The 69,686-nt window shown below is 32.9% G+C and overlaps 1 protein-coding gene and 1 long non-coding RNA gene across 2 annotated transcripts; both read left to right on the top strand.

The window, feature by feature from the left end:
- Positions 1-4,179: 4,179 nt before the first annotated feature.
- Positions 4,180-15,610, top strand: LOC148272091 (ubiquitin-fold modifier-conjugating enzyme 1; the record flags this gene model as incomplete). Its single annotated transcript, XM_088240539.1, has 3 exons — positions 4,180-4,311; positions 9,515-9,682; positions 12,883-15,610. Coding segments are annotated over 3 exons (387 nt in total), but the record flags the coding sequence as incomplete, so codon positions are not given.
- A 20,949-nt stretch (positions 15,611-36,559) lies between these two features.
- Positions 36,560-55,689, top strand: LOC148272090 (uncharacterized). Its single transcript, XR_015824931.1, has 3 exons — positions 36,560-36,765; positions 49,336-49,800; positions 55,465-55,689. It is a non-coding gene; the product is annotated as an uncharacterized LOC148272090 (long non-coding RNA).
- The last annotated feature ends 13,997 nt before the right edge of the window (positions 55,690-69,686 follow it).

The following is a 69,686-nucleotide window of genomic DNA, read 5'->3' as shown; positions in this document are numbered from 1 at the left end:
TGTAGCAAATACATTACTTAAAAATTAAATTATTTTTCCATCTGTCAGATTGTCAAAGAAATCAAAATGGACATTTCGTTAGTGTTGCCAGGGTAGTGAATATTTTTACCCTACTTTGCTCATCTAATGAGAGAACTAATGAAAATTGGGCCTCGGATTAAACAACTCTATGGTGGACATTTGACCGACATTTTCTTTAAAACATCAAATATTATTTAACATGATATAAAAATATCCGTTTTAAGTCAAATAAAATTTGTTTTATATTTTAAGTTTAAAGTTCATTAATTCAATAACTCATATTAAATGACGCTTTACTTATCTACTCTGTTGTGTCAATCAATATTTCCGCGTGCACAATAAAATTTTAGAAAAATTAACAGATTGCTTTTTTTTTACCTTACATTTGTGTTATGATTATATTTTTCCCATCGTGCAACACTACGCGGCGACATCACGAATGCGCGTGGTGAAAGTGGGGCATAGTGGGGGGATTATTGGACACAGTCCGATGTATTCAAATATGATTCTACGCTCCTTCTGGACTATTCTTAATTCTATGATAGAAACATAGGTAAAAACTCGCAAAAATACTAGAATACTGTTCCATTATTTGGGAGTCTTCTGAATCAAACCACATCCTTGAAATAGAAAAGGTTCAAAAGCGATTTTTGCGTTCCTTAAATCTAAAAGAAAAGAATAATTATCCATTCTTGTATCTATCATTATTTCTAGCATGGACGCTGGATTACAACACCCTCGAATCTCGTCGTCAAATTTTTCTTTGGAATCATTTCTACAAGCCGATTTCTGGAAGTATATATAATCCAAATATACCGAAAAAGATCAGTTTGCATGTTCATAATAATTATACTAGAGCGAGATCACATGCACTGTTTTACACACCCAGAAGTGCGCACACTAATGCAAGTCAGAATTTCCCCATTAATAGGGCAATTCGCTTGCTGAACAAGGCGTCTGCGGATAATATGGATCTATTTTTCTGTGCATATCGGCAGTTTAGCAGCTATCTGCTTTCTGTTCATTATCTTCTAACTTATATTTGCAGTCTGCATTACGTGATGGGTTAAAAATCCCTTAAAGTAATGCAGACTACAATTGTCAAATAAATAAATAAATTGAACAATGTTTGAGTATGTCCGAATGCTCCCTAGGGAGAAAATCCAGCCAGTCTGCAACTTTAGTGAAGTAAAGGAGCTGAAACCTTTATTATTTAGGTGAGATTCATTCGGCTGAACCAAATCACCTACTAGGCAACGCCTGATAACAATTTTCAAATCTTTACAATTCTTCTTTTACCAGGTAGTTAATTCAACAATGTTTGAGTATGTCCAAATGCTCCCTAGGGAGAAAATCCAGCCTGTCTGCAAGCATTTGGACATACTCAAACATTGTTGAACTAACTGCCTGCTAAAAGAAGAATTATAAAGATTTGAAAATTGTTTTCAGGCGTTGCCTAGTAGGTGATTTAGTTCAGCCGGATGAATCTCACCCACATAAGAAAGGTTTCAGCTCCTTTACTTAACAAAAGTCAACAGATTAAAGGGTTGAGGAAAAAAAAAAAAATTCTTTTTATTTATTTTTTCAAAAATATTTACAAAAAGTTCTTAAATTAAAGTCCTGCTGAGTTGCATACATACAACTCGTCAGCAGGTTCTTATAAATTACATTAATTATTTACACTTAGCCTACATTAACAATAATTTTACTTGAAAAACAATTACAGACTACATTTTGAAAAATTAAAAACTATCACTAATACAAAAAACTTTTTTCTAATAACCATAATTTGAGCAAACGTCGAACTCCTGTATTTAACTCAGTATTTTTAATATTGTTTGGTAACATATTAAATATTTTAGGTATACTGTATTGCAGTGTCCTTTTGCCATATTTATTGCAGTATCTAGGAACAGCTAGCCCTTCCATACTAGTAAACCTGGTGTTGTAATCATGTACCAACTTGAGTTTATACTCGGAGTGCGACGCATGCTGACAAATTAATGTGTACCAAAGTAGAGCCCTAACAGATAATTTATTTACAGATTTATTCATTAATGATATTGAAATATTGTGTCTCTGGCGGTATACATCTTTATGTAGTAGCAATTTGATCATAGAATTTTGCAAGGTTTGAATAAAATTAATATTAGTTTCACTTGATAACCCCCAGGAAGTTATGGCGTATCGTATAATTGAAGGAATTATAATTGAAGGAAGGAAATGTGGATGTTTAAACATGGGCCATACGGTGAATGTTACACAGTGTGTAAAGTGGCCACTTAAACCAACCAATGACAGGTCGTAAGCCCTGTAAATAAATGCCTAGACTTCCATATTCCCTTCTCAATAATGTTTTCCCTCTCTGTTGCAATAAATTTAAACAAATAAATGCTTAATAATTCAATTCTTTTTTGTATTAAAAGGAATTATAAACACAAATGTATGCATTATTTATCACGTCTCAAAGCAAAAAACAATCCAACTGTTGTGTAGATTCGATTTTTCACTCTTTTCACAAAAGTGGTATTATCTCCGTTTCACTTTTCTATGGCTGCCTGCTTTCTGCCTAACTATGTTCAGCTGTATAAAAAATTGAACATTTATTTTATTAAAATTTTTATTAATTAATATCAAGGCTTTAATGACAAAATGCATTAAGTCATTAAAACAAATTCCTGAATAATCGCATTTAAAGCTTTTTTATTCTTTCAACGCATTTTATTTTTTTTACTTTGAAAGAGTAATCTTTATTCTAGGTGATCGCGCCACTTGCCCGTTGGCAAATGAACGCTCGTAATTGTCTGATTCGCGCAATGTGTTATCTTTATGCTTTGCCACCGAACCCTGACTACAATGAATGCAATTCCCACCTTGCACTGGGGTTCTGGTACCTTATTGTTGGTCACTTGTCTCGCGGCAGTCAGGATCAGATCAGATCCCGGGGTCATGAAGGAGGGCTCTTGAGATGGTTCTTGACTATAATTATTTCACGACACAGTGGATAAAGTAACTGGTTCGCGATCGCGGTGAGAAGTGAAAATTATCTGAGCACATGAATTCTCACAGTTCGGTTAAATTAACAATTGTTCTTTTGTTAAATGCATTTGAGTAATTTTGAATATTGAACATGTTGGGCCGGAGACAAAATGTGGTACATACCCACAGTAAGAAACGCAACATCTTAACCAGGGCTAGTATGCAGCAAATAAATACAACAAATAAATGTGGCGTAACCACTGGACATAGGATAAAATTTGAAATCAACATTTTGCACCTATATTTTCAAATATTTGAAATATCAAAACTATATTGTCTATGTTTTTATGAATGTATGTATGTGTATGCGCATGGGTGTCTTTACGTGTGTGTGTATGTACATGTGTATATATGTGTATATTTATATATACATGTGTGTATATATGTGTATGTCTGTATGTATATGAATCAAAATGTGTATCCGAATAAGTTTATATTTTGTTTGTCTGTGCTCTATATTAATTTGTTAAGTATTATAATATATAAAAATGTAATTGCCTAGCTTGGAACGGGGTATGTACCCTTGTTAGCTGGGCAAAGTGAATATGGAATTGTATTTTGATAAAAAGTGTGAATAAATAAATATCGACAGAATGCATAAATTGATGTTTTTTGTTGATATTTCTTGATAAAACCCCATAGTTAATGATTATGATAAAATTATAAATAAACTTATCAATAAAACTTGTTGGTTTAATTTTATTATATTGACCAACAAGCGCTTTTGCCTAAGTAGGCATCTTCAAGACTGGTGAATTGTTTACAACATTTACAGTTTTTATACCATTCTTAACATATTTTGGAGAAAGGTTAAATAAGTATTTTAATAGGGGACAGAAACATAAATATTTACAACTAGTTTGCTGAACAGTTAATTTTTGGGAGTTTTTGGACCGAAATTGGGATTAAGCTTTTATTATTTAAAGGTGGGAATAGGACACTTGGCGAAATACAACAGAGTAGGAAATACACATTTGAACAGATAAAGTTAGCACAATACTTGCTTTTTGACAGGGAAGTTTCATTGATAAGTTTATTTAGAATGCATAAAGTCAACACAAAATGTTAACAAATGAATTTATCTTAATATGTTACAAAATTATGGTGTTATTATTTCAGTATGTCGAAAATAATAAAGAAGCCGACAACGACTGGTTCAGATTGGAGTCTGACAAAACCGGTACCAAGTGGTTTGGAAAATGCTGGTACATTCAAGACCTTCTCAAATATGAGTTTGATGTAGAATTTGATGTAAGTATTTTTTTTTTTTTTTACAATAAATGTAAGTGATAAAACAGAGTATTCAAAAAATAAAGCATAATTACATAGCAATGAAATACATATTAATAGTAAAAATAGTAAACAAAAAAACCCCGCAAAGGCATGGCCTGTTCGTGGGTATACAAGAAAATTTTAATGAATTTTTGCTCCTATAATAAATAATGGACAGTTATAATATTTGTGTAACATAAGAAAGAAAATGTAAAATATTCTGTAAAAGATTATTTGACATTTTTTTTTATAGTAATTAATTATAGCATTATCGACAAAATTGAGAAAGGTCTTTTGCGATGGTTCGGTCATGTGGAGCGAATGAATGATGAAAGAACGGCTAAAAAGATTTATGATGCGAATGTGTCTGGTTGTAGAAGTCAAGGAAGGCCGAGAAAGACATGGCATGATCAAGTACAACAAATTCTTGAAAGTGGTCATGTGAAAAGTCGGAATAATCGACGTGAGTGCATGAGAAGATGTATGAATGTGAAGGAAGCAAAGGAAGTGTGCCAGGACAGAGTGGTGTGGCGTTCTATCCTCTCTGCCTACCCCTCTGGGGAAATGGCGTGATGGTTAGTTAGTTAGTTAGTTAGTTAAAAAAGGAAATAAAAAATATTTAAAAAAAAAACACAAAAATATTCCTTATTATTAAAGGACAACAAAATAAATCATAGAACAAGAGAGTTCATATCTTTAGTTTGAATCCAGGATAGTGCGTGTTTTTTAATAGTAGGAAAATTTTGAAAGTTTGGAATCAATGAAATATTATCAGTAAAAAAAGAATTAAAAATTTTTGGGCCAATAAAATATGCATGTCTCTGTGCGAGCCTCGTTTTACAATGTGGTATTTCTAACACACGATTCCTTCTTCGACTTGATCTATTTTAATTGTTTGTAATATATTTTAAACATTGAAAACAATATATTGGTCTTAGGTCTAAAAGTTTAGCTTCTTGAAACAATTGGAATGAGGGAAAAGTGCGATTTTTGTGAAGCATTATTTTTAATAACATGACTAATTATTTGTTTTTCGTTTTACGATTCCCCTTCGTGCTGCTGCGGATATCCTAATCAATCTTCCGAGCACATCCTGTGGTCTTGTCCCTTTGCGCCTCTCTATGATTACCAAATGGAGCTTCTCGCTACTATCCGTGGCCCTGTTATAGGTCCTGTCGGATATACAGATCTGGTGGCTTCCATAAAGAATTTTGAGGCTTTTAAAAAGTTTTGTAATAATTTTGGCGAATTGATCATGTCCAATCGATTTAATCCCAGTCAGCGAAGAATTCACTCCCCTCTTTTCTCAATCCAAGTGCACATTACGGACTCCTGGATGACCTTCTTGCTACCAGATTACAGAGAGCTCCTTCGGGCAGCTTTTCTCGTTCGGCAACGAGCAATTTTTTCATGTATATGGGCACGACCAAGGTCCTTGTGTCCTCCGATGCGGTGTGCGGTATGTGGTGGACAAGCTGTAAGTAATAACAACAATGTTTTGAGGGTGTCCAAATGTTTGTAGACAGGCTGGATTTCCTCCCTAGGGAGTTATTTTGATCTAATTTTTTTGCAACAGAGAGGGAAAATTAATGCCAAGCTGTCTTGTCTTGTCCTGCAAATATTCTCCGACTCTATAGTAGCTCTTTCCAAACAGCCTGGAAATCTTTAAACTTTTTTGTTGGCAAAGCCTGAATATCGAGAGGTACCTTGTTGTAGAATCGTATGCAGTTTGAGGCACAAAAAATATTAATTTTTTGCAGTCTAGTAGTGGGCACAACTAGCATATCTTTATTTCTCATGTTGAACCTGTGGAAATCTCTGTTTCATCTAAAATCAACAATATTTCTATTTACATAGATCAAGTTTTCTTAAATATATTATTTATTTATTTATTCATACAAATACATACATATTACAAAAACATACAATAATAACTCATCCCTAACTCTATAAGGCCAAGGGCCCTGTGTTGAGTTGGGATGCCACATAATGGAAATTGGAAGCATGTACATTATTGAATAATAGCAAAAATAAAAATTATATATTATTACATCTACATACATATATTTCAATAAGCATCTGGGCAACACGCTTAACAGTATATAAATCTATGCAATATCTCGCAGCAGTCTCCTGCAATGGTCTCTTCCCTTAGACAAAATCCAAATTTGTATACTTTTCCTGAAAAGTTCATCCAGGACATTAAACATTCTTAGGACCACAAAAGAGAAATTTCTCTGAGCAAAAGTCCAGTGGCGGCGCAAACTATCATACCCTCAATTTTAAATCTGGAATTATAATATATCACTTGAGTTTAGTTCGAATATAAGTTTAGGTATACAATTGTAAAGCGCCCTTGAGGTGATTTTTTACAAAAATGGCGCTTTATAAATCAGACAAATATTATTAATATTATATCAATATCTGCCTAAACTTTTAGGTCAGCCAAACGTCGCGCCGGCCATTCATTATTTCATACAGTTTTCGCTTTATACCGTACAGTTTGCAAACTGCACAAGAAACTGTACCGTTTTCTTCCCGTCTAAAGTGCGCATTAGACTTGTATTCGTGCCACAATCTCTATGGTTACAAGTGCCCACTTACTGAGGAACTGCAAAATAGCTATCTATCTCCCTCCTTTTGACCAGACTTTGACACTCTTTCTGAAAATGGCTTTCATTTTGAAAAACTTAATATGTTCATCCAGGACATTGAACACTCTTGGGGCCACAAAAGATAAATTCCTCTGAGCAAACGTCGTAATAATTCAGATTACAGGAAAACCTCGTACGAGCATTCTGCTGCAATCCACTCTTGTAGCTGCATGACCAATAATGTGTCAATGACTCTTTTTTTAAAAGTTCTCTAATGTGCAGTACCTTCATGAATTGGAACAATGTCTCAGGTGGGAAGGTGGGGGGGCAACGCAGCATCACTCTAAGTATTATTTTTTGTATGTTTATTAGGGGGTTCGTGATAGACGCAGCGCAACCTCCCCAGCCCACTATACCAGAGGTTGCCACTGACTGGAAAAGAGCAAAATACACAGTTCTGTGAGTGCCAATGTCCAAGATGTTCCTAAGTGAACAGAATACATGACGCAACTTTCTCAATCTGGAAACCAGCGATTGCATCTGTGATGTGACTATCAATATATTGTGACGGTCAGAGCCAGTTAAATTGAGAGTAACACATTCACATCAATCAAATCATTATTGTCACAAGGTCCTGTCCGTGTGTGTTCAGTCGTGGAAGTAATCATTGTTCCCCGGAGATAGCCTGCCTGTCTGTCTCGATGGCGATGTCTCGCAACAATTTTGTTGTCCTACAAATTGCTATTTACACGTGGACAATGGTCGAGTCCTGAGACAAAACAATATTGTTTTGTCCCAGGACTAATAATAATAATAATTTATATAGCGCCATTTTTGTGAAAATCACCTCAAGGGCGCTGTACAATAAATAAATATCCCAGCACGTCTTGCAGCTACAGAGCGCATGGACGGTTGGGATTCTAGTTCCTCGTCTACAATTATGATATATTACAATTATGATATATATGAGATAGATAACAGAACGCAGAGCGCATGGACAATAAGAAATCTAGCCCCTATTTACGTTTTTACTTTTAAATTTTTTATTTGACAATGAAGTTTAGAGTTTAAGTGATATTTTAAAAACGAAATAAAAAGCAAATTTATAAAATTAAAATGTAGATAACAACAAGTCTCGCAGCTACTGAGCGCATGGACGGTTGAAATTCTAGACCCCATTTACTAAATTTAGATATTTGATAGTTGATAACATTTACATAATATGATAAAAATAATATGATAGCTAACATCACAAAAAGTCTTGCAGCTTCAAAATGCATCGACAAATGGAATTTCAACAACATAAGAATGATTTTAAAAAGTTAATAATAAAAAATAATTGTATAAAACGCAATAATAATACATTGAGCAAAGAACTAGTAAGTATGGCAATTAAGCGAACATGTAACAGCACAAAAAGTAAAATATAAAAAAGTAAACAAAGATAGCATTCCTTAACTTATTATTAAGGTTAACAAGACAATAGACGATACTCAAACTCAAACTTGTCTCTGTTTTATTTTGGTGTGCAGTAAACAGGATCTATTGTCTTTTTCCTAGTAAATAACTGTAAAAACACTTGGTTCATATTTGGCTGTTCCCTGGGAGATTATTATTATTATTATTATGGATAACTTATATAGCGCCATTTTCGTAATAAAATACCTCAAGGGCGCTTTACATGGTGATTCTATTGTTAAGTTAATTTAATTGAAGCTTTTAAATTTGTGATTTAATTAAAATAATTTATTTTGTTGTCACGTGCTACGGATTTATTCAAATGATCTAGAGAACAAGTGGGTTTTAAGTTTTTTCCGAAACATCACTTCACTTTCACAGCCTCGCACCTCTGCTGGGAGAGCATTCCATGCCATAGGGCCTGCGACCGCAAATGCGCGTTCACCAAATTTAGTGCGCTGTTTGCGTAGAGGTATAATAACTTTTCCTCTCGCCGTAGACGTAGCTGATCTAAGCGTGAGACGCCTGTCAGCTAGTTCATCTGGAATGCATAGTTCCCTTAGATATTCCGGAGCCGAGTTGTGCAGTGACTTATACATAAGCCAACAGAGTTTGTATTCGACCCTCTGTGGAAAACGTAGCCAGTGTAGTTCCCGAAGTAGTGGAGTGATATGACTGAACTTAGAGATTCCGAAAATAAGTCTCGCTGCGGCATTCAATACAGATTGTAGGCGAGTCATTTTGTTCATTGGTAGACCTGCATAGATACCATTACAATAATCGACTCTAGACACTACAAACGCATTTATTAATTGACGGGCGGCATCAACCGGCAAATTTTTGCGGATGCATTTAATTTGTCTCAGCTGGTAGAAGCATGAACTTATCGTTCCATTAATTTGAGCGTCAAGAGATAGATCAGAATTGAGTAAAACTCCCAGTAGTTTAACGGTGGGTAAAGCGGTACTCCCTACATTAGGTAGAGCCGTATCCTGGATCAAATTCTGTCGTCTGGCTGAAGCCACCCACAGTTGTTCAGATGATAGTAGAAACGCATCTGTGTGCGCAGTGTAGAGCGTAGGTACCAAGGAATATATCCGCACTGTAACAAAGTGTTTTTTTATTTCTAGATACCAGTCACGTACCCCACTACTGCTCCTGAAATCGCTCTCCCCAGTCTGGATGGAAAAACAGCCAAGATGTACCGCGGGGGAAAAATCTGCTTAACCGATCACTTTAAACCATTATGGGCTAGAAATGTCCCTAAATTCGGAATAGCACACGCGATGGCTTTGGGAGTAAGTACAAGCCGAGAACATAGTTTCGTATGGGAAATAGAATCTTGGATCCTGAACTAATGTAAACTTATACAAATTTTATATCTGAAGCCATAGAATTAAGAAGAAGATTGTAGTAAATGGAGATAGTTTGAAACAGGTCGAAGAATTTGTATATCTGGGTAGTATGTTTACTAGAGATGGAAATATGGACGAGGATATTGAAAGGAGGGTTAGTGCCGGTAACAGAGTTAATGGTGCCTTAAAGTCTGTCGTAGCAAATAAGTGTCTATCGCAAGAGGCTAAATTAGCAGTTCATAATGGAGTTCTGGTACCAACCCTAATGTATGGAAGCGAAGCATGGAGTTGGAAAAAAAGGGACGAAAGTAGACTGAATGCTGTTGAAATGCGATCCCTCAGGCGAATGTGCGGAAAAACAATGTATGATAGGTGCCCTAATGTCGAAATTAGAGCAGAATGCAAGGCTGAGTTAAGCATTATCGACAAAATTAAGAAAGGTCTTTTGCGATGGTCCGGTCATGTGGAGCGAATGAATGATGAAAGAACGGCTAAAAAGATTTATTATGCGAATGTGTCTGGTTGTAGAAGTCGAGGAAGGCCGAGAAAGACGTGGCATGATCGAGTACAACAAATTCTTGAAAGTGGTCATGTGAAAAGTCGGAATAATCGACGTGCGTGCATGAGAACATGTATGAATGTGAAGGAAGCAAAGGAAGTGTGCCAGGACAGAGTGGTGTGGCGTTCTATCCTCTCTGCCTACCCCTCCGGGGAAATGGCGTGATGGTTAGTTAGTTAGTTAGTTAGAATTAAGAACAGTCCAGAAGGAGCATAGAATCATATTTGAAAACATCAAACTGTGGCCAAATATCCCCCCACTTTCGCCGCGCGCATGCGTAAAGTCGCCGCGTAATATTGCCAGATCGCGAAAAATATAATTTATTTATTTATTAAGGAAATCATACAGTCTTCATATAACACAAGGTACAAAAGAACAATAAAAAAGTAAGACCAATTTCAGATTTCACACTAATTTATTATGAATGCAGGAGGAGAGGGGAAAAATAATTGAATTCTAAAAAAGTAAAAATATGAATATTAAATAAAAGTACATAAAAGGGAGAAGACACTGTATAGCTCCAACTCTACTTTCCTCTCTCTCTCTCTGCTTCCATGAACATTTAAATTTCTTTGTAAAAATTCACAACCAACAATAATTTATTAGATGCAGGTAGTAGATGCATATATGAATAAGTATAAATTAAGATATTACAACAGAGATGAAGAACATTTAAGAATAAAAATATGGAAGTCTAGGCATCTACAGGGCTTATGACCTGTCAATGGCTGGTTTAAGTGGCCACTTTACACACTGTGCAACATTCACCATTCTGCCTATATTTGAACATCTATATTCCTTCAATTCTTTCATCTGTTGATGTTTGTGAAGTTAAAGAGCTGAAACCTTTATTTATGCGGGTGAGATTCATCTAATTGAATTATTTCACCTACATACTAGGCAACGCCTAAAAATGTTATTTTTTAAATTTCTATACTTCTTCATGGACCAGGTAATTTATCAACAATATTTTGAGTCTGTCCAAATTTTTGCAGACAAGGACTGGATTTAACTCCCCGGGGAGCTGTTTATGTTAACATATTACAACAGAGATGAAGAACATTTAAGAATAATAATATGGAAGTCTAGGCATCTACAGGGCTTATGACCCGTCAATGGCTGGTTTAAGTGGCCACTTTACACACTGTGTAACATTCACCATTCTGCCTATATTTGAACATCTATATTCCTGCCTATATTTGAACATCTATATTATTATTCTTAAATGTTCATAAGGTCATAAGCCCTGTAGATGCCTAGACTTCTATATTACCTTCTCTTAAATGTTCTTCATCTCTGTTGTAACATGTTATCTTATTTTGTTTTAAACACCATTTTGTGAAAAGGACTTAGGTCCATCATTTAGATGATATTGTTATGGTATTTGTTACAATCAATATAGTGTAAAGTTTCCCCAAACCAAGTTTTGTAAAATTTCCTTTGAAAATAAATGTAAAAATTGATTATATAAATAAAACACGAGTGATACTTAAATCCACAAATTTGGAATATCCAGTGACCGGTTTCATCGCTTTCGCGACATCTTCGAGACTGGTATCTTTATTAAAGAGTTAAATGTATTTATACAGAACAGAGGTAAGGATAGATAATTCAAAGTTACATGTAAGTAAATTCAATAAAGTTATTTTTATCTTAAGGATCATTATCAATCAACTGAAATTGAACATGTTAAATACTTAGGACTAACAATAGACAGACAATTGACATGGACAATTCATATCAACAATTTAATTAGCAAAGTGGCAACTTTATCGAGTCTATTTTTTAAAATCAAAAACTTTGTTCCAATAAAGGAAAAAATTTTAATGTATGAAGCATATGTTAAAACTAAAATATGTTATATGCAACTACTATGGGGAACAGGATATCAAAATGACATAAACAGACTACAAAGACAGCAAAATAAAATATTAAAGTTAGTATATGACCTTCCCTATCTAACAGCAACTAAAGAACTTTTTGAACAAACTAAACAATTAAACGTAACTGAACTTTTTAAACTAGAATCTTTAAAATTTATTCATAAATTAGCCACTGATGTAATTGTAGACGAAGAATTAAAACTTGAAAAAAACTGTAGTAAACATGAACACAATACGAGAATTTCAGAGAAATATCATATACAATCTTTTAAAACGAGAAAAGGACAATCGAGACTTATAAACCATGGACTGAAATTATACAATAAACTACCAGACAAAACTAAACAAAAGACTCAGACAACCTTTACAAAAGATGTTAAAAATATTATCATTAACAGTAGAATGTAAATTTCAAAAGTGAAAACATTTTGTTAAATGTATGTAACCCGTAAGGGTTTATCAATAAAATTTAAATAAAAAAAATAAAAAAAATATAGGATATTCCAAATTTGTGGATTAAATTATCACTCGTGTTTTATTTAAATAATAAATTACAATGAACTTCCATCAAGAATTTTCACTTACAAACTTAAATGTAAAAATGTAATTTTTCAATAAAACATGATAAAAACCCATCTATGAATAATAAATTTCATATTTTCGTTAAGAATCGACTTAAATTGTAATTATTTTTTTTTTAGTTGGGACCATGGCTGGCTGTAGAAGTTCCCAGTATGCTGGAGAAAGGAGTCATCAGCTATCAAGAGAAATCTGATGCTAGCAAATAAATATATTATATATCGAACAATGTATTAGCTATGTTTGATTATGTCCAAATGCTTGCAGACTGGCTGGATTTCCTCCCTAGGGAGTTGTTCATATTTAAATTTATTTCAACAGGGAGGGAAAAAGTTTTCGAGAAGAAATTTGGAAGTCTAGGCATTTACAGGGCTTATGACCTGCCGTTGGCTGGTTTAAGCGGCCACTTTACGGAATTACTACCTGGTAAAGGAAGAAGTATAAAAATTGGAAAATTGTTTCCAGGCGTTGCCTAGTAGGTGATTTGGTTCAGCCGGATGAATCTCACCCACGTGATAAAGGTTTCAGCTCTTTCACTTCACAACAGTCAACAGATGGAAGAGTTGAGGAAATGTGGATGTTCAAACATGGGCAGAATGGTGAATGTTACACAGTGTGTAAAGTGGCCACTTAAACCAGCCAACGACAGGTCATAAGCCCTGTAAATGCCTAGACTTCCAAGTTTCTTCTCGAAAACTTTTTCCCTCTCTGTTGAAATAAATTTAAATAATGTATTAGCTGTTTAGTTTGAAAGCATAAATTGAAACAAGTGATGGAAAAGACGATTTTTTATCATTTGAAAAGTATTTTTTTTAACTTTTCAAATGACAATTAATTTTTTTTTTATTTGAAAGGAAAAAACGGGCTCATTTAATTTTTGAGATATGTATGCCTTTTTTTCTCCTAAATGAGTTCTGAATCTGTATGCCCGCTGTTGCCGTATACTCTTCATTGTTACTAATTATAAATCTTTAGTATCCGAACCGTTGAGGCAGTTAATTTATTTATTTATCATTGTGTTTGGGAGTATTTTAAAAAACATCTCAAAAAAGTGCACAATAGAACATTTAAAGGTACAACATGTAGTATATAGTACATGAAAACTATAATAAACAAAGACAGCTAAATCACTAATACACATTACTTATTTATTTATTGACGCCCAGAGGGCTTTTACACATGCAGTAAAACCCCCTTTTTACGTTTTTCGAGGGAGCAAGAAAAAAGTGTAAAACTGATGTATGGAAAAAATAGGAATCACATTTTTTAAAAATGATTTGCAACACTATAGTGTACATATACTTCCAGAAAAATTGAAGTGAAAATTGACAATATTTTTTTTACCCATTTTCAATGATTTCACCAAAAATGTTTTTATATTTTTTCAAACAATATAATGTAATCTATTTTTTATTTGATTTAAAAACAGTATGTTAAAATTATTTTATGAGTTAATAAAAAAAAACGAAAATAGAATAGAATTCGAATTTGCATAAAATAACATAAAATATTTTTTCCCCTAAATGTTGGGAAATTTTATTTATGTACATTATGTTACGGTATCACTTTTTTTTCTATGGCATCACTAAAAACAACTGTCATATAGTTCGCGGCTTTTTAAACCATCTTTTTTATAACTTTAAATATTTATATTGTTATGTTTTAAACATCGCAATTTCATGATTTTAAAACTTTATTGTTTCTAAACGTTTGTCAACTGCGTATCATGACCTGTACAAGTCAATATGACGTTTTTGTTCAAATGAAAACTAAGACTAACCCTAAAGGAAGACACTTAAACAAAAAGGTCAATTACACTGCACCTGCTTTGAATTTAGGTTAAGACAATAATTTATTCTTTATTAGTTGTTTACCTGTTTTTATTCTTCATTCGCGTGGCACACGCGGTGGCGCGCGGGCCGTGGCATCATTTTTATGACATAATTTTGTCATTTTTGACGCATCAAATGAATTCCGAAATTTTTTAAGCGTAAAACCGGGGTTATGAAAAATGTTAAAAAACTTTAATTGGGGGGAATATTTATATGAGAATGGATGAAAAGAAATGGGTCCTGAACATTTCGGTGTAAAAAGCGGGAAAACGTTAAATCGAGGAACGTAAAAACGAGGTTTTACTGTACTTATTTATTTAGTTATAAACAATTCACAAATATAAAACTAATAGCTAATACATATTTTTTTTCGTCACCTGTGTGTTTATTCCAGAGAAAGTGAATTCTCGGGAACAGAGAATTAATGTGCGAATTTGACTTCGATATGATTTTTTAATTTTATTTATTTATTTTTGAAACCAACACAGTCATAGTAATAAACAATATATAAAGAATAACAACAAATAAAAATACCAATTATGGGTTTCATACAGGAACAAAATATAAAGAAACAAAACGTACAGTTCGCTAGGGGTGAAAGGAAGTGGGATGGGAAAATAGGGAAGGAAGAGAAGAAGATGAAATAGTAAGTAAATATAAAACTATGAAAAAAGAAAAAAAATACATACACATACATACATATACATACATACATACATATACACACATAAACATACATATATATAAATATTTATATACAAGTGGGATGGGAAAATAGGGAGAGAAGAGAAGAAGAAAATATAGTAAGTAAATATAAAACAATGAAAAAATAAATAAAAATTCATATAAATGTACACATACAACATACACACATATATATACACACACATCCATATATATACACACACATCCATATATATACATACATACATAAATATAATATCCTGAAATATACCTATGATAAGTTATTATTTAAAAATTTATTGTATTTTTGATATTAAAACATATGAAATTTCAATTGTGAACTTTTATTACTCTTAATTTTTTTTTATGTATATTTGGACCCCTGTATTTAGTAGCCTTACGTGTCATGTACAAGGCTAAGGTACTCGGAAAAAATCGTTTTTGTTTGTCTTGGAAATGGGCTGTTCGATCACTGATTTTGGTTTATTACCTTTATGAGTCCAATCGCCATTGTTGCAAAGTTCAAGAACAATGGCGCGTGATAACTACTTTTTACTACAGTGTGGATATCTGTTAAGGATATTCCATCTTTCCTGCATTCTGCTTCAAGACTATGGCGTTGCAAACTGAAAAATGGGCACTGAAATAACAGATGTTCGATTCTCTGTCAAGAAATATCATCGCATGGACAATAGTCATCATTCCTTCATTTAAATCTATATAGGCAACTTCTCATAGCTCCGTGTCCGGTAAAAATTTGGGTCGTTTCGAAAGTACTTTGGTGATGATGACGGAAGTTTGCCGCATCAGCCAGCGTTGGGAAAAACATTTTAGTGATTTTGTACTCTTATTGCAACAGTATTTGAGTTTGTCTAAATGTTTGTAGACAAAAGACTGGATTTCACCCCTTCGGGAGTCGTTAATATTAAAAAATTACAACAGGAATGGAGAATACTTTCAAGAAGGGAATATGGAAGTCTAGGCATTTACAGGGCTTATGACCTGTCATTGGCTGGTTTAAGTGGCCACTTTACACACTATGTAACATTCCCCATTTTTCCTATGTTTGAATATCCATATTTCTTAAATTCTTCCATTTGTTGATTTTAGTGAAGTTAAAGAGCTGAAACCTTTATTGTTGTGAAGAGATTAATCTGACTGAATTATTTCACATACTAGGCAACGCCTGAATACAATTTTCCAATTTTCAAACTTCTTGGACCAGTTGGTTTTCTGATTAAGAATTTAAGAAATATGGATTTTCAAACATAGGCAAAATGGTGAATGTTACACAGTATGTAAAGTGGCCACTTAAACCAGCCAATGACAGGTCATAAACCCTGTAAATGCCTAGACTTCCATATTCTCTTCTTGAAGGCATTCTCCATCCCTGTTGTAATTTGTTAGTCTTATTACAACATTTCCCGGGGTAGGCAGAGAGGATGGAACCCCACATGCATCTATCCTGACATAATTGAGTAATATGTACCACGTCTTATCTATACTGACATAATGAGGAAATTGTGTTTTTTTATGTATATCGTATTATCAGCACTATGAATTTTTAAAGTTTTGCGTTTCTGAAATTACTCCGCGTGTGACGTCTCAAGTTCTCTTCCGCTTCTTCTCTGCCAGTTCTGCCGATTGGTTCGTTGACGTACCATAAACCGGAATTCTTTCACAACTGTCTTACCATCGGTTGATTCATATGAACTGACGTCTTTCAAAGTCATCATCGTCCCCTTTCCGCACCTAATGATGCAAAGGGCACATGAAGGTAAGATGATCAGTCTAACGCTTCAGGTAACAGTCTTTTAAAATAAAAATCAAATCAACCATGTTGGGAATCGAACCTGAGACCTCTTGCAGGGTAGGCAAATGCGCTGACCATTAGACCACGAGGCCCACATCCTATTATGCCATAAGCAGTAGCGGCGTTAGTGTAGGGCGCGGTTGGGCGACCGCCCAGGGCGCCAGATATAAAGGGGCGCTGCAGGCGCCCCATTTTATCGTCTCGCTCATCGAGCGAGTCCAACTTACTCGTAAATTTCTTAAATCTAGCGACAAACTTGTTATAGTGGCTTACTATGAGCCAATAACTTCTCCAAAAAAGGAATTTGAAGTTGAGTTTTTCTACAGCCTTTTGGACACTACCTTAATTTTACTCAATGAAAGATTTGAAAAGTTAAATGAGTACTCAAAATCTTGGCCTTTTCTGTTCAGTATAAAAAAGATTCCGGAAAAACCAGACCTCAAATTCTGTAGTAATTTCCAATTAAAATTAACAGTAGATTCTAAATCCGATATAGATGGTTGTATGTTGTGTGATGAACTCATAAGTCTGAAATCATTTTTACCTAATCATAATTTAAATAGTGTATTTGTTACACAAAAATCCATCATTAAAATAATACTCAGAGTCCCGATACAGACATCTACAGAAGAAATATTCCATAAATCACAACTTATGACACCAAAACAATTATACGCTAAAACAATACTCACTTATAGATTCAAAAACTACTCTTACTCAAATGAAAGACATAACCCCCACAATACATCACATACAAATAATATAATCACTAGATCCTCAACACATAAACAACTTAAACAAATACAAACTAATACCACTTTCGGACAAAGGTATTTTGAGTATTATTCAATTAAAATCTATAACCTACTTCCACTATCTATTAAAGCAATTAGTAATGAGAAATTGTTTAAAAAGGCTATAAAAAAATGGATAGTGGAGCTGGGTAGAAGTAAAATGGATTCTCATTCGCCCATACCAATGCTGAATCAACTGCTCCACAACTGTATAGCTTATGTTAGGTTTTTGTTGTTTTTAGTGTGTGTTTTGTAATATAAATAGTATAGATGTACATAAATACCTTTTTTTTTAAACTGTCTGAATATTTGTTAATTATGTTTGTTTTTTAAGTTAGTCTTCTTTGTTTATTCTCAAATGTAATTTTAAAAAACTAAACTGTTAAGTGTCCTCAGCACGGGTAACCCCAGTGAGGTCACATTATTTTTATTATTAATTATAGTTTGTAAGCGAAAAATATGAATAAATAAATAAACAAAATAATGTGTTTAATCCTGTCATTGTTTTGAATTTTATCAAAGAACGTAACTTACAAGAACTGTATTCAAACGTATGGATGGCGTTACGAATATTGATCACTATACCTACCTGTAGCAGTTGGGAAAGGAGTTTTTCTAAGCATAAACTAATAAAAACTCATCTACGATTGACAATATCTCAATCTAGATTGACAAACTTGGCATCTTCGTCAATCGAAAACAAAATTGCGGAAAACATAAACTTAAATATTTAAATAAAAGAGTTTGTTGATAGAAAGGCTAGAAAAGTACAATTTTATTAGTATTTTTTTAATAAATGGTTACTTTATTATAAACCTTGCCTTTTTTCGTACCTATGGGTTTAAAGGGGTGGAAGATAGGGAGCACCGTAAAAATCCCGCCCAGGGCGCTGATACTGGTAAAACCGACCCTGGTTATAAGTTATAATTGAGTTTTATAAAATATAATATAATTGTTTGAGTTTAATTAGAGATAATATGTTATGTATCTACTTGAAGATGTGGGAAAGTTTTCAAAAAAATTGTGTTAGATATTCTACTATGTTTTCTGTACATTTAAAATATTTATCAATGATTATTTCCAAATATTTTATATCGTGTACTGATTTAAGTATTTCAGAGCAAAATTTTAATTCAAAGTTTTGTGTGGGCAGTCCCACTGTGGTTTTACTAAATGTCATGCATTTTGTTTTGTCAATATTTAAAGTTAAGAGTTTGTTATCCAGTCACATTTTTTTTGTACTGACACCGTTTTGAGCCGCAGAATAAGTTTCATCCCATTTGTCACTTGTAAAATTGAGAGCAGTGTCATCTGCAAATGCAATAATGTCACAATTTTTTATGTGTGTCAGACATAGATCATTAATACTCGTATGTAAAATGAACAAAATCGGTCCCAAAATACTACCTTGCCGTACACCGAAATCAATGTTTTTTTTTCGCCAGTAATTACCTATTTTAACTTGTTTTGTTCTACCACATAAATAGTTTATAAACCAACCTAAGTAAACGATCTTGTAAACCTATTTTTGACGGACATTTTATCATGATTGTATGTGATATCGTGTAGAAAGCTTTTGCTCAGTCTAAAAAAAATTATAGACATTTCTTGCCGGAGTCTACATATATTATTTTTTTTATAATTATATGATAGTTTACTAAAACGAGCACAAGAACACCTAAGCACCTTCGTGAACTTCTTACGATATGATTTTCCGAACGTTATTATTATAAAATTGTTTGAGAATAATGAGCGGCCATTTTGTGATACATGATTAACAATTCGCGCCACTCAATCCGCACCAGCCGACATAATCCAGCGCGATTAAGAGGATATGAAATACTCAACTTTATTCACGACTCTTTAGTACCCACTTTTAGTTAGAGATCGCCTACGCAAGTCAATTTAATTATTTTTACCCTGGCAACACTTGGTCACGATCCGCACATTTTCAAATTTGAATTTCGTATAGAAGGAAATCTAGTGGAAATAAGTCCGTTTCGTCCGTAGGTCAATCACAAATAACTATCGACGTGCTTAAAAATACGCTAAGCATTTGAGCGATCACAATGGACAATAATGAACATGCTTAAGTTATCGCAGTCATAAGTCGACGCGTGTGTAATCTCTAAGTCAACGCTGGTGTCGGTTTGTTTTTTGTTTTCCTCGTAAATAAATACAGTTCACTGGCGAAAAATCGGCGTTTACTATAAAAAATAATACAATATAATGCATTTGCAAAATAGTAAAGAGTATCTAATACGAAAAAGTGAAAATTAAATTACAATTATTATGGCGACTGCTTTTCTTGACATTTGGCTTGCCAACCGCCGGCTAAATGCAATGAATAGCGTGATAAATAAATAAATGAAAATAGCTGTTTTGGAATATTTTCCATATTTATACCGGTGAAATTCAAATATGTGATTGCACAGCAGGATTATGCGTCGCGAAACGTAAATATTTTGACATTTAATATTAGGTGTTTACGGATGTTGCGTTGTGATAGCGAATGCGATAAACAACCATGGTGAGAAATTGTTATCACGTCGCTTATTAGACCATCGATAGTTATTTGTGATTGAGCTACAGAGCGATGTTGTTCAGCATAGCGGTAGCCCTTCCAACAGGCAGGGGGCAGGGTGGTCCTGCATATCGGAATATGAAACAATCTATGCTGACGCTGTCTTAGGTAATTATCAGGAACATACAAACCAATGCTCATCATAATCTCAGAATTATCGATAATACCGCGCAACAATCGATATCAATATGTGGTCAAATACACATTCCTTCTAGTCTCTAAACTGCTGTAGCCAAACATACCCTGGAGAAACTCGGTCGGGTAGAGCTGAGGATAATACCCGCTCTCTCATGAGAGACATGATCTAGAGATATCTCAGAAACTTCTTTGGGATTTTCCCCATCATAAAAGAGAACTTCAGTTCATATAGCCGCCAAATCATTTTACTTTATAGGACGCGTGCATAGAATTAAGAATAGTCCAGAAACCGCATACGCACATCAAACAGAAGGCGACTAAACTACTCTTAAAGGAGTAGATTTACGTTTAAACCCATTAGTTTCTTCGAAGAAGTTGCTCAGTACGCAACTCCTGATTTTAATTCAACTATACCACGTTGTGTGGTTTTAAAGTTTAGAAATACTGCTGGGTTCTTAAAAAAACACGATGGGATCACAATACATTTCACGTGTAAGTAACAAGTGCATTATTTAAAAATTTAATTGTTTTTCAAAGAAAACAAAATGGACATTTCGCTAGTGCTTCTAGGGTAGTCAAATTATTTACGCTACTTTGCTCATCTAATGAGAGAACTAATGGAAATTGGACCTCTCGGATTAAACAACGCCGTGGTGGACGTTCGACCGACATTATCTTTAAAACATCAAATTTTATTTAACATGTCATAAAAACACCCCTTTTATGTAAAATAACATTTGTTTTATTTTTTAAGTTCAAAGTTCATTAATTAAATTACTCTTATTTAATGACCCTTTACTTATTTACTCTGTTGTGTCAATCAATGCTTCAGCGTGTACAATAAAATTTCAGAGAAAACAAATTTTTTTTTATTTTTAATATGACTATCTTACATTTGTGTTATGATTATATTTTTCGCGATCTGGCAACATTACGCGACGACTTCACGCATGCGCGTGGCGAAAATAGGGCAAAGTGGGGGGTTTTTTTGGACACAGTCCGATGTATTCAAATATGATTCTACGTTCTATGATCTCAGGATTATCGAACATACCGAGCAACAATCGATATCAATGTGTAGTCAAATACACATTCCTTCTAGTCTCTAAACTGTTGTAGCCGAGCGTACCCTGGAGAAACTCGGTCGGGTGGAGCTGAGGATAATATCCGCTCTCTCTCATGTAGAGATATCTCAGAAACTTCTAGTCTAGTAAAAGTGAGTACTTCAGGTCCTGTGACTCTTAAAACATTTTACTCTGTAGGGCGTATCGATGTATTAATAATGCAATAGTTTATTCTTTCAAATTACATGCTATTTTGTACGGCGAAAAATATTCTATCGTAATGTCAAATACAGAAAAAATGACCACATCCAACGTTTTGGATCACCCGTTATATCGCAAATACATAAAATTGACTCGACACAACTTGCGTAATTTATCATGGACAAGAGATCGTAGAAATCTCACCGTAATCGAGCTATAATCCCATTGGGTTTCGGATTTAACTACACATTCGTAAAATTGTGTTCATTTTCAGTAGCATTTTGCCGCCGCGCGCGGTTGGTCGCCTCCGTCGCCGTCCCCGCGCCTCCATTTTGTATTTGTTTTATTTTTCATCGCAAGTGCCAAATAATGGCGAAATCTGTGCAATTCGGAAATGTGTCAATGGTGTTTCGTCTGACGTCTGTCAAATTTGAAATTTGTTAATTTCGTTCCACGATCTGACATTTGTGGAGGTTATTTTTTTCTTTTTCGTATTTATCTGTGGTTTTCAAGGCTTCGCGTGCAGTACTGTTCGTGTCTCACCTACTTAGTCGCTTTTTGTTTGTAAAAACTGAGGCAGGTAAATAAAATTATTATTACTGCTATTCAATATTAATACCACGCGAAATGTTGGAGTAAACTAATGCTAACGCTAAAAATGTCGACCTCGTGGTGTAGGTGGTCAGCGCGTTTGCGCGAGAGATCTCGGGTTCGATTCCTGACATGGTCGACATGAAATATTTCGGTAGTCAGATGGCAGGAGGGACCATTTGTATTTTTTCTGTTTTTTAGTTTTCAAAAGTTTTAATCAATATCTCAGTAAATACACATATAAACAAAAGAAAAAAAGTACCATAATTTAGAATGGTTATTTGTTCTTCATCTCTGTTGTAATATGTTAATATAAACAGCTCCCCAGGGAGTTGAATCCAGTCCTTGTCTACAAAAATTTGGACAAACTCAAAATATTGTTGATAAATTACCTGGTCCATGAAGAAGTATAGAAATTGAAAAAATAATCTCACCCGCATAAATAAAGGTTTCAGCTCTTTAACTTCACAAACATCAACAGATGAAAGAATTGAAGGAATATAGATGTTCAAATATAGGCAGAATGGTGAATGTTACACAGTGTGTAAAGTGGCCACTTAAACCAGCCATTGACAGGTCATAAGCCCTGTAGATGCCTAGACTTCCATATTACCTTATCTTTAATGTTCTTCATCTCTGTCGTAATATGTTAAGAAAAACAACACTAAAATATTTTAGTTTGGGGATTGAAGTCTTGAAATTGAGTCGTATTTTAGCTCTCCTGAACATTTTTGAAAATTACAGATCTTTTGCCATCGGACTACCGATGTATTTAAAATTGTGTTTTTTTATGTAACGAAAAAATCTTCTGAACACATCCTGTGGTCTTGTCCCTTTCCCCTTCTCTATGATTACTGAATGGAGCTTCTCGCTACTATCCGTGGCCCTGTTTTAGGTCATGTCAGATATACAGATCTGGTGGCTTCCAAAAAGAATTTCGAGGCTTTGAAAAAGTTTTGTAATCATTGATTATGCCCAATCAATTTAATCCCAGTCAGTGAAGAATTCACTTCCCTCTCTTCTCAATCCAATGAAGTACATATTATGTACTTCTGGATTACTTTCTTTCGGCACAAAGATGCTAAGGCTACCAGACTTCAGAGAGCTCCTTCGGGCAGCTTTTCTCGTTTGACAACGAGCGTGTATGTGGGCACCGCCAAGGAGACTTATGTCCTCAGATGCGGTGTGCGGTATGTGGTGGGCAAGCTGTAACAAAAAAACAGTTACCCTGCAGTGCCCTATGCACCATTATGGATGAAAAAACAAGTTATGGTAATTCCAAACGAAAATATCAAACTTATTATTCATGGATGGCGCTTCTATAATTTTTTATTGAAAAATGCCAATTTTACGTTTATTTTCAATGGAAATTTTACATAACTTGGTTTGCGGAAACTTGTCTTTAAATTGATAGTAATAAATAGCATACAAATACAATTTAGTTCTTTTTAACAAAATGGTGTACAAAACAAAAAATAACTTATCCTATTTTTGTGAAAAGAACCTAAATTATATTGCTATGGTATTTTTCACAATTAATATAGTGTAAAGTTTCCGCAAACCAAGTTTTGTGAAATTTCCATTGAAAATAAACGTAAAAATTGCATTGTTTATAAGCGCCATCTATGAATAATTCGTTTTATATTTTCGTTTAGAATCACCTTAAATAAATGCTATAACAATGTTTGGAGTATGTTCAAATGTTTGCAGACAGCCGGATTTCCTCCCCAGGGAGTTATTCAAATCTAAATTTGTTGCAACAGAGAGGGAAGACATTTTTGAGAAGGGAATATTGAAGTCTAGGCATTTACATTTTTTTTTTTACATTTTACATTTTTATTTTTACATATTTTTTTTGAACCACAACAGGCCAGGAGGCCTAATTACAGTGGTGAATTACATCACAGAGCACCCAGGCTTGAGAAAAATCACATTTTAATTTTTTGTGTTCTCACCGGGAATCGAACCCGGAACCTTCCGTGCGTGAGTCAAGCGTCTTGACCACTAGGCCGCCATTTACAGGGCTTATGACCTGTCATTGGCTGTTTTACACACTGTAACATTCACCATTCCGCCTATAATTTAACAGCCACATTTCCTCAACTCTTCCATACTTATACTTCTTTTTTTACTGGTCAACAATGTTTTGAGTATGTCCAAATGTTTGCAGACTGGCTGAATCTCACCCACATAAATAATTGTTTCAGTTTTTTTACTTCACAAGAGTAAACAGATTGAATATAGAAGTGTTGGAAGGCATTTACAAGGTTTATGACCTGTCATTTTTATCTTATTTATTCATAATATTCATTTAACATTTATTGAGACACAAGACATTGGCTGGTTTAAGTGGCCACTTTACACGCTGTGTAACGTTCACCATTCTGCCTATGTTTTAACATCCACATTTCCTCAACTCCTCCATACGTTTACTTCTTCTTTTACCGGTTACTTAATTCAACAATGTTTTGAGTATGTCCAAATGTTTGCAGACTGGCTGAATCTCACCCCCATGAATAAATGTTTCAGCTCTTTTACTTCACAGGAGTCAACAGATTAAATATAAATTGCAAATGAAAGTGATGGAAGGCATTTACAGGGTTTATGACCTGTCATTTTTTATCTTATTTATTGACAATATTTTTTTAACATTTATTGAGACACAAGACATAGGGGGGTTTAAGTGGCCACTTTACACGCTGTTTAACGTTCACCATTCTGCCTATGTTTGAACATCCACATTTCCTCAACATGTTGTTTTTTGCAGCCAGTCTGCAGACATTTCGACACACTCCCAAACATTGCTGTTATTACTATAATACTCCACGTAGTTTACTAAAGATTTTATGTATTTGCTAAAATAATACGGACCTTTTTTTTAATATCATTAAAAATATATACGTACTATTGACAAATTACAAAAGAGATGAAAAACTCTCTAGAGAAGAAAATATGGAATTTTAAGCATTTACAGGCTTACTACTACTGCTATTCCCATCACACCATTTCTTCGTAGGGGTAGGCAGAGAGAATGGACCGCCACACGCGTCTATCCTGGCATACATTCCTAGCAACTTCCACATTCATACATCTTGTCATACACGCCCTTCGGTTCTGTCTGCTTTTGACATGACCAGACTTAAGATTTTGGTTTATCTGATCATGCCACGTCTTCCTTGGTCGTCCTCGTCTCACGTTCCGTTCATTTTCGCCATATATACTTGTTTTTATCATTTTATCATTTATTTATTCATATTTATGTACATTACAAAATAAAATATCTTAATTCATACATATAGAAATAATTAGGTAAAATTAGGTATACATAAAAAAAACACATTAGTATACATAATATCCAAAGAATAATATGTTAAAAAAGTAAGAGAATCTTGTAACGAAAAACTCCCTCAGAGACGTGAAAAATGTCAATGTCCAAAGTGATATTGTTCAACATAGAGATAGCCTTTCCAATAGGCATAACCATTGGCAGGTTGGTCCTGTATATTGGAATGTGAAACAGTCTATGTTGACGCTGTCTAAGGTAATTATCAGGAACATAAAAGCTAATGCTCCCCATAATTTCAGGGTTGTCAACAATCGAAAGAAGTGCGTTGTTAAATACACATTCCTTCTAGTCTTCAAACTGCTGTCACCAAGCATACCCTGGAGGAACTCAGTGGGATAAAGCCATGGATAATATCCGCACTCCCTCATGTAGAGAAACCGAAGAAATGTCTTCTGAACCCTCTCCACCATAAGAGAGTACTTCAACTCACACGGTCCCCAAATCATCGAGCCACTCTCGAGTCTACTTCGCACCAACGTTTTACCATTCTTTCTACATGACCAAACCATTTCGGAGACCCTTTGTTAATCTTATCAATTATATCAACAATATTTTGAGTTTGTCCAAAGTTTTGTAGACTTAGTGTAGTATGTGAGTAATTGAATTAATGAACTTTGAATTTAAAATATAAAACCAATTTTATTTTTCATAAAACTGATATTTTTATTTCATGATATTTGAGGTTTTAAAGATAATGTCGGTCAAATGTCCACCGCGGCGTTGGTTACTCAGAGATTCAATTTTCATTAGATGAGCAAAGAAGAGTAAAACAATTTACTACCCTAGCAACACTAACGAAATGTCCATTTTGTTTTCTTTGGCAATCTGACAGATAGAAAAATAATTCAATTTTTGAGTAATGCATTTGCTAATTACACATGCATTTGCTAATTACACATGACATGTGATCTCAGCAGTATTTCTACACTTTAAAACCACACAACACGGCATAGTTGAATTCAAATCGGGAGTTTCGTACTGAGCGACGTCTACAAAGAAACTAATGGGTCAGAACGTAAAACTACTCTTTAGGGAGTAGTTTAGTCGCCTTCTGTATGATGCGCGTATGCGGTTTCTGGACTATTCTTAATTCTATGCACGCGTCCCATAGAGTAAAATGATTTGGCGGCTCTTAATTCTATGTTTTAAACATTGAAAACATTATATTTGTCTTATTTCCTTCTCTTAAATGTTCTTCATCTCTGTTGTAATATGTTGATATTAACAGCTCCCGGGGAGTTGAATCCAGTCCTTGTCTACAAAAATTTGGACAAACTCAAAATATTGTTGATAAATCCACCTGGTCCATGAAGAAGTATAGAAATTGAAAAAATAACATTTTCAGGCGTTGCCTAATATGTAGGTGAAATAATTCAATTAGATAATTCTCACCCGCATAATTAAAGGTTTCAGCGCTTTACTTCACAAACATCAGCAGATGAAAGAACTGAAGGAATATAGATGTTCAAATATGGGCCGAATGGTGAATGTTATACAGTGTGTAATGTGGCCACTTAAACCAGCAATTGATAGGTCAGCCCTGTAGATGCCTAGACTTCTATATTACCTCATCTTAAATGTTCTTCATCTCTGTTGTAATATGTTAATTTATAGTTTAATTGTAATTAACACGTACGTGGACACATTTTCTAATAGATTCCACTCAAATTTTAGCCTCCTTGTCTCATTAAAAACCTTCTAGATATTTTTTAATGAATCAGATGGAAAATGTTACAGATGTAATTTGTTAAATAGACATTAATGAATTACGTTGTTTACATATAATCTCCAAAAACCAATCTGATTTTTCCTCGGCCTCCAGACTAACAAATTTCTAAAAATAATGTTTTTTGGATTAGCGACTTGCCAAAACACCGTCAAAAGTGTATGCTAGTGAAATATTTAAAAATTGAGATAGTCATGAGATGAGTGGATTTTCAATTGCAATTTCTATACTTCTTCCACTGCCACTTAAACCAGCCATTGACAGGTCATACGCCCTGTAGATGCCTAGACTTCTATATTACCTCATCTTAAATGTTCTTCATCACTGTTGTAATATGTTCATCATTTCCAAAACTTTAAGTTCGTCTTAGAGATCGCATTTCAACCGCGTTCACTCAGTTTTTATTCTTCCTCTGCCAGTTCCACGTTTCACTTCCAGCATATTTATTTATTTTTTATTTATTGACACTTTATATACATATACAATAAATATACATATAAGGGCGGGCATATTGCCTTAAGGCAATTTCTTCCTACCTACCCAAACCGTTCAGTTTGAGAAAATTATAAATACATGGACATATTGAATCTTACAATTTTACACAAAAATTAAAAGCAAAGATTAACAAAAATAAATATATGTATAAAAAAAAATAACACTTTACTATGAAGAGAGGAGAGGGGATGGGAAGGAAAGAAGAAGGATAAAGGAACAATTTAAATATTTAGATAGTGACATTTCAATCTCAACTTAAGTGTAAATAAAGAAGGGGCGTCTCTAACATTAGTGGGTAGATTATTCCACAATCGAGCGGCTACTACTGTGAAAGAGGAGGCAAAAAAATTAGAGCGATGACAGGGTATTAAAAGGGTTCTCTCGTTACTAGAACGAAGAGATAGTCCGTGTTGTGAAAGAGGTTGGATGAGCTCTCTCAGATAAACAGGCGAAGTGGGATTATTTAAAATATTGTGAAGAAGTGATAGAATGTGAATGTTTCTTCTATGCCTGATACTGAGCCAGTGTAGTTGCGTGCGATACTCGGTTATGTGGTCAAATTTGCGAAGATTAAAGATATAACGAATACAAATATTCTGCAATCGTTCTAACTTATCAAGCAATTCAGAGTTAGCATCTGGATAGCATACATCCGCGTAGTCAAGGAGTGGAAGAAGTAAGCTCTGGACTAATGTTTGCTTAACATTAATTGCCAAGAAATTCTGTAATCTTTTAAGTGAGTGCAAACTGCTATAAAGTTTACGACTAACTTCGTTAACCTGATCGTGCCACTCTAAATGCTTATGAATGATAATACCTAAGTTTTTGACTGAAGTCATGAATGGAATTTCTGTACCATCTATTTTGAAAAGAGGAAGTGTGGAAAAATTCACTTTTGAATACATTTGTTTACTACCAACAAGTACAATTTGGGTTTTTGTTGGATTTATCAGAAGTCCATGTTTTTTTGTCCATGAAGTGATATGGTCGAGTGCAAGTGACATTACTCTATGTGTTTCGACAATGTCGACGGGCTCGAAATGAATATACAATTGCAAATCATCGGCATATAAATGGTACAAACATAGGTGTTGGGACTAAAACTCCTTATGTCCTGCAGCATTCACCATTCTGCCTGTGTACTCGGCCAAATCACTATTCGTTGCATCTCCAGTAAAAAGTTTATTATTAATTTGTAACCCTTTTGTTAGCCTTGCCATCACTGAACATTGTATTTATAATTTCTATTATATCTGTATAAGTCTGTAAAGCCACATTAATTTATTATAGGGTCAAAGCACCAATGAATGACCGTTAAAGGTTCAGCTTATTTATTTATTTATTTATTTATTTATTAACGGACATTGTCCATGTATACAATTTATAAGGTTTAAATATTACAATAAAAGAGTAGTTTAAAACATTTAAAGAAAAAAGAAAGAAGCATTGACAAACATAGGGACATCGAGACAAGATCTGAACTATTTAGTGCTCGTTTAAATCGTTGTAAACCTAAACCAAAAAAGTCCAGATCCTGTCTTGAGTTAACAATACGACAAAGGCGGGTCATTGGAGAATTTAGGCCATAGTTTGTTCTATGCTGATCGATGAACAGTACTTCATTGTTTCTCAATCTACGAGTCGGAATATTGAATTTTACTTGTCCCAGTAATTATGGAACATCGATTATACCATTTAGTATGCCGAACATATATATGGAGTCAATATTAGTTCTACGTTTTTGTAGACTAGAAATATTTAACATTGACTCTATTTCAGCATAAGAATAATTATCTCTCTCTAGTCCGAGCATCCACGCTATTTTTCGAAGCAAGCGATGTTGGACTGATTCAATGTGATTTATGCGATTGACATAGAATGGAGACCAGACCACTTAGGCATATTCAAGAAGAGGGCGAACAGTTGAGCAATAAAGAGTTTTGATTGTACGGACATTAGTAAAATCACAGGATATTCTGTTGATGAAGCCAAGTAATTTCAGTGATTTATTTACTGTATTATCTATATGCTCGTTGTATGTCAGTTTATAGTCCAAAACAACTCCTAAATCTCTGATGGACTTGACTACATCAATTTTGGAGTTTTCTAATAGGTACTCGAAGGAAATTGGTTGTTTTGTTCTATGAAATGACATTATTTTGCATTTTTTAATATGTAGCTTGTAGTGAAATCCACATTAAATGTATAAATTTTATTATTTAAGCGTACAAAATAAAAGAAAACAATAAAAAACACATTAATTTTCTAAGTACTGTTACTTTTTTATTGAAATACAAGTATTACAATTATAATTAATATTACTCTAAAAAAATAGCAAAATCACCAATGAATGACCACTACTACCCCAGTAAAAATAATACTCAGATTTAGTTACATCATAACATTATAAAACACCCTAACACATTATAATATAGATATATTCAAAGAATTGCATAAGAAATAGCATCAAATAAAACACTTACCACACCTTTCCTTATAAAATCACTATCAACCTCAGAACAATGACGGGAAGACGCCAGTGGCAAACGGTGATTTTATTAACAGGTAAGCTAAAAAAAAAAAAAAATTTTTACCTACATAGGAGGTACATAATATAATGTAAGTAATATACACTATAAATTGATATTTTTCTGTGGTTCTGTGTGATACAACAACTCTCATCCATGAAATCAACTCAAACGATGTAACTTCGTGATATATTATATTATAAAGATATGTTAAAAATACCATTATGAATTCAGTCGATATTAGGTATTCAATTGAAATGTCAACTGGCCGCATTGTTCTAGTTATTAATAGTGCTAAAAACGGCCGCGCGGAGCGCTATATGTTCTGCAATATGACGCATGAAAGTAATTATGGTCTTATGTCAAAAGTACCATCTCAAAGAAAAATAGTCCTTAAGAAACAATGTTTGAAATACAGTTTTCCAAATCAAGAATCTTTATATAATTTGTGTAATCTGCAAGTTTAATCTAAAGCTAGGGTTTCCTAGGACAGCGGTGCCCGTATCTTAACGGCCGTAGTGAACGGTGATGCGGTGGACAGTCGTCGTAACGGTGACTAGAAAATGATTTCCTACGAAAACGGTGTTAAATGGTGTTGATAACACCGTTTTCCTAGGAAACCACTCTCTAGTCCCCGTTACAACTGCTATATACCGCATCACCGTTCACTACGGCCGTTAAGATACGGGCACCGCTGTCCTAGGAAACCCTAGCTTAAGAGAAAAAACCCGCACTGGGGTTAATACATTCAAAATTTAGTATACTTATTTGTATGAAAAAATAAGCTGGAATAATCGGCTAGTTTTTTTGGCTCACCGCAGGCGCTGGGTGCGCTTTATAATTATTTATATTAGGATAAAAATACAAACGGCGGAAATAATTTAAAATAAATGTAAATAAAGTTACAATAAAACATTATTGTTAGTCAAATATAATAGTAAGCTGTGCATAATCGCTTCCATACACGGTTTGCTCCTGGAAGACGCACTATTACCTTTTGACAACTCACAGTTCAAAACTGATAGATTTGTTTCTTACCGAAAGATGTGTCCGCCTACTGTTTTTGTCATAGCTTCTAGTGTTAAAAGTTTTTTGACTGGACACATGCAGCAATTCTTATTATATTGTGTTTTATTAACCAATGGTCATTTACTGGGGGGTGGTCATTTACTGGTGCTTTGGCCCTACACTATGTGTAATGCGCCGGTAATGACGGCGGATATGAGACGCAATTTTCTCTCCAATTTGTAGTTTAAAAACGCAGATACATTAAGGTTTTTTGCTGGTTTTAGGTAGATAACATTATTGGAGATTGTTTGCATTCGTGTTTGGGCACGTATGTACATAATTACACTTTCTAGATGATGTGCTGTTAATGTCAACATAAAATGCTGGGGTATCTCTTCATGAGGGTGCTCCGTGGCTCTATCCCACTGCATTCCTCTTGGACATGCTGGGGACTAACAGTTTTTTTATTCAAATTGAAAACGTACAATGCATAATCTTCATATATTATTCTCTACCTTCCGTTACAAATACAAGAGCTGCTAGATACTCCATCCTGATGCTGCAAAAAATAAAAACAACTTTGGTCAAAGAGAATTGGCCTACTACTCGGTTAAAGTGTACAATCTACTTCCATTATCCATAAGGACAATTAGTAAGTTCTCACAATGTAAAATTGCTATTAAGAAATGGATAGTGGAGGTGGGTTGCGCAAGGATCGATGAGTGGATCAAGCCAAATAGGTGAAATGTGTGTACTGTTTATGAAATTTGGTCTACAGGTCTATATAAATTGGTTATGTTTTTTATGGTTATTTTAGTATATATTGCTTATTATGTTAATGATAATTAGATTAATTACGTTTTTATTTTATTATTATGTTAACTTTGTTAAATAACTAATTTAAGGCATGTTTTACTTATTGTAAAATGTCAATCTCACCCACATGATAAAGGTTTATAGAGCTGAAAAAATGCTGAATTTTGCATTGTGCCAATCAATTTTGGGATACGGTATAATCGGATGGGGTGGTGCGAGTGACACAGTTTTAAATAGTGTATTTGTTGCACAAAAATCCATAATCAAAATAATCAGAGTCCCGATACAGACATCTACTGAAGAAATATTCCTCAAATCACAACTTATGACACCAAAGCAATTATACGCTAAAACAATACTCACATATAGATTCAAAAACTATTTTTACCCATATGAAAGACATAACCCCTACAATACATCACATACAAATAATATATTCACTAAATTCTCAACACAAAGACAACCTAAACAAATACAAACTAATACCACTTTCGGACAAAAGGATTTTGGGTATTATTAAATTAAAATCTATAACCTACTTCCACTATCTATTAAAACAATTAGTAACGAGAAAACGTTTAAAAAGGCTATAAAAAATGGATAGTGGAGCTGGGTAGAAATAAAATGGTTTGTCTCATTCGCCCAAACCAATATTGAATCAACTGCTCCACAAATGTATAGCTTATGTTATGTTTTTGTTCTTTCATTGTGCGTTTCGTAATAAAAAAAGTATTAATGTACATAAATTAATTACAAACATAAATCCGTAGTGTTTAAAACTGTCTGAACATTTTGTTAAATATTTTTGTTTATTCATTCTTCGTTGTTTTTTCTCAAACGCATTTTTTTTTAAAGTGTCCTCGACACGGGTAACCCCAGTGAGGTGACATTATATTCAATAATAATAATAATAATGTTTGGATAATTTATTTAGCGCAATTTTTGTGAAAATCACCTCAAGGGCGCTATTAATCATAATTTATAGTGGATAAAAATATGAATAAATAAATAAATATCTGATTCCAATAAATCAATCCGTGTTTTAATAAATTTTTAGCCGTTGAAATATGCTTTCCATGCTCTATGAAAGCTTCACACAAATTTCTTCTTGTAACTTTAAATGTACTCATTTCAAATAAATATAAATTAACACCCTCAAAATAAAATTAAACCTTCAACTAGCAAATTGAATTATGGATAATAATAGGTTTCAGATATTTGTATTGGTCAAAACTCAGTGGGCATAATTTAAAAAATATATTTATGATATTAACCATACGAGGTATTGAGTGCATATCTAATATTTGATGACACATCTTTAAACCACAAAATCAATCAATAATATTTTTGCTGAGTGTTTTCTAATCAATACAGTTTTTTATCGTTGCGGTTAAAAGATAAACTATAAAATTTACTGATATTAAGTATGGTTTTCAAAAAAATAATTATTTGCAATTATATATTGTCGCTTAATTATAATTATACTTATGTATACAAACTATTAAGATTCAATAAATATTGATAAAAAAATGTTTTCTCCCATAAAAAAGCAATTAATAAGTTAAATAATGGGAGGGTCCGATGTCTTGCATGGCGCCCGCTGGCACAGCGCGGGTTTAAACTGTGCATCTCGGTTATAAGCTTAGACCATACCCTGTCTGCGTAATCTATAAGTGTGAAAGCACTACAATTAATGATATGAACCATACACGTATAAAACATGTGAGTCGAGGTCCTGTAAAAATACCAAAACAAATTAGTGGAAAAAAAATCTGCTTTTGGCCCTGTTGCTAATTTATTTATTCATATTTTTCGCTTACAAACTATAATTAATAATAAAAATAATGTGACCTTACTGGGGTTTCCCGGGCCGAGGACACTTAACAATTTAGTTTTTTTAAATTACATTTGAGAATAAACCAAGAAGACTAACTTAAAAAACAAACATAATTAACAAATATTCAGACAGTTTTAAAAACAAGGTATTTATGTACATCTATATTATTTATATTACAAAACACACAATGAAAATAACACAAACCTAACAGTTGTGGAGCAGTCAATTCAGTATTGGTATGGGCGAATGAGACAATCCATTTTACAGTTCTACCTAGCTCCATTATCCACTTTTTTAAAGCCTTTTTAAACATTTTCTCATTACTAATTGCTTTGATAGACAGTGGAAGTAGGTTATAGATTTTAATTGAATAATACTCAAAATCCCTTTGTCCGAAAGTGGTATTAGTTTGTATTTGTTTAAGTTGTCTATGTGTTGAGGATCTAGTGATTATATTATTTGTATGTGATGTATTGTGGGGGTTATGTCTTTCATTTGAGTAAGAGTAGTTTTTGAATCTATAAGTGAGTATTGTTTTAGCGTATAATTGTTTTGGTGTCATAAGTTGTGATTTATGGAATATTTCTTCAGTAGATGTCTGTCACATTTTTATTTTTTTGTGTTCTCACCGGGAATCGAACCCGGAACCTTTCGTGTGTGAGTCAAGCGTCTTGACCACTACACCACGGAGGCCGCCTACCGCTTATTATCGATTCTAAAATATTTTTCCTCTCTGCAATAAATTAAAACATATTTTATTCATTATTTATTCATGTATGCGCGTGTGAGTGCGTGTCATTGCGTGTGAATGCGTATGAATGCATTTAGGTGCATTTAGTGAATGTGAGTGCAAGTGATTGCGGGTTAGTGCATGTTTATTTGATTCAAGGAGCGTTTAGACGTGGTCAGTATTGTCCTCGTGTAATCAGTAATTTATAGGACAGGACTATAGTATATAATATACCCAGGACCCGAGACATTGTTACAGAGATAGACGGCAGGCTTTCTCCGCAGAACAACAATTACCATTATAAATACCGTTGCATAATAATTTTTGCTGTGTTCTTCTCGATATTTTACTTAATTCATTACAAAGAATAATTAATATTTGGAAGAAAAATATGAAGGAGAGGTGCTGTTAAACAAAACGAAGTGTGAAGGAGACGTGTCGTTGCAAATTGTACTGAATTAATTAATATATTTGCAACTGGAGCTTTTAGAAAGAAGACCTTTTAGAATTTCAAGTCCCCCCCCCCCCCCAGGCCGGGAACCCTGAGTTCGTGCTACTCCGAAATTCAAAATATAAAAAATAATAAAAATGCGTATGTCAATTTTTTTTTAGTAGTACTTGAGGGTTCTAAGAAAAAAAGTGGTTAAACTTCATTTATAATCATGAAACCGGGTTGTGGTCCCATAGCTAGTGTCGCGGATAAAGGTATCGTTTTCGATTCTTGACATGGTTGACATTAAATATTTTTTAAAATATAAAAATGCGTTTTTACACTAGGATGTTTCATAGTCCCCGGACTGGCACCCGAAACGTGAGACTGATCCTCTTTTTTTTTGTTTCATGGAGTCTTTATTTAATAAAATATACACATTATTACAATATTATTAAGAAAACATTAACATTATTAAGAAAACAATGTATTAAAATATATTTTGTCCCGATAAACTATTCAATAATAGTTTGTCGTCGGGTGCTCAGACATAAGTTTTAATTAATAATCAAATAAAAAAAGTACAGACATAATAATGTATACGTATAAAATAATAAACATAAAAAATAGTTTAAAGAAGTTTTTTTATTATTTTTTTTAAAGTAAGAAAATATAGTAAAATAATACAATTAAAATTAAGGAATAACAATTTACTTGAATATATTTTTAAAATAAGAAAAAAATTAAACACATATATCAATAGTGTGTGCTCATAAATATTAAAATCTTAGCTTCATGTAAGAAAAATGATGAATACACGCTGCGGTTAGTGTACCGATACAGTGCCCAATGCACCATTAGGTGCGGGAAGGGAATGATAATGATGATAATTTATTAACTCATTGCGTAAATCACAAAAAAGCTAATATTTATTTTTCTACATTTAAAAAAAGGTCATGAAAACCAAATTTATACTAACGACAGTGTACTTTTGGGAGTGCGATATATAATCATTTGTAAAATAAAAAGATATACAATCGTCATCGAAAAGTCTGTTTTTTAATATTTAAAAATATTTTGTCTTATTGGAATCCGCTTGGAATCTGGCTGGCGAGCGCCGCACGCAACAGCCTATAAACATTCTACCATAGATAAAGCCAGCCTGTCACTACGCTCTCGACTGACAGCTGTCCGCTCGCGACATTCTCAAAAACTTTCATTTAAAGTTGTAAACATTTCTCCAGCGCGATCGAATAATTCGCTGTTTTGTGATTTACCCCGCCCGTTTTTACCGCGTGCGTTAAATAACGCATTTCAAGTGCTCAGTCGGTGCTGTTGAATAGTTTTTATTGTGTCATTGTGATAAGTGCAACGCTTGCGTGTGTAAGGTATGTTCGAAGTTTGTTTTTCTTAATAGAATGTGTCGTGTCATTCGGACTGGTTTTTTCGATTTTTAATTCGAAGCCATTAGCTTTATTTATGACGATCTAACGCACAAATCGCTACATAATTTTATACAATGTATCAAAGTTTGTACTTTGAAATCACGAGTTGTTAATTTTAGGTGTGGTTGTCCTTTGTATACAAAATATTTAATTTGAATCAATTATTTAGGTCCGCCTCCATTATACACTGTTTTTGTTCATACTTATAACAATTAATAACACAAACGTATGATTTGTCTAAAGACAATATATTTTTATCAATTTATATTTATTTATGCATATAATTGACATACGTCAACAAAGATGTGGAACTTGTTTAAGAAAGCAATACGGAACTATAAGCATATACAATAACTATTCCGACGTTGCTGATATTTTTCACTTAAAGTATAGCTTATATAAATCAACTCTATTTAATCATTTCAAAGATGATGAACGTATACATTTTTTAGATTATAGTGCTTTCTATGTTTACTTTTGCATGGGTACTATTGTGTACCATATTTACGTGAATGCTTATTTTTTTAATTACTTTAATTATTATTTATTATATTTATAAAAGACAAGTGATACTTTAATCCACAAATTTGGAATATCCAGTGACCGGTTTCATCGCTTTCGCGACATCTTCGAGACTGGTATCTTTATTAAAGAGTTTAATGTATTTGTACAAAACAGAGGTAAGGATAGATAATTCAAAGTTATATGAAAGTAAATTAAATAAAGTTATTTTTTCTAAGGGTCGTTATCGAATTTTTTTCTTCGGGTTAACTAATGAGTTGATATAATGCTATTTTAATGAGTTTAAGTATTTTATTTTATTTTTAGTGTCCCATCCTTCGTGAGTGTGGTTTTGTAAATAATGATTTCTGAAAAACAAAGGGTAAGAAGTCATTAGTAAAATTATATTACAATGTGTATAGTAATGGAGAATGCACGTGTGTTATCTGTTTATTAAGTAATTCTACGTCGGGTTTATTTTTTAATCTATTAATTTCGAGAATTTCTAACTTGTCAAGTTTATGGTGCAATATGAATTATTTTTACATTATTGTTTAATTCAAAAGAATGTTTATTTTCTATTAAATGATTGGCAAAATTACTTTATGAACAGAATAACACACGTGCATTCTCCATTACTTCACCCATTGTAATACAATTTTACTAATGACTTTTTGCCCTTTGTTTTTCAGAAATCATTATTTACAAAACCACACTCACGAAGGATGGGACACTAAAAATAAAATAAAATACTTAAACTCATTAAAATAGCATTATATCAACTCATTAGTTAACCCGCAGAAAAAAATTCGATAATGATCCTTAAGATAAAAATAACTTTATTTAATTTACTTTCATATAACTTTGAATTATCTATCCTTACCTCTGTTTTGTATAAATACGTTGAACTCTTTAATAAAGATACCAGTCTCGAAGATGTCGCGAAAGCGATGAAACCGGTCACTGGATATTCCAAATTTTTGGATTAAAGTATCACTCGTGTTTTATTTATATAATAAATTACAATGAACTTCCATCAATAATTTTCACTTACAAACTTAAATACTTTAATTGTCATTATTATGACTATTTTATATTTTTTTTGAGACAAAAGTATTTTATTGTATTTAATATACTAACATTTTCTACATTTTAAAGAAAAATATATATAAATTATTTTCCTTTGAAAATTTTATCTGCACACATTGTTAATTATTTTTTTATATCTAAATATGTTCTTTATACAAAATTGCTGTGTTATATATATATAGTATTTATGTAAAATAATACTTAAATATTTAATTTTTAAGTTTTTCACATTATATTGAAATGTTTATATTACATATTTTAAATATGTATCTTTTTAAGGTAAAGGCGCTGCGTGCCATGTATATTAATAAATAAATAAATTTTCAAAGCTTTTGATCCGTCTTCTTCCGATTTAAGTGATTATTTTTTTTAATTTAAATTAATTTTTACCGAACTAAAATAACATTACAAATTAAACAAAACACATACATTTTTCACTTTATCGAATGAAATTTTACGCTGATTTATTTATATAACAACAACGTTTGTTGTTGTTATATCCACATCTTTTGTTATATCGAGAAAGGAGCTCCGCGTCGGTTAGGACATGTAGAGCGAATGGACAGCGAAAGAACGGATTAGAATATTTACAATGCGAATACTGATGGAGGCAGAAATAGAGGAAGACCGAGAAAGACATGGCATGACCAAATCCAACAAATACTTGAAGATGGACATGTCAAAGGTCGAAATAATCGGCGCGCGTGCCGTGCATGAGAATATGTATGAATGTAGAGGTAGCGAGATCTGTATGCAAAGATAGAGTGATGTGGCTTTCTATTTTTTATTTTTATTTATTTAACTTTTTGTACATAATGTTATTTGTACATTGGCGGGCTTATTGCCAAATGGCAATTTCTTTCAACCAACCAATAAACTAAAAGTTTTATTTTTATAATTCAAGTTACAGAACATATTCAATAGAAAAAAAAAAAAGATTAAAAAGTTAAAAATATATGTAAAAATAGAAATAAATGAATTTGTTTATAAATTACCTTAAATCAAAACTTTTACTCAATGGGAAAAAGGAAAAAGCGGAAATCTTCTATCCTCTCTGCCTACCCTTACGGGATAGCGGCGTGATGGTTTGTTTTGGGTTTGTTTGTTTGTTTATTATTGCTGTGTTTTTGTGCCGCGATTATGAACGGCTATCTTCATCGGTATTTACCGAGACGGTATAAACTAATATTGATATTCAAGTACGAAAATGTGTATATTTGTATGAAAATGCAAATTATCTTCGTAGGTTACCTGTATAGAACATGTTTTGAAAAAAAAATGTAAACATATTCTGCTTTACATACAGAAAACTTAATTTTACTTTGTAGATAAAATTGAAAATATTTTTTTACGTCCTGTCTGAATACGGACCCTGGGCCCCGATTACCATAGAAACTCAACATTTATCTTCAACAATATTTTGAGTTTGTCCAAATTTTTTGTAGACAAGGACTGGATTCAACTCCCTGGGGAGCTGTTTATATTGACATATTACAACAGAGATGAAGAACATTTAAGAAAAGGTAATATAGAAGTCTAGGCATCTACAGGGCTTATGACCTGTCAATGGCTGGTTTAAGTGGCCACTTTACACACTGTGTAACATTCACCATTCTGCCTATATTTGGACATCCATATTCCTTCAATTCTTTCATCTGTTGATGTTTGTGAAGTTAAACAGCTGAAACCTTTATTTATATATAGATAAATTACCTGGTCCATGAGGAAGTATAGAAATTGAAAAAATAACATTTTCAGGCGTTGCCTAGTATGTAGGTGAAATAATTCAATTAGATGAATCTCACCCGCATAAATAAAGGTTTCAGCTCTTTAACTTCACAAACATCAACAGATGAAAGAATTGAAGGAATATAGATGTTCAAATATAGGCAGAATGGTGAATGTTACACAGTGTGTAAAGTGGCCACTTAAACCAGCCATTGACAGGTCATAAGCCCTGTAGATGCCTAGACTTCTATATTAACTTTTCTTAAATGTTCTTCATCTCTGTTGTAATATGTTTATTTATCTTTAATTTTATCTGCAAATTAAAATTAAGTTTTCTGTATGAAAAGCAGAATATGCATACATTTGTTTCTCCTTAACTTTATCTACCGACGTAGATACTTTGAATGTCCATGCAAATATTCTCTTATTATTACACAAATATCGGTTTTTCTTTATAGAAAGTCGAAGATAACTCTGTTAACCTCCCATTGTAATCGGGGCCCTGATCCTATATCATATTTTATACTCATGTTTCTGTGTCAAAATTGCCTGTCCGAACTCAACACAGGACTTTAAGTCCCACGGAGTTATGACTTATGTCTCAAATAATGTGTAATGTATAAAAGATAAAAAGTGTAAAAATACACTTTAAAAATGTGAAAAAGATTAATAAATTAAAAATTTACACAATACACTAACTTATTTATTCGTTTATTTCGACGGCTTACGCCTTTTACAAAGTATAAAATAATGTTGAAAAACAATTATCATGAAACAAAACACCTGTACACAGTATAGAAAATGTGGATACATGAAATAAAATCAGCAGAAAATAAGGAAACAATAAAGAAAAATTAAATAAAAAATTATAACATAGGTATGCAGCAAATTAACAATAAATAATGGGTTTTAATATAAAAAGTATTGAAGTAACAGAGGCGATATATCATAGCATAAACAGTAAAACAAGTTTTATAATTTATTTGATTTATTTGATTTATTTATTGATTTACACGCCCAATGGGCTTTTACATATTTTAGAAATTACATTTAAGTGCAGCAGTGAAACATGAGTATGTAAATTTGGTTAAAATTAAAGATAACATAAGAAAAGCTAAAAGATACAATAATAAGTAAAAATCAGGAAATGTACCAACATAGGTATATGGTACATAGAAAAATATTTAAAAAATTTACATATGAAAACATACACGCATACATATACATACATATAAGTTTATACATTATTAAAGAGATACATGAGAAAAAGAAATAGTAAATAAAGAAAAATATTAAGAAATTTTACATAAATTAATTTATAACCTTTTGAATACTTAACCTATATTTATATAAAGACAGACAAAATATATCAACTTCACCATACTCGTTACCTAGCCGGTGTAGTCTAGGTATTGGTGAATTGTAATAATAATTGTGACTGCCAGGAGATTCAAAAAATAACGTTAGCTGCCGAGTATTTCGAAGAGGTACTTTCAAGCTGATAACACTAGTTAATTCCGGGACGTCCAATACGCCATTTGCTATTTTATATAAATTTAATAAGTCATTTATAATTCTTCTTTTACATAGAGTTGACATATTTAGTGTAGATAATAAATTATCATAATCAATATTTTCAGCGGGTATATTAAGTTTGTAATTGATGAATCTAAGGAATTTACGTTGTACTCTTTCTAACTTTAAAATATGAACATTGTAATAAGGTGACCAAATTGTTGAATTGAATTCTAAATCACTTCTAACCTTTACTTCAAATTTAGAAAAGAAGTGATTAAAAAGTAATGATTTTAGTTGGTATAAAGATAAATGAAATAAATCTAAGTTTCCATGTTTGTTTGCTAACATGTGGAACCGTGGAATAGGTGAGTATTTAGCATAGTTTGAACTGTATAAAATCAACGGCAAAAGAAGTATTTGGTTTCGTCCCACGCTGTCTCACATAAAAATTGACATAATTTAAAATTTCGGGACTGTAAGAACATTAGGGCCTACAAAACGCTATTCTTCCGCTATAGAATGAATGACTAGAATCTTATGCGGATTGCGAAGGTTAAAGATCTAGGCATCACTTTTGTGGGTTCCCTGACATTGCATGATCAGATCGAAACAGTTTGTAGTAGTTCATTGAAGATGTTAGGATTCGTCTTGCGTACTGCCAGGGTTATTGGTAGTACACGAGTACTGACAATTCTTTATAACTCGTTGGTGCGAAGTAGACTCGAGAGTGGCTCGACAATTTGGGGACCGTGTGAGTTGAAGTACTCTCTTATGGTGGAGAGGGTTCAGAAGACATTTCTTCGGTTTCTCTACATGAGCCCATATTTAAACATCTATATTTCTTCAACTCTTTCATCTGTTGATGTTTGTGAAGAAAAGCACTGAAACCTTTAATTATGCGGGTGAGAATTATCTAATTGAATTATTTCACCTACATACTAGGCAACGCCTGAAAATGTTATATTTTCAATTTCTATACTTCTTCATGGACCAGGTGGATTTATCAACAATATTTTGAGTTTGTCCAAATTTTTGTAGACAAGGACTGGATTCAACTCCACGGGAGCTGTTAATATCAACATATTACAACAGAGATGAAGAACATTTAAGAGAAGGAAATAAGACAAATATAATGTTTTCAATGTTTAAAACAAAGAATTAAGAGCGGCCAAATCGTTTTACTCTATATGATGCGTGCATAAAATTAAGAATAGTCCAGAAACCGCATACGCGCATCATACAGAAGGCGACTAAACTACTCCCTAAAAAGTAGTTTTACGTTCTGACCCATTAGTTTCTTTGCAGACGTCGCTCAGTACGAAACTCCCGATTTGAATTCAACTATGCCGTGTTGTGTGGTTTTAAAGTGTAGAAATACTGCTGAGATCACATGTCATGTGTAATTAGCAAATGCATGTGTAATTAGCAAATGCATTACTCAAAAATTGAATTATTTTTCCATCTGTCAGATTGCCAAAGAAAACAAAATGGACATTTCGTTAGTGTTGCTAGGGTAGTAAATTGTTTTACTCTTCTTTGCTCATCTAATGAAAATTGAATCTCTGAATAACCAACGCAGTGGTGGACATTTGACCGACATTATCTTTAAAACCTCAAATATCATGAAATAAAAATATCAGTTTTATGTAAAATAAAATTGGTTTTATATTTTAAATTCAAAGTTCATTAATTCAATTACTCACTAACTACACTAAGTCTACAAAAATTTGGACAAACTCAAAATATTGTTGATATAATTGATAAGATTAACAAAGGGTCTCCGAAATGGTTTGGTCATGTAGAAAGAATGGTAAAACGTTGGTGCGAAGTAGACTCGAGAGTGGCGCGATGATTTGGGGACCGCGTGAGTTGAAGTACTCTCTTATGGAGGAGAGGGTTCAGAAGAAATTTCTTCGGTTTCTCTACATGAGGGAGTGCGGATATTATCCACGGCTTTATCCCACCGAGTTCCTCCAGGGTATGCTCGGTGACAGCAGTTTGAAGACTAGAAGGAATGTGTATTTAACAACGCACTTCTTTCGATTGTTGCGCGGTATTATTGACAACCCTGAAATTATGCGGAGCATTAGCTTTTATGTTCCTGATAATTACCTTAGACAGCGTCAACATAGACTGTTTCACATTCCAATATATACAGGATCAACCTGCCAATGGTTATGCCTGTTGGAAGGGCTATCTCTATGTTGAACAATATCACTTTGGACATTGACATTTTTCACGTCTCTGAGGGAGTTTTTCGTTACAAGATTCTCTTACTTTTTTAACATATTATTCTTTGGATATTATGTATACTAATGTGTTTTTTTTTTATATATACCTAATTTTACCTAATTATTTCTATATGTATGAATTAAGATATTTTATTTTGTAATGTACATATATATGAACAAATAAATGATAAATTATTTAAAAGCTTGAAAAGCAGCGCTAAATCTGAAATTCCCCTTCTATCACTTATATATATATATATATATGCCAGTGTTTTTTTTTCCAATCATACCCTTCAGTTCTGTCAGCGATTGGGTCTTTATAGAAACGGACAGTGTTACGCACTTACTCTGATCAAATTTACAGCATGTTTTTGAGCAAAATCGCGTACCTACATTTTATCTCGTTCTATTTTCCCAGAATGTAGTTATAGTGGTCGGTGAAAGCACTCGCATACGAGTTGCACATAGCCCAGTGCACATTTCTAATGTGAATTACTCAGATTTCTCTTGTATATAATCAATTCAATGCATATATTTATCTATGTTCAAAGCATTAACTTTGTGGTCAAATATTTTAATTAATTACAGTATTTTGATTTTATTGATGTATTTATGCTTTATTAAGTTAGTTCATAACATCTTAAAAAACTAATATAAACTTTCAATAATAACATTACAATTATTATTTATATCACTACAGAGATGGGTAGAATTTTTGTTTCAAGATTATGGATATTCGAGCGTTTACAGGGCTTATGACCTGTCATAGGTTGGGTTCAAGTGGCCACTTTTATGTAGAATTCTACAACATTCCCCATTCCGCTTATTAGCGAATATCCATATCGGTGACATTTTTGGTTTTTGTATATATGTCATGAAACAAGGAAAGCTTTCGCTAGCGCGTTTGGAGCGCCATCTATGTATTTGATATTGAGGTTATACCTACTCCCCCTTGGGATAAAACCCAGAATTGTGTGTGTATAAATATGTAAATATATATACACATACCAAAAATAATATTGTGTAAACATTACAATTTTTTATCGAAAGTTCAAAAGAACGTGTTTTTTCATTTTAATTTTAAATATTTCAATCCTTCCTCCTTTATTTCTACAGGTAACTCATTGTACAACGCCAATCCCTTGTACAATGAGTTTGAGATTCTATTTTTCTCCTCATCTGTATTTTTTTTTATACCTAGTTTCATACGTACGACATTGCTGGGCAGAGTCATTAAGGTGATTCTAAATAAAATATTAATCAAATTATTCATAGATGGCGCTTTAATATTTTTTTCGTTTATTTTCCATGGAAATTTTGCAAAACTTGGTTTGCGGAAAATTTACACTATATTGATCGTAACAAATACCATAGAAATATAATTCAGGCCCTTTTCACAAAATGGTGTACAAAACAAAAAATTGCTTATTTTATTTTTACACCATTACACCAGTACACCATTTTGTGAAAAGGACCGAATTTATATTGTTGTGGTATTTGTTACAATCAATATAGTGTAAAGTTTCCGCAAACCAAGTTTTGTAAAATATCCGTTGAAAATAAACGTAAAAGTGACATTTTTCAATAAAACATGTTAAAAGCGCCATCTATGAATAACTGTTTTCATATTTTCGTTTAGAACCACCTTAAATGAACGCCACAACAATGTTTTGAGTATGTTCAAATGTTTGCAGACATGCTGGATTTCCTCCCTAGGGAGTTATTTAGATTTAAATTTGTGGCGACAGAGAGGGAAAATATTTTCGAGAAGGGAATTTATTTATTTATTTGGTTTACAAACAATGAAAAAATAATACATAATGCACATAAATATTTAAACAATAAAAAAAATAGACACTACTTATTTTTCATCAATTACATGTAAACAAGGCTCGTAGGTTTTCACGGCCTTCAGAATACAGATAGTGTTTTTCTGGGTTATTATGCCGTGTTTGTGGGCTTTGTATTGCCGACGTTTCGGAGCACATTGCAGTGTCCATCTTCAGGGCTGAATGTATGAGTGTAGTTTTTAGTGTGTTTAATTGTGAGGAATTTGTACCGTGTCGCAGTCGGGCAATGTATGTGTTCGGTACGACCTCAAAAGTAAGAAACTTACTAAAATCAGTAAAAGATCGGGACCCACTTGAAACAGATGGAGTATATAAATTAAATTGCAAAAGCTGTGAAACAGTCTACATAGGGCAGACTGCCAGAAACATAGTGACAAGAATAAAAGAGCGCAAGAGTGCATGCAAGTTGGGCTACCCGGATAAATCAGCTCTTGCAGAGCACTACATAGAAACAGGGCATAATTTCTCATTTGAGCCAAATGTCCTTGGAAAGCCCAAAAATCATCAAGCCCGTTTAATAAAGGAAGCCATAGAAATATACAAGCATCCTAATAACATAAACAGGGATGATGGGTTACGACTACGAACCTCATGGTACCCGGTGCTTCCAAAGCCCACGGTATAAACTCCACACACTTAACCACATACATTGCCCGACTGCGACACGGTACAAATTCCTCACAATTAAACACACTAAAAACTACACTCATACATTCAGCCCTGAAGATGGACACTGCAATGTGCTCAGAAAAACACTATCTGAATTACATGTAATACTAACTAAAAACATATTTATATAAAACGAGCAAAATAAATTGAATTTAAATTGTTGTAAAAATTTTAATAAAATTGCAAAAATTGTACGAATCAATAATAAAATCTACATGAATAAAATACATTTAATATTTTTTTTTAAATCATTGAATATTATAAAACTAATAAAAACAATTCATAAAATACTAATAAAAACACTAAACAAAATATGCATCGAAATAAAACCAGCAATGTAATCCATCAAAATTAAATGTACAAAATTAATATATCAATATAAAAACGCATTTTGCATACACTTCTTAAATCTAAACAATTCAGCGTCAAAAATGTCGATCTCTATTATGGAAGTCTAGGTATTTTCATTGCTTATAAAAGCGCCATATTTGAACAATTAGTTTTATATTTTCGTTTAGATAAGATTAAGGTTAAAAATATGCTACCTTAAATTGGAGGATTCTTATTTTTGGTACATAACAAAAGTTTGTATTTTTACGTTAATAATCAACATTCGTTTTTGGTGGACCCAATCAGATTCTTCCCTTAAATTCTTTTTAATTTCGACCCATTTATTTATTTTCATCGGATTTTGTGGAATACAGAAATAATTTTTAGAAAACGTGTTCCTATCAGCACACCTGTGTAACTAAGAAGATATTCACATACTAATAATACCGATAAAAATATATTAAATGGATTTAAAATAATTAATTGTCAGTTGCCTTCTGTACGCCGATGACGCAGTCCTCCTAGCTGACAGCGAAGAGGAACTGCAATCCTTGGTTACAAAGGTTTACGAAGTGTGCAAGGAGAGTGATTTGCTAATGAATGTGCAAAAGTCGAACGTCATGGTCTTTGAAAGAAATGTAACTATGACTGAATGTAAGATTGTAGTAAATGGAGATAGTTTGAAACAGGTCGAAGAATTTGTATATCTGGGTAGTATGTTTACTAGAGATGGAAATATGGACAAGGATATTGAAAGGAGGGTTAGTGCCGGTAACAGAGTTAATGGTGCCTTAAAGTCTGTCGTAGCAAATAAGTGTCTATCGCAAGAGGCTAAATTAGCAGTTCATAATGGAGTTCTGGTACCAACCCTAATGTATGGAAGCGAAGCATGGAGTTGGAAAAAAAGGGACGAAAGTAGACTGAATGCTGTTGAAATGCGATCCCTCAGGCGAATGTGCGGAAAAACAATGTATGATAGGTGCCCTAATGTCGAAATTAGAGCAGAATGCAAGGCTGAGTTAAGCATTATCGACAAAATTAAGAAAGGTCTTTTGCGATGGTTCGGTCATGTGGAGCGAATGAATGATGAAAGAACGGCTAAAAAGATTTATGATGCGAATGTGTCTGGTTGTAGAAGTCGAGGAAGGCCGAGAAAGACATGGCATGATCAAGTACAACAAATTCTTGAAAGTGGTCATGTGAAAAGTCAGAATAATCGACGTGCGTGCATGAGAAGATGTATGAATGTGAAGGAAGCAAAGGAAGTGTGCCAGGACAGAGTGGTGTGGCGTTCTATCCTCTCTGCCTACCCCTCCGGGGAAATGGCGTGATGGTTAGTTAGTTAGTTAAAATAATTAATTGTATATTCAAAATCAGAACGGATATTGTGGAGAAATGTTTTCATGGCCCTTGGTTTTTGTGACGTCAAGTTTCGTGATATTTTTCTGAACAAATTTAAATGACCAGGAACAAATAAACATGAATCGTGGCGTATTAGGAGCGTGGCCAATGGAATTACCGTGTTTGCGGGAATTCAAAATTACAAATTCAAAAGTATATTTTTGCCACTAATGATATCAAAAGTATTTTTTATGCCACTAATAATATCAAAAGTAATTTTTATGCCACTAATAATATCAAAAGTATTTTTATGCCACTAATAATATCAAAAGTAATTTTTATGCCACTAATAATATCAAAAGTAAGTTTTATGCCACTAATAATATTAAAAGTATTTTTTATGCCACTAATAATATCAAACGTATTTTTTTTGGCACTAATAATATCAAAAGTAACTTTTATGCCACAAATAATATCAAAAGTAATTTTTATGCCACTAATAATATCAAAATTATTTTTTATGCCACTAATAATATCAAAAGTAATTTTTATGCCACTAATAATATCAAAAGTAAGTTTTCTGCCACTAATAATATTAAAATTATTTTTTATGCCACTAATAATATCAAAGTATTTTTTATGCCACTAATAATATCAAAAGTATTTTTTATGCCACTAATAATATATATTTTTTTTACATAACAGTATTTCATAGACCTTTATTAATTTAAAAATGTTTAAAATATATATATTTCCCCATTGCGCCGCCAGGCGTAGTTTGACGTTTACAAAAAAAATAATATTTGAATATTAATTGTTTTAAGCTTTATTAATCATCATCATTCCTTGTCCCCTCCCTAGTTGGAGCCACGATTCGCATTCGCGGAGGAGAAGAGGTGTTATGGGTAGGTATAGGCGGCATTTGGTTTTGACTGAGTAAATATCCGATCTCCAGACAGCCTTCACACTGTTGAATGTGGTAATATTTACCAATAAAAAGTTTCACAATCTTTTTTACAATGTTTATCCGAAAGGTTTAATTTTTACTCACTTTCATGGCAAAAGCAGGTGTTTTGGTTTCCATTATAAACGTCGCGCCTGGCTGGCGATCGAAGAACGACTAATTACTCGTTGGGCATGGCTGAGCGCTTGGGCATGAGTTAAGTGTCATAATTTTAGAGGGCTAATGGCATATATGTGTATTTATATGTCAATGATAAAACCGTATTAATTTGTTTTTATTTGTTTTTTTGCAGATGGCGTTCGCGAACAAGATTACATCAAAATAAAAAATAGAATAATATTAACAAGCCCTTTGAAAGTTCATTATTGAAATTCCGTCCAAATAAATGTGATAAGCGTTTTGAAAATGTTTCTAGAATACTTCTTAGTTAAGATTAAAAAACGTGTCGGAGAGTTTTTGAATTTTGACAGCGCCTGTCAAATTCAAGGTGCTTAGATAAAATCCGCGGGAGACTTCGGCGCGGTGGACCACAGACAGTCAACAATATAAGATGTGAATTGAAACCATAAATGTCGTGTTTATTGGCCAGTAATAGTTTATAAGGGGTGTATTTTTTTAATAAGTTAAAAATAGTTTAAATTAATTCGATTGTGTTAATTGTAATTAAGTTGTGTGTAATAAGAGCCAGTATTTTTAAATTGTGTCTTGGTTCAAGAGTAAATTCAGTGCTTCTCGGGATTTGACAAATACAGAAAAGGTAAATATTATTTATTTATTTAATATACAAACAATTTAATATAATGATAAAACAGAAATATTCACATTTCACTTTTGGAGCCACGAGAAATTTACTGCCTGATTAATTGAGCAACAAAATAGTACGGCGCGCTAACCACAGTAATTTATATATAGAGTGTTCTTTAAATCCTGTCATATCCAAAACCACAATGATCAGTATGAGCAAGAAGACATATTAGCATATTTAAAATAATATTTAGAACCAAGATTTAAAAATATTTAAAAAATAAATGATTGCTTACTTCTGCGTTTGTTGAATTTTATTCGTTCTAAAAAATAATTTGATGTGCCAATATGTCTTTTTGCTCATACTGATCATCGTGGTTTCGGATGTGACAGGGTTTAATGAACATCCTGTATATAATAATGAATCGCCGTGTTGTGTCTCGCAAAAACTCGAAAATAACTTGACAGATTTACGTGCAGTTTTTTGCAAATTTTCTAATTCACGTCCTCGAGGTTTACAAATAATAACATCTCCAATATATTGAGTAGAAAATAAGTTAGAAGCATATATGTATGTGTTTTCATCGATTTTCCAGGGTTGCATTCGACTGAAATGCATATTCCAAAAAATTTGGAGAATGTTGTTTTTTTTGTAAATTAAAAAAGTTTGTTTTTTAACGTTTTATTTGAACATTTTACAACAACAACAACAACAACAAAACAACAAAACAACAAACCATCACGCCGTTTCCCCGTAGGGGTAGGCAAAGAGGATAGAACGCCATAACACTCTATCTTGGCATACAGACCTCGCTTCCTCTACATTCATACATCTTCTTATGCACGCACGCCGATTATTCCTACTTTTGACATGTCCATCTTCAAGTATTTGATGGACTTGATCGTGCCACGTCTTTCTCGGTCTTCCTCGTTTTCTGCATCCATCAACATTTGCATCGTAGATCCTTTTAGTCGTTCTTTCGCTGTCCATTCGCTCTACATGTCCAAACCAACGCAGCACCCCTTTCTTAATTCTGTCAATAATGCATGTCTCAGCCTTACACACTTCACGGATCTCGACATTTGTGCACCTATCATACATCGTTTTACCACACATTCGCCTGAGGGATCGCATTTCGACAGCATTCAACCTACTTTCATCATTATTTTTCCAATTCCATACTTCGCTCCCATACATTAGAGTTGGAACTAGAACTCCGTTGTGAACTGCTAGTTTAGCCTCCTGCGATAAACATTTGTTTGCCAAAGTAGATTTTAGTGCACCGTTCACCCTGTTCCCGGCACTCACCCTCCTTTCACATTTTACATGTTAACATATTTTTGGATTAATGATTTTTTGTAATGTTTAACAAATTTAAACCGACATGCGACATCGAAACATTTTTGAACAACGAATTCTGACACAGAATGCACCACTGCCGGTAAGTAGCGTAGAGTTTGACATTTGCAAAAAGAATTCTTTATTTGAAAAAGTATTATATCATATTTTGGAATTTAACCACAAACAAGTACCGAGGTACCTACCTATGTAATTAAATCCAATATTTGAATATTAAAAATGTTTAGTTTTGGAATTCAATCATAAACAAGTACTTAGGTACCTACATATCAATAAAAAGTATGTTTTCTTTTATCCAAAAAGTTTTTGTATGCTTTTACAATACAGTCATTTTTCTTTTATTATTATTTATTTATTTATTGACAAACTTATGCAGTCCATTCGAACAATGGTAAACACATTTTCTTATACTAAATAAATACATGTACAAATAAATTAAAATACAACGAAATAAAATTAAGACTAGGACAAAAAATAAAAATTACTACCTCAAGACAAGATCTGGTCTATCTTAGTTCTTTCTTTTCTTTTGGTTTTGAATTAAATGTTAAGGTCACGTCGAAACACGGCTGACGATTAAAGAATGACTCAATTCGCGTTGGGCATGGGTTGAGTGCCATAATTTTAAAGGGCTCAGAATAAATCGCGCTCTGAATTTTCTTAATTAACTTTTAAAAGTTAAAGTTTAAAAATAGCTTTTAAAAGTCCAAAATAAATAACGTGTGTAATTAATTACGAAAAAAATGTTTGTTCAAACAGCTTATAGCAGACAAGTTTACTTTCGGGCAGGACAACGTCTGTCGGGTCCGCTTGTTGTTAATAAAAAATAGTCGATCGAAGCTAAACTAGCAGTGCGCAACGGAATTCTAGTCCCAACACGTATATACGGAAGTGAAACATGGAACTGGCACATAATGAATGAAAGCAGAGTGAACGTGGCGAAGTGCGATCTCTTAGACGAATTTGTGGGAAATCAATGTATGACACGGTTCATCATTCCCTTTCCGCACCTAATGTTGCATAGGGCACTGCATCGGTATACAAATCGCAGCGTATCTTAATAATTTTTGTTACATGAAGGTAAGATGATTAGTCTTACCTTTCAGGCGCCAGTCCTGGGACTATGAAATATTCTAGTGTAAAAACACCACCAAAGGCAGAATGGTGAATGTCACACAGCGTGTAAAGTGGCCATTCAATCGAGCCAACGAAGTCGAAGGTCGTAAGCCCTGTAAATGCCGCCCATATTTATACATCTATATTCCTTCAATTCTTTCATCTATTGATGTTTGTGAAGTTAAAGAGCTGTAATCTTGAATTTAATTATTTCACCTACATACTAGGCAACGCCTGAAATTTTTTCAATTTCTATACTTCTTCATGGACCAGGTGGATTTATAAACAATATTTTGTTGAGAAATCTACGTTCTCTAAAATGTTATTCATCTCTGTTGTAACATGTAAATATTAAAAGCTCCCTAAGGAGTTGAATCCAGTGCTTGTCTACAAAAAATTGTGGAGACATGTTTTCATACATAAATGTAAAAAATAAATTTAACAAAAACACGTTGCAAGAAAGACGCGACGTTTTTGTCCTTGGTTGTTGCGACATCAAGATTCGTCAATGTTTGATTATGTCCAAATGCTTGCAGACTGGCTGGATCTCCTCCCTAGGGAGTTGTTCATATTTAAATTTATTTCAACAGAGAGGGAAAAATTTTTGAGAAGGGAATATGGAAGTCTAGGCATTTACAGGGCTTATGACCTGTCATTGGCTGGTTTAAGTGGCCACTTTACACATAGGCAGAATGGTGAATGTTACACAGTGTGTAAAGTGGCCACTTAAACCAGCCAATGACAGGTCATAAGCCCTGTAAATGCCTAGACTTCCATATTCCCTTCTCAAAAAATTTTCCCTCTCTGTTGAAATAAATTTAAAATCAAGATTCGTGATAATGTTCTAAACAAATTTCAATGGCCGGGAACGAATAAACATGAATCGTGACGTATAAGGGGCGTGGCTAATAAAATGACCGTCTCTGCGGGAATTCAAAATTACAAATTTAAAAATGTTTTTAATTCTACTAATAATTAGCAAAAAAAAATATTTACAGGACAGTATTTCATAGACCTTTTTCACTTTAAAAATGTACAAAAAAAAACGTGATATTTTTATATTATTTTTCGCAACTATCTCAATACCTCCTTCAATGGAGATTTCTAAGTTTGCTTATAATACCCTCACTATCTTAACATGAGAACGCTCAGTATTCATTTTCTATTGCACTAGTTTTATTAGATCCCTGCGCCTCGATTATGAACGCTATCTTCATCTGTATATATCGAGACGGTATACTTAACTTCTGTACTATCTGTATCTTACCTCGTTATTTTTTTTATTATTATTTTATTGAAATAAACGGCACTTAGTGCCTTTTACATATTAGTTACAAATACAATTAAATATACATACATGGAAGCATAATTATAAGTAATACAGAGCATTTAAAACAATATTATTAATTTAGAAAGTCTAAGAAATATTTTTATTTTATTTTATTTTATTAGGGAAATCAACAGTTCTACATACATATTTTTAGTAAACATACAGATATAGTGTATAAACTCAGAACTAATAACAGATTTCCACATAGTATACAAAGTTAGTAAAGAAAATATATATTACATATCAAATAAATACATACAATTTATACATATAAAAATGTTATTTTCATGTACTCAATAATCAAAGATTTTTTAAGTATTAATTTTAAGAACATTAAGTTACTGTAAATTGGGCGGGATAAGGACAAAAATGCTTGAAGAGAAGATAAGGAGGGGGGGGGAGATGTACATATTTATTATTATAATGTCAATAAACTAATATAAACTATATAAAAGAATAAAATATTACCAGTTATAGAACTATCGATAAAAAAAGATAATTTGGTATTTGAAATACTTTGAACCAGTCAAAAAAATAACCAAGAAGACAATTTTGAATAACATTAAAAAATATATATATATTTATGTATTATTATTGAAAACTAATATTTAGGTAAATAGTATATGTTTATGTATAAAAATATATAATGATGTAAAAAAAATGATAAAGAGAAATATTTTTTACTTATAATTTAATTAAGAAAAGAAACGAAAAAATAAGAAAAAACACTAATAAAGAAGTTTAAAACAAATTTTTAACAAAAGTAACAAATAGTTACCTGGAACTATTACCAATAAAATAAAGAAGAAGAGCCGTTCTATATGTAATAAATTTCATCAAGTTATGTCATACCTACTTGTCATATCGACATCATATGATCGAAACAAGCCAATGAATGACCGCAAACAATTAGTCCGCGTTCCTTACGTCATTAAAATTAAAAATAGTTCTTATTTATATTTTAAATAGGCTTCTGTGATAGAAAGTGCCCACTTCAAAGCGATTGTAAACTCCAATAAATCTCAATTCAAGCAAAAAAAGCTTGCTTAAATATGATTTTTATATGACTTTTAACCATTGCCAAAACGATATGCTTAACGATCGTCTGCATTTATCTACTGCAGTAGTACTGAGTGATTACAAGGCCGACTCTCCATACGTTCTCTCAGAAAGATAGTTAAACAGATGGAAAAAATATAATAACCAAATTATTTTTTTACAGTGGTAACTTTCTAACGCCTAGATACTCTTATATGTTAATAGGACAAAATCTAGCGACATTATTTTCGCATCTAGGCGTTCGTTTTATAAAACTGACAGTTATGTCGGAATTGAATTCGACTTTAAAATTTATTTATTTCTCTTTCATTTTTTGAATAGGCTTTTAAGAAAAAAAGTGCCAACCTCAAAACAATTAAAAATAAATCATAATTAAAGAAAAAGTTTCTCGGCGGAACATATTTTTGTCGGTACAAACCGATGTACTTACATCAAAACTTGATGGTGGGGCATCGGTAGTATATCTACCTATATGTAGTCGGTCAGAGAGACTTTTATCTTCAACTATGACGTCATACTGAAGCTATGTCATCTTAGAGCGTAGATATGTGTACCGTTACGTACGCTTCCCCTTGTTTCATATCGATGAACCTACCCAAAACTTGGTGGGGGGTCGGTAGTATATCTTTATAATCGCTAGAGGGAATTTATCTTCAACTATACCGTCAAGGTGAAGTTATGACGTCTTCATCTTCCCATCGTAATCGAGGCCCTGATATTGAATATGTTTACTTTTTTATGCAATAAATTTATAAAATTAAAAATTAATAAATATTTTTTTTTTGCTTATATTTTCTTTTTTTTCTTCCTAGTTCAGTCGTCGCTCACAGCGCGCAAAATGTACCGTGGAACAATTTCGATTCAAAATATTTGGGAAGGGTCTTCCTAACTTTCCACTTCATGGTTTACATGGTAAGTTTTTTTTATTTTGTTTTATAAATAAAATTTTAACTTTTTCTGTGCCGCTGGGTATTGCAATGGCAGTTCCGAGCAGGACGCGAAATTGCAGGTACCGTTTAGAAAATACAAAAAAAAAATGTTTTTTCCAATATTTTGAGTTTGTCCAAATGCTTGTAGACAAAAGACTTGATTTCACCCCCTCTGGAGTCATTAAGATTAACAAATTACAACAGGGATGAAGAACATTTTACAGAAGGGATATGGAAGTCTAGGCATTTACAGGATTTACAAGATTTTGAGTCCAATGCCTAGCAACATATGTACCGGAAGTAAAACTATCGGTACTGTTGACGAGTACATTTACCTTCAAAACAAAATCAAATTGGGAACATTTAATCAAACTGCGGAACTGCCTAGACGAATCGGGTTAAGTTGGGCTGCGTTTGGAAAGCTGAAACACGTTTTCAGAAATAAGTAAATCCCAAATAATCTAAAGGCCATAGTCTACAACTTTCGTGTTCTGCCGGTGGCAACATGCGGTCTTGAAACCATGTCGCTCACTGCTGGAAGTGGTCAACTCAGCGGTCCATGGAGAGACAAATGTCGGGCGTCTCCTCAAGAGACCGAACAAGGAATGAGGAGATAAGACGCCGTACAAAGGAGACCGATATCGCGGGAAGAGGGGGAAGACGAAAATGGCAGTGGGCGGGTCATGTGGCGAGACAAGAAGCCGATGGGTGGACCCCAGAATACTAAACTGGAGACCCTACAGAAGTAACAGGGGAGTAGGAAGACCACAGAGGAGATGGACTGACGAAGTCGCCGAACTCGTGGGCCATAGATGGAAACAGAGTGCCCAGGACAGAACAACATGGAAAAATTTGGAAGAGACCTATATCCAGCGGTGGAGAGAAACGGGCTTATAAGAAGAAGAAGAAGGCATTTACAGGGCTCATGACTGGTTTAAGGTTTGGCTGGTTAAAGTGGCAACAATGTTACACAGTGTGTACAGCAGGGGCGAATCGTCAAAGTAAGCGATTATGCACAGCTTACCATTATATTTGGCTTTTAATAATAATTTATTGTAACCATGTTTATAGGAAAATAAATAAAGTAATTGATATTTATTATAAATCACCGTTTATATATTTCTACAAAAAAATATCTATAAAGCGCGCCCAGCCCATTCTCACTGAACGATGAAACTAGCCGATTACCTCAGCTTATTCTTCCATACAAAAAAGTACACTGTATTTTTCGTCTTTAACCCAAGTCGGCTTTTTTAGTACTAAAACAAACTCGCAGATTACAAATATTTTTGGAAGATTCTCTATTTGGAAACTAGTATTTCGAACATTATTTCCGAAGGACTATTTTTCTTTGATGGGATACCGTCGACATATTATGTATCACATAGGACAGGTGGCGTTCGCAGTGGCCGTTTTAGGCATTATTCATTTTAAAAGAAATCGGCCAGTGCTCAAGTCTTGACAGTACTGTCAATGACAGATCAGAATGTCATTGTGGTATTTGTCAATAAACTTTTGTACAAGTTTAGTATTGTATTAAAATAGTGTAGAATAAAGCTACGTATATCGCGTGGTTAATAATAATTGTTGTTTGAATTGATTTTCACAGAACCACAAAAAAAATTAGTAATTTATAATTACATTACTTACGTGTTATGTAGGTACTTATATGTAGTAAAAATTATTGAAATTTTTAATAGATTACCCATAAAATAAATCACGGCTCGCCACTGGTGTACGGTAGCATATTTTATATAGTTTAAACCTTCGTTGCTTTATTTTAGTATAATGAAGTGAATACATGTTATTGGATGGCATGCAGGTGAGATTCATCTAATTGAATTATTTCACCTACATACTAGGCAACGCCTGAAAATGTTATTTCCCCAGGGAGTTGAATCCAGTCCTTGTCTACAAAAATTTGGACAAACTCAAAATATTGTTGATAAATTACCTGGTCCATGAAGAAGTATAGAAATTGAAAAAATAATATTTTCAGGCGATGCCTAGTATGTAGGTGAAATAATTCAATTAGATGAATCTCACCTGGATAAATAAAGGTTTCAGCTCTTTAACTTCACAAACATCAACAGATGAAAGAATTGAAGGAATATAGATGTTCAAATATAGGCAGAATGGTGAATGTTACACAGTGTGTAAAGTGGCCACTTAAACCAGCCATTGACAGGTCATAAGCCCTGTAGATGCCTAGACTTCTATATTACATTTTCTTAAATGTTCTTCATCTCTGTTGTAATATGTTAATATAAACTTTAGATTATGGAAAGATTACGTCAATAATTCCATTCCATTTGGTTTACAAATGCAGTGCCCTATGCATCACTGGGTGCGGAAAGGAGAACGATGATAGTGGATTCACTGACGCAATTATTCCAAGTCTCCAAACTGACGAGTTTACGTATAGGTAATTATAATTAGGTATTGGACGTTATTAAGCAACCAACTCCTCGGATACTCATAGTGCGGCATGAACGATCGCCCGCAGCAATGTCATGAAGCCTATTACCAATAACAAGTAAAACATAACGCTTAATTTATGTGAGAACCGAACTAATCTTCAATCTACAGAGTGTACGTTTCACTTTTAATTTTTGCATTCATTCGGAAATATTATTATAACATCTTTATTGGTGTTTATCAGATCTAAACATCGGGGAACGGTAACGTGAGACGAGGACGACCGAAAACGACGTGGCATGATCAGATCAAACAAAATCTTAAGTCTGGTCATGTCGAAAGCAGACAGAACCGAGGGCATGTATGACAAGATGTACGAATGTGGAAGAAGCTAGGAATGTACGCTAGGATGGAAGTTTGTGGCGGTCCATTCTCTCTGTCTACCCCCACGGGGAAATGACGAAATGGTAGTTGTAGTAGTCGTACATTATTTTTATATGACTGTATTATTTTTTTCATATTAGTTTGTTTTTATTTATTTTATTTTTATAATATATAAATATATGTAATTTTATTTTATTTTTTACCTGCAACTTCTAAATGCCTAACATTTCTCAATTTTAATTTTAAATTTAAATTGCTTTTATTTTGATACCTGTTACGTACAATTTTTCGACTGTTTTTACAATTTTAATTTGTAAATATTTTTATTTTCTGTATGCAATATATGTAAAAACTGATGTTTTTTTTTCCTAATAAATAAATAAATTAACATATTACAACAGAGATGGAGAACATTTCAGAGAAAGGAATATAGGTTCGGGTGTACCTCAGGGTGCTCATTTGGCACCCCTGCTTTTCAATTTGTTTATTAATGATGTTGCTAAATCATTCTCTTACTCTCGTTTTTGGCTCTTCGCGGACGACAACAAAATTCTCAAAATTATTCAAACTTTACAAGACTGCTTTCTTCTTCAATCAGACATTAACTCTTTTAACCGATGGTATAAAGTCAATAAATTAGAACTAAATATTAAAAAATGCAAAATAATGTCATTTCATAGAACAAAACAACCAATTTCCTTCGAGTACCTATTAGAAAATTCCAAAATTGATGTAGTCAAGTCCATCAGAGATTTAGGAGTTGTTTTGGACTATAAACTGACATACAACGAGCATATAGATAATACAGTAAATAAATCACTGAAATTACTTGGCTTCATCAACAGAATATCCTCTGATTTTACTAAAGTCCGTACAATCAAAACTCTGTATTGCTCAACTGTTCGCCCTCTTCTAGAATATGCCTCCGTGGTCTGGTCTCCATTCTATGTTAATCGCATAAATCACATTGAATCAGTCCAACATCGCTTGCTTCGAAAAATAGCGTGGATGCTCAGACTAAGAACTAATATTGACTCCATATATATGTTCGGCATACTAAATGGTATAATCGATGTTCCATCATTACTGGGACAAGTAAAATTCAATATTCCGACTCGTAGATTGAGAAACAATGAAGTACTGTTCATCGATCAGCATAGAACAAACTATGGCCTAAATTCTCCAATGACCCGTCTTTGTCGTATTGTTAACTCAAGACAAGATCTGGACTTTTTTGGTTTAAGTTTACAACGATTTAAACGAGCACTAAATAAATAGTCCAGATCTTGTCTCGATTTCCCTTATGTTTGTCAATGCTTCTTTCTTTTTTTTTATGTTTAAATATTTTATAAAGTTTAAATATATTGTAATATTTAAACTTTATAAATTGTATACATGGACAATGTCCGTTAATAAATAAATAAATAAATAAATAAATAAATAAATAAATAAATAAATAAATAAATAAATAAATAAATAAATAAATAAATAAATAAATAAATAAATAAATAAATAAATAAATAAATAAATAAATAAATAAATAAATAAATAAATAAATAAATAAATAAATAAATAAATAAATAAATAAATAAATAAATAAATAAATAAACGAACGAACGAACGAACGAACGAATAAATAAATAAATAAGTCTACGAAGTTGAACTGGAAGTTTGTTTAGCCGCAAACTGTTCGGTTCCGCATTCTCCATCTCCGCCCAACGCATCTTTTATTTCCCCGCAAATTTTAACACAGATCAACGGATTCAGTCAAATAATATCCACACAAATTATAATCGCCACCCCAGATACAATACTGGGGAATGAACGTGTGTTACCTGATCGCTTAATATTATTTTATCGGGGCAATTCTTTAAGCGGTTTATTTCTAAAATTTGAACTTTATCCAATTTTTTTTACCTTTGCTCCATGTGTGAAGGAATTTAACATTTATATTTTTATCAAACACCAGCGGACCCGACAGACGTTATCCTGTCCGAACGTTGGCTTACCTGCTATTAGATTTTTAAAAAAACTTTTCATTGACAAGTAGGTACCGAGGTACTTGCAGTGGCGAGCCGTGATTTATTTTATAGGTAATCTATTCAAGATTTTCATTAATTTTTACTACATATAAGTACCTACATAACATGTAAGTAATGTAATTATAAATGACTTTTTTTTGTGGTTTTGTGAAAATAAACTCAAACAACAATTATTATAAACGTAGCTTTATTCTACACTATTTTAATACAATACTAGTACAAAAGTTTATTAACAAATACCGCAATGACATTCCACAGATATTTCCATTATGATCTGTCATTGACAGTACTGTCATGACTTGAGCACTGGCCGATTTCTTTTAAAATGAATAATGCTTAAAACGGCCACTGCGAACGCCACCTGTCCTATGTGATACATAATATGTCAACGGTATCCCATCAAAGAAAAATAGTCCTTCGGAAATAATGTTCGAAATACTAGTTTCCAAATAGAGAATCTTCTAAAAATATTTGTAATCTGCGAGTTTGTTTTAGTACTAAAAAAGCCGACTTGGGTTAAAGACGAAAAATACAGTGTACTTTTTTGTATGGAAGAATAAGCTGAGGTAATCGGCTAGTTTCATCGTTCAGTAAGAATGGGCTGGGCGCACTTCATAGATATTTTTTTGTAGAAAGATATAAACGGTGATTTATAAAAAATAAGAATTACTTTATTTATTTCCCCATAAACACTACGTTACTATAAATTATTATTATTAAAAGTCAAATATAAAAGTAAGCTGTGCTTAATCGCTTACTTTGACGATTCGCCCTTGGGTACTTGTTGGTGATTGAATTCCAAAACTAAAATTTTTTAATACTAAAAAAATATTGAATTTAAGTATTTACCTAGGTACTTGTTTATGGTTGAATTCCAAAACATAAAATAAATATGTTTTCAAATATGGAACTCTTTTTTGCAAACGTCAAACTCCGGTCGTCTCACCAACAAAGGGGTGTACTTATGTAGGAATACGACTTTTTAAAATGTATTGAATTTAATATTATTTTAGTTCTACCAAAAATTCAATAAAAATAAATAAATAGGTAGAAATTATAAGGAATTTAAGGAAAGAATCTGATTGAGATCAACAAAAAACAAACGCTGTTTCATTCAAAAATATTTTTTTTATTCACAAAAAAAAAACGTCTTTCCATTTTTTGCCAAAGCATTCTCTTCGAATGCAAACCTGGTAGATCGATGAATAAATCATGTATGCTTCTAACTTTTTTTTGCATATTCGAATGAAGATTTTAATATCTACGAACACGCACAGCGCAAAGATCTATATTTCTCTAAAAACCGCACGTAAATATTTTAAGCCGTTTAGGAGGAGTACGGTGACATCACACGTACAGAGGAATGATATATATATATTTATTTATTTATTCATATTTTTCGCTTACAAACTATAATTAATAATAAAAATAATGTGACCTCACTGGGGTTTCCCGTGCCGAGGACACTTAACAATTTAGTTTTTTTTTAAATTACATTTGAGAATTAACAAAGAAGACTCACTTAAAAAACAAACTTAATTAACAAATATTCAGACAGTTTTAAAAACAAGGTATTTATGTACATCTATATTATTTATATTACAAAACACACAATGAAAACAACAAAATATATATATAAAGATATGATTTGACACTTTTATTATTATTATTATTAAAATGCAGTTCCACTAAGAAATGTCAGTAGAAAAACTTAATCTACTAAATAAATTAAATAAAATAATAAATTAACGTATTCTGTCTCTTTGTGCTGGTAAAGAGAATGTTTGTTGGAACTAGGAACGCTCGTTATAATGAAGGAAAATGTGTTCAATGTGAGAGGCGCCCGATGCTGCGTGCATCGTTAATATGGCACTATAAGATGTACCTTTATATCGGCATGGCACTGCCATATTACCCCAGCACTTAATTTATCCGCACTGCCGTCTGACACCTAGTTCAGGGCTTACAAAACCGTATTACGTAGCACGCTTACAGTAAACACTTTAGATTTCGTAGGCACATATCATTTTTCTTATTTTATTTCATTTTATCATTATAAATTATACCTGTTTCTTTTTTCTATTACAATCTACTTATAATTTTTTAATGTTATAATATATTGGTTCCCGTTGTGCTCTTCGCTATCCCAGATTAAATTCCCTTTTTTATATACCAACTTGTAAAAACAATTATACCTCGAATTCATTCATTAGACGTACCTGTAGAATTAGAATGGACTCAGTATTCTGCCGTCATAAGAAAGACGGACGCATCTAACATTTTTTTCGAAAATGAGTTAAATACATATTTGAAATCAGGAAAAAAAAATACGCATATACTGGTACTCGAATTATCGTCCTAAAATAACCACAACCCTATTTCATCAATAAATTAGACTAAACTGCAAAAAGTCTCGGAGATCACTAAATAAAAAAGGCTGTTCTGACTTATATAATTATTAAAGGCTGATTAAAATACTTATTTTTTCTTCTATTCCGTTTTTAAAAACATCTGAAATGAATGTATCCACTCGTTTTCAATTAAATTTAAGATCTGCTGGTAATTTCAAAGTTAATTGATTATTAGGTCGGCGTTACTAGTTCGAAAAACAGTAAATGGCCAGTGACGTCTATTTTATTTAGTTGTGTAGAAGCAATTGGCATATTAACACTAAAAAAGAAAGACGTTTACTTAATTAAAGAAATCAAAAGCAATGTCCCAGAACTGCCTTATGTACAAGGGAATACAATTATTTGAGGAAATGCCAGAAAGCATAAAAAAATACATTAATGTAAATATATTTAAAATTAAATGTAAAAAGTATATATGTGAAAAATATTAGGTAGTATATAGTGTAAATAGTGAATATAATTAATGAAAATGTACATATGAAACAGTTAATATTATAAATTGAGATATTAAGTGTATAATAGTGATAAATAATGTTAGAATAAGTATAGATGTAAATATTGTGTTGTAAATATATATTAGACTATGTTACATAGAACTAAATAAATAAATAAATTACTAAATAAAAAGGGCGCTTCTAGCTAGAAACGTCTTTTTATTGAAGTATAACATATTTTGTGTTTTTTTTACTGAAAAGAAGATGAAAATATTAATTTTTAAGTATATAATGTAAAATTGATTAAAATTAATATATAAATTCCGTTAGGGCAAACCATAATACATACTGTCGCATAATAATATACTTAATTTTTGTAGTATTTTTCACACAGCGAATTTTTCAATCTCCGAGATACAAAATATTTATTTTCTCCGTTTTTTTGTTTTATGTAGAAGCGTCCTTCTTTCTTCATCATCATCATCATCATCAGCCGTCTCTTGTCCAATGTTGAACATATGCCTCCCCCTTTAGTCTCCATTTTTCCCTATCCCGAGCCAACCGCATCCAACCACTTCCTGCAACTCGTCTTATGTCATCAGACCACCTTGTCTGAGGCCTGCCGACACTTCTTCTACCCGCTCTGGGACGCCATTCCGGGACTTTTTTGGTCCGTCTGTGATTCTGGCTATATGACCAGCCCAGCTCCATTTCTGGTCGGCAGCCCTATGGACCACATCGGTGATCTTTGTTCTCGCTCTAATCCATGTATTGGTTTTTCTGTCTCTCAACGAAATACCCAGCATTCTCCTTTCCATGGCTCTCTGTGTCACTGATAATTTGTGTAAATTTTTTTTTGTGAACACAGAAGTTTCACAGCCATATGTCAGTACCTTCTTTCTTAAGGCGGCAGTATTGATATTGACATTTTTAACTGCGCGTTGCATTTATACAGAAAATTTCTTCATGGAGTTAATTTTTTTTATTTTTATTTTTTTTTTATTTGAAAATTTATTTATAAACCCTTACGGATTATTACATAAAATAATATATACATTTTTCAGTTATACTTGTTCAAAATAATATTTTTTAAATCTTTTGAAAAGTTTGTCTGAGTCTTTTGTTTAGTTTTGTCTGGTAGTTTATTGTATAATTTCAGTCCCTGGTTCATTAGTCTTGATTGTCCTTGTCTTGTTTTAGAAAGTTGTACATGGTATTTGTCTGATATTCTCGTATTATGTCCATGTTGACTACAATTTTTTACAAGTTTTAGTTCTTCGTCTACAATTACATTAGTGGCTAATTTATGGATAAATAAATTATTTGGGATAGTTGCTAAATGTACATCTTGAGTGGTTTATGCTATGCATATGTGCCGCATGTAATGTATATGTTTGTGTATGTTCTATATGTGCGTACATGTGTGTGTGCGTGGATGGCTCGGAGTGTGCATTCGGTATTTTTATTTATAACCAATGATAACCTCCATGGAGAACGCAAATGTTAAAAATTATTATTTTCTCTTTTTAGGATCTTATTTATTATATTTTTTGTCACATTTAATGTTTACATCTTTTGCATAAACACTATTTTGAGTTTGTCCAAATTTTTGTAGACAAGGACTGGATTCAACTCCCTGGGGAGCTGTTTATATCAACATATTACAACAGAGATGAAGAACATTTAAGAGAAGTCCAGGCTTCTATAGGGCTTATGACCTGTCAATGGCTGGTTTAAGTGGCCACTTTACACATTGTGTAACATTCACTATTCTGCCTATATTTGAACATCTATATTCCTTCAATTCTTTCATCTGTTGATGTTTGTGAAGTTAAAAAGCTGAAACCTTTATTTATGCGGGTGAGATTCATCTAATTGAATTATTTCACCTACATACTAGGCAACGCCTAAAAATATTATTTTTCAATTTCTATACTTCTTCATGGACCAGGTAATTTATCAACAATATTTTGAGTTTGTCCAAATTTTTGTAGACACGGACTCGATTCAACTCCCTGAGGGAGCTGTTTATATCAACATATTACAACTTCTCTTAAATGTTCTTCATCTCTGTTGTAATATGTTGATCTTTTGCATAATTTATGAAAACGTAATTGGTCTTTTTGTGTTAAAAAATCGTTGTTATTAATATTTATTATGTATGACTATGTTTTCTGAATAAAATAAAACACTAAAAAACTAACTTTCATAAAAGAGACTAGCTCTTGTGATGGGAGAGTGACTTACGCTGTTATATTTATTTGGTAATTTGAAGTTATTTATTGTTATTTCGAATATTCATGAGAAAAAAAATCTACGGAATAAAAAGAAAAACAGAAAATAATTATACAATAATACTAATTAAAAAAGAATGCTGTTTTTACTCGGATTCAGGTTTTTTTTTAAATAGTTTGGAGTTCATTGGGGAGATTAAGGCTGTAGTCGGTTAAAACGAACGCAAAATTAGGAAATCATACGATTTTGCCATTTTAAAACGAATGTATTTTTTAATCGGGCAATAATAAAAAAACAAAAAACATAAATTGGATAAAAACAATATTTTTTAAAGGTATTTCTGTTAAAAAATATACTTAAAAGTTTTATTTAACTAAAATATAATGACTTTTAGACCGGCAGATTCGCTATTTCAAATTTAGACTAAACTTAGGTATCTGGGATCTCAAAAAAGACTAAGTATTTACATACAATACATTTAACATAAAAGTGGCCGCGGCCAAATTTAATTTTTTTGTTTTTAAAATAAAAAAAACCTAATTTAAAAACCCCATACATTTTTGTGACATTTTCCTTTTTTTCTACTTAAAATTATGCCTTCGGTAATACTTAAAAAAATAAATTATTGAAATACTTTAGTTGAAGCCTTTTTTTATAGAATTGTATTTTTTTTATAGAAATTATAAGAAATTAATCTGATTGGGATCCATAAAAGCGGATGTTGTTTGTAAACATTCATAAAGAAACCTTTTTTTAAACACAAAAAAACAACATCCTTCCTTTTTTGTATATGCATTCTCATCGAATTTAACCCTGGTACGTCGATGGAAAAAAAAAATATGATTCTAAATTTTTTTACATATCCGATTAAAATTTTTACATATATGAACATGCACACCGCAAAGATCTACATTTCTCTGAAAACCGCACGTAAATCGGTTAAGCCGTTTAGCGGAAGTTCGGTGACATAACACGTACAGAAGAATTATATATATAAAGATATCTAAATTTATTGCAACAGTGAGGGAAAACATTTTTGAGAAAGGAATATGGAAGTCTAAGCATTTACAGGGCTTATGACCTGTCATTGGTTGGTTTAAGTTGCCACTCTGTAACATTCACCGCTCTGCCCATGTTTAAACATCCACATTTTCTCAACTCTTCCATCTGTTGACTTTTGTGAAGTAAAGGAGCTGAAACCTTTATTATGCGGGTGAAATTCATCCGGCTGAACCAAATCACCTACTAGGCAACGCCTGAAAACAATTTTACAATTTTTATACTTTTCCTTTTACCAGGTAGTTAATTCAACAATGTTTGAGTATGTCCAAATGCTTGCAGACTGGCTGGATTTCCTCCCTGGGGAGCTATATATAACAGAGATATCACTATAAATATATCACTTACATTATATTATGTACCTTCTATGTAGTTACAAATAAATTATATTTTTTATAGCTTACCTGTAAATAAAATCACCGTTCGCTACTGATATCTCCAGGGATAAAATGCGGTACTAAGTTTATATGGAGAAAAGTCAGATCGTGGAGCCTTTCAACGACAGCCCTGGTCTAGTCGTATCTCGTAGGGACGTCCCCAGGCAATACAAACGTGCTCTACATTCGGACGCGGATCTTGGCTTCCACTATCTGCACACATATTACAAAAGTAATACTTTACCATAAAGTTACTGTCGCCTACGCAACGTTCTTCCTGAGGAAACCGTTTAAATGGATTTATTTATTTATTTTATTTTAATAGATTTACGGACATTTAAACATACATTGTAACGACAACAATCAAATACAATAACATAAAATTAGATCGCAACAAAAAAGGAAATATTAAAAAATATACTTTTAAATTTACTCAAAATATATTCTTAAATAATAAAAAGTATCAAGTAATATTGTATAACTGTATAGTAAATTTACTAGTACGTAGTAACGTTGTTGTTTTTTTTTGCATAAAAATGTCTGCCTCAAAACAGGCTGTACCTAGTTAGGCAGACTAGACATGATCCAGAGAAATCTATTACCTAAGTGTGTATAGTAGATAAAGTAATTATTGTTATTTTTGTTAATAAACCATGATTATTATTATTAAAACAATTTTTTGAACCCGAGTAAAAAACAGCATTCTATTTTAATTTGTAGCAACAGAGAGGGAAAACATTTTTGAAGGGATAATATGAGAGTCCAGGCATTTACAAGGCTTATGACACAGTGAGTAAAGTGGCCACTTAAACCAGCCAATGATAGGTCATAATCCCTGTAAATGCATTGATTGCGTTGACTTTACTACTATCATATTTTCTTCTCAAAAATTCCTTCCCTCTTTGTTGCAACAAATTTCAATTTAAATATATATATATGCTTTATCAGTTTTTCATTATATTAAACATTTTCTTCGACAATTGTAACTATTTAAGGGAGAAAAAATGACATTTCTTTCTTGTTTTTACCCTCATAATCCCAGTAAATGCATTGACTTTCATAGTTTCTTCTCAAAAATGTTTTATCTTTCTATTGCAACAAATTTAGATCTAAATAGCTCCCCAGGGAGGAAATCCAGCCTGTCTCATTTGGACATACTCAAAACATATGGGAATCGTGAATTTATTGCCGTTATAATTACAGGATGTGTAGCTTCGGCTTGCTTCGCGGTACCAGCTTAGTAAATTGATCGCCGTTTACATAATCTTTCGAATTAACGAGGTGCCCCACTAACTTTCCGTCTCGTATGTATCGGACACAGGCGAGTGAAGCAAGTATAGCACCGCCCGCGAACGCAACGACGACCCACCGTGGGAACCAGCATTAACGCGGTAACTCACAATGCTCTACGACACCACGATCTATTGCGAAATTTAGAATAACTAGAGTAAAACACCTATACAGCGAAATATTACGATTTAAAAAATTAAACCGCTGAATCTTTCCCGCTTTGTGCTGGCATTTGTTATTCGTTTCTAATTGACCAAAGGGCCGCACTCGATTTTTTTCATTTATATTATAAACCTATATTCTTCAGCATCACCATTCCCTTTCCGTACCGAATGGTGCATAGGGCACTGCAACGGTACACCAATAAAAGCGTATCTTGATCATTTTTGTAACATGAAGGTAAGATGATCAGTCTTACGCTTCAGATTCAAGTCCAGGGACTATAAAATGTTCTAGTGCGAAAACACCCTTTTAAATCAATATTTCATATCAACAACAACAACAAAAAACCATCGCGCCGCTTCTCCGTAGGGGTAGGCAAAGAGGATAGAACGCCATATCACTATCTTTGCATACAGACCTCGTTTCCTCTACATTCATACATCTTTTCATGCACGCACGCCGATCATTCCTACCTTTGACATGTCCATCTTCAAGTATAAGATGGACTTGATCGTGCCATGTCTTTCTCGGTCTTCCTCGTTTTCTGCATCCATCAACTTTCGCATCGTAGATCCTTTTAGCCGTTCTTTCGCCGTCCATTCGCTCTACATGTCCAAACCAACGCAGCACCCCTTTCTTGATTATGTCGATAATGCATGTCGGGAATCGAATCCACGACCTCTTGCGTGGTAGGCAAACGCGCTGACCATAACACTACGAGGCCGACAAAATTAGATTCATATATTATTAATATTATATAGAAATAGAAAGAAAATTTAAAATTAATTTGAAAAAATGTGTTTTTCAGAATTTTCGATAACAAATTTAAATGTTATTAAAAGTTAAGTTATTAGTTCTTAAGATGTTATGAACTAACTTAATCAACCATTAATAAATTAATAAATATATTAGTAGCCTTAAAACATGCATTTTTGTGCCTAGTAAAGTTGCTAATAATGTATCCTTGCAATTTTAAATTGTTAAATTTTGTTAGTCAAAAAATTTATATCAACATATTACAACAGAGATGAAGAACATTTAATTAGTTATTGTTTTTTTTAAATACCATTGTTTCGTGTAGGAAAAATAGATCTACTTTTTACTAAATGAGTAAACAAAAATGTCGGCCTCGTGGTGTAGTGGTCAGCGCCTTTGTCTACCATGCAGGGGGTCTCGGGTTCGATTCCCGACATGGTTGACATTTTTATATTGGTGTTTTAACATTAGAATATTTCATAGTCCCTGGACAGCACCTAAAGCGTTGGACTGAGCATCTTCCCTTCAGAAATGACA

The sequence above is a fragment of the Micrasema longulum genome, unplaced genomic scaffold (genome assembly GCF_059751315.1).
Source record: "Micrasema longulum isolate JH-2025_06_02 unplaced genomic scaffold, ASM5975131v1 h1tg002489l, whole genome shotgun sequence".
Classification (NCBI taxonomy): Eukaryota; Metazoa; Arthropoda; class Insecta; order Trichoptera; family Brachycentridae; genus Micrasema; species Micrasema longulum.
This window is presented reverse-complemented; position numbering and strand designations above follow the sequence as displayed.